The sequence below is a fragment of the Sminthopsis crassicaudata genome, chromosome 1 (genome assembly GCF_048593235.1).
Source record: "Sminthopsis crassicaudata isolate SCR6 chromosome 1, ASM4859323v1, whole genome shotgun sequence".
NCBI lineage: Eukaryota > Metazoa > Chordata > Mammalia > Dasyuromorphia > Dasyuridae > Sminthopsis > Sminthopsis crassicaudata.
In genome coordinates this window covers 398,126,920-398,199,008 of record NC_133617.1, presented here as the reverse complement: position 1 = coordinate 398,199,008, position 72,089 = coordinate 398,126,920, and the positions used below count along the sequence as shown (strand labels likewise).

The 72,089-nt window shown below is 37.4% G+C and overlaps 1 protein-coding gene across 2 annotated transcripts; it reads right to left on the bottom strand.

Moving 5' to 3' along the window:
* Positions 1 to 13,248: 13,248 nt before the first annotated feature.
* Positions 13,249 to 69,156, bottom strand: NAA60 (N-alpha-acetyltransferase 60, NatF catalytic subunit). Of its 2 annotated transcripts, none has more exons than XM_074279976.1 (7): positions 69,022 to 69,156; positions 37,453 to 37,568; positions 31,593 to 31,722; positions 29,527 to 29,623; positions 19,911 to 20,145; positions 17,279 to 17,644; positions 13,249 to 15,178 (listed from the first exon to the last, which is right to left on the bottom strand). In XM_074279976.1, exons 2-6 carry the CDS (start codon positions 37,560 to 37,562, stop codon positions 17,488 to 17,490), a joined length of 729 nt encoding a protein of 242 aa, XP_074136077.1. In that variant the 5' UTR covers positions 37,563 to 37,568; positions 69,022 to 69,156; the 3' UTR covers positions 13,249 to 15,178; positions 17,279 to 17,487. The 2 variants fall into 2 exon arrangements, with proteins under 2 accessions (XP_074136077.1, XP_074136078.1); XM_074279977.1 differs by having other exon boundaries at positions 17,368 to 17,644.
* Positions 69,157 to 72,089: the final 2,933 nt, after the last annotated feature.

Here is a 72,089-nt window from a genome sequence, read left to right as displayed (position 1 = left end):
GAGGTCAGGGTCACCCCTTTCTTTTCTAATGGTCTCCAATCCCACTTCTACCCACATATTAATCCATTAAAGAGACAGCATCTCGTAGTGGATAGAGTAGAGATGTGGAGTTAGGAAGACCGAGGATTGAAATCCCATTTCTGACAGCTCCTGTGGGACCCCAGAGCAAGTTTTCCCTTTAGTGTTCTGCCTCAGTTTTCTTAACTGTAAAATGAGGGGTTTGTACCAACTAGCCTTCAAGGTCCCTTCTAGCTCTTAACTGGGCTTTCCCCAGTTCTCACTTTCTCTCAGACCTGGCTCCAGTTGGCCCGGGGCTCTGGCTTCCATTGATCCCTAATAGGAAGAAGCTACTGTGAATGAGAAAGGGAAAAGCTGCTGTAATCTCTTCATTAGCCGCACTGCTTAGCAAGCTGTGTAAGGGTGGGAGGTGGGGGTGGGCTGGGAGGACAGAAAAGACCAGGACTGAGGGAAGGGAAGGATTGCCCGCTGGGCCCTTTGTTGTGGGCTTCAGGCTGGGGTTTGTGGTATCCTTGCATCTCTCTTCCTGACAGGAGGTGATGCATACAGGCGTCATATGCCAGCACTTCATCTGCCCAGAAAAAGGGTCAAGTTAAAAGGACTTGGGGCTTACTCCTCTCTGGAATTCTACCCACCTTAATTGGGGCTACTCAACAGCTTCTGTGAACAAGGATATGGGGTGTCCTCATGTCTCTCCAACTCTACCCTACCAACATGGATGACCTGCTGGGCACCCGACTCTCTAAAGAGCTGTTTGAGTGAGGTGGGATAGTTGGAGTAGTACTCAATGGGCCATCTGGGAAGTTAGTCTTCCTGCCAGGGAGAGCTGAATGGGGTGGAATTTGTAGCAACCCATGCAGTATCAGGCTCCTCTGTCCTGTCCCCAAATATCTCCCCCAGATAAGTTCCATCATTAGAGCTACTATTTTAGCTCTTTCCTCTCATTTCCCTGGGTCTCTCCAAATTGGGGAGGCAGGGATGGTGGCCAGGATCACAAGCAGGAGGCCCTTCCCCCATCAGTGAAGCACCAGAGTCTTTCCAGCAAGGTGTTAGGGGAAAGGAAAGGAGCAGGAGTTTGTTGGCTCAGGTACCTGCCACTTTTAATTGATAGGTTCTGCTGTCCTCTGGGGAAGCCCAATGATGAGAGATCAGGGCAGAGGGGAAGCTGAAACCTCTCAAAGCCGCCATAGAACATCAAAGCTGGAAGGGAACTTGTAGATAAATGAGTCCAGACTCCTCATTGTACCAAATAGAAAGCTGTAGGAGGTCTAGAAAAAATGACTCATTTTTGGGACCAGAATCAGAATTCGAATTCGAAGCCAGAGCTTGCTTTCTTTTCATACCATGGTGCCTCTCCATGGTACTGAAATGTATTCTTTAGAAAAATGTGATCAGTGCCTCTAATATGCTAATATTAGCACAGTGCTAGGTGATATGGATGGAAAGATGAAAAGAGGAAAAATTCCTGCTCTCAAGGAGTTAAAACTCTTGCCTCAGACCACTCTCCCAAAGAAATCTTGGCAGGCATCCAAAAACGTACTTTCCAGAAAGGAAAGGAAACTAGGAGCTGACCTTGGCAAGTGAATGTGGTTGAGTCGAGGTACAGAATTAATGATCCATTGTGAACCAGGGTCAATGTGTGTGTTTGTTTTGCTTAATTGTAATTAGCTGATAAAAGGGAGGGTTCTATTGAGGGTAGAGGGGGGAAGTTATTGGGAGTATATCAATAAAGCATCAATAAAGCATTTTTTTAAAATGGGGCCTGAGAAACACAACATTTTGGGAGTATGTACCAGGAATGATGTAGCAGGGAATGATGTACCAGGGTGGGCAGCTGAGTATTTCCAACTCTTTAGTAAAATAGTAAAAATTTAAATAGAATTTAAAACAGAACATATATTGATCAGAATGGCACTCTGCAAAATTGACAGCCTCCAAAGATCCAGTCCTGCACAACCAAGAACAAACTTTTCTTAGATTGTAAGTGCACAACTAAAGAAGTTTGTGGTATACCTAGAGATCTTAAAATCATAGAATTTTTTAATTATTAGGGAATTTCAAGGTTATCTAGTATGAGATTAATCTCTAAGTGGCAACCTGCAAGTGCATGATTAATGAAGTTTGTGGTATACCTGGAGATCTTAAAACCATAGAATCTTTTAATAGAGAATTTCAAGATTATCTTGAGATAACACATGAGATTAAACCACCTCCACTAAATCCTAAGAAATTGAGGCAGCTAAATAGTGGCAATGGATAAAGTGGAGTTAAGAGAGTCTGTTTGCCTCAGGATCCTCATTTGTAAAATAGGATAATAGCACCTCACATGTTGTGAAGATAAATATAGGTGCTTTGCAAACTTTAAAGTCATATAAATGCTGTCATCTCTTTTAGTTTCACTATTTTGTAGGAAGCTTTAAAGTTTGTAAAGGCTTTACACAAATGAGCTCACGTGAAGTTCATGATAATTCATGATAATTAAGTTAGAGTTATAAGTATCCCTGGTGCTGATGAATCTGACACCTCACAAGGCAGCCTGTTTCATTGCTGGAAAGTTCTAGACAGGTCTTATTAGAAAATTCTTAATCACAGAGCCTCAGATTGGATAAGAATCTACTTGGAAACGTATTTAACAAATGGTCATCCAGCCTTTGCTCGATAATATATGAAAGGAAATCCACCACTACCTAACTTTTAGATAACTTTAACAAGTTTTTCCCTGTATTTAACCAAAATTTTAATCTTTACAACTTCTCCTGCAAATTTTGCCCTGTAGGTGGGCAAACTTCAAACAATAAGTCCAAAACTTTTTACATCTGACAGTCAAATGCTTGAAAACAGCTATCTTGTCTCCCCTATGTCCTCAGGATAGTGTTTTAAATTCTTTTTTTTTTTAAAGTTTTCAAATTGCTTTCTTTTTTATTATTATAGCTTTTTATTTACAAGATATATGCATGGGTAATTTTTCAGCATTGACAATTGCAAAACTTTTTGTTCCAATCTTTCCCCCTTTTCCCCCCCTCCCTCAGATGGCATGTAGACCAAAACATCTTGCATATGTTAAATACAATATATGTATACATGTCCAGTTATTTTGCTGTACAAAAAGAATCAGACTTTGAAATAGTGTACAATTAGCCTGTGAAGGAAATAAAAAATGCAGGCAGACAAAAATATAGGGATTGGAAATTCTATGTAGTGGTTCCTAGTCATCTCCCAGAGTTTTTTTGCTGGGTGTAGCTGGTTCAATTCATTACTGCTCTATTGGAACTGATTTGGTTCATCTCATTGTTGAAGATGGCCACGTCCATCAGAATTGATCCTCATATAGTATTGTTGAAGTATATAATCTCCTGGTTCTGTTCATTTCACTCAGCAACAGTTCATGTGAGTCTCTCCAGGCCTTTCTAGCATCATGCCGATCATTTCTTACAGAACAATAATGTTCCATAACATTCATATATCACAACTTATTTAGCCATCCTCCAATTGATGGGCATCCACTCAGTTTCCAGTTTCTGGCCACTACAAAGAGGGCTGCCACAAACATTCTTGCACATACAGGTCCTTTTCCCTTTAAGATCTCTTTGAGATATAAACCCAGTAGTAATGCTGCTGGATCAAATGGTATACACAGTTTGATAAAGTGTTTTAAATTCTTGTAAATGATTTCATCAGGCATGATCTCTAGACTTTTTAGGTTTTATGCTAACAAATTTTAAATGGATTCTTCTATGGATCTTTCCTTCTGATGTTTTTTTCAAAGGTGATATTATGCATTCTCCTTAGGAATCCATGGAAACATGATACACAATAATTTGAAGAGAGGGCACTAATCAGGAAGATCAAGAAAAATTTCGGGGAGGATTTGGACCTGAGCTGAGCCTTAAAGGGAGCCCAAGATTCTAAGAGATAGAAATACTATATATAAATCATTTCAGGAATGGAGGAATAGCCTGCCTGAAGTTAAGGAAACAAGAGATAGAATATCAAGTTTCGTGAACACCAAGTAGGTCAGTTTATAATCCAGAACACATGAAGGGAACTCTCACATACAATTGATTTAACCCAAATGTAATAATGCATTTCTGTCAAATTTCATCTTGTTTGATTTCTAGACTATTGAGATCTTTATGGATCATTTTATCCTCCACTATGCTATTCTGTCAAATTTCATCTTGTTTGATTTCTAGACTATTGAGATCTTTATGGATCATTTTATCCTCCACTATGCTATCTATCCCAGTTTTATATCATCTATAGATTTTACATATTTGTTTTCTATTCCTTTATTCAAGTAATTTTTTAAAATGTTAGAAAGGTCATAGTGCTAAATGGCAGATCCCTGGGACACTCCATTCAAAACCCCTTTTTTAATCAAATTTTGATGGCTATTTAGATCTGGCAAACCAACCAGTTTCAAATGCCCAGCCTATATACCTCTGACTTGTCCAGAATTGCATGAGAGACCATCCAATACTTCAATAAAATCTGGCTAAAATTTATCTACAGTAACCCATTGACTTACCAGTCAAGATACTGTGTCAAAAAGAAAAATCACCTGACATAACCACCTGTTATTTGTAAGGGGGAAAAGTTTGTTTTCAAATTTGAGAATAAAAATACTCCTTGAAACAATATTTCTGCTCAACCTAAATATTTACCTCTGAAGTATTTAGTACTCTCTCCTACTCCATTAAAAAAAAAAAAAGTAGGCATCCTGGAAATGTTGCAACAATTTTGTCAATAACTAGTATGACCTGTATTTGATGAAACTGTGCTCACAGCTTTCTTTTCTAGATGTTCATTAATCATTCTATAATTTTGCCAGGAATCAAAAATTAATGTTCTTCAACCAAAGCTCTAGGTCAATAGCCATTAATTTAGAGGTGGGGAGAGGAGGAGGAGAGAGAGGAGAGAAAGAAATGGGAAAGAGAGGAAGGGGAGGGGGAAAAGAGGGACAGAAGAAGGAAGAGGGAGAGAGGAAAAAGGGGAAAAAAGGAGGGAAAGGGAAGAAGAGGGAAAGAGAAAACTTTTTCCTTTTCCTATTTAGCAGATTACACTGAATCAAAAATATATATCCCTGTAACTTCCATTCACTGGTTCTAGTTTTGCCTTCTGAGTCAAGAGGTAAGAGGATCAAGTCAAATTCCTCATCCACATAATAGATATTTGAAAACAGCCAAAATATACCCCCTGAGTCTTTTCCAAATCAGTCATATCTGGGTACTTCCACTGTATTAGGAAGAATTTGATCCTCCCCCACTTCAGTTTATTGAGGTGTAGTCCCTCAGTATAATCATGCATAATGAATTGTTGATCTCTTGAGGTATTTATACCATGTTATCCTTTTACAAGAGGATCAACACCTCTAGACGTAAATATGCATATGCAAACCAGACAAGACTTTTCATAAGTGGACCTGTGGATGACCTGTGTTTGAGAGAATTCAGTTAAAGCAGGTGCCAGCAGTTTTACAGAATTCAGTTTACTTCTTGAAGGGAGCAGGGGCTTTTTTTTTAACCTTTTCCCTCACTCACTGGCCATACATAGCATCTAGCAGCAGAGCTTCTTGCCTAAAAGATACCCTATTCAACAGCTTGAGAGTATTCAAGGCACAGTTGAAGGAGCAAACACATTTTAAACTTTTAACTTGAGTCCTCATTGTGTGGACTAGACATGCTGCAGATTGGATACAATATTGTAAATATGGTCTGATTAGGACAAAAGAACTATGGCCTTCAATCAGGCCATTACATTTCTATTAATATAATTTATATTTAATAACATATTTTATAAATTATTAATATAGCATGATCACATATCAAATATTTCACCAAAATTTTTGAGCAAAATCCTGTGCTGGGTGAATGTCAATTTTCAAAAATAAGTATAACTTCTAGAAATAAAAATATCAAATTCAGTGAATTTATGTAAACCAAAATTAAACATCTTCAGTGGTTAAAACAATGCAGAGGATACTTGGATAATATTTGAAGTGATTGATCCATAATTCTTATTCCAGAAGATTCATAAGGAAATATATACTACACACCTGCTAAGGAGTGAAAGATTCAATGCAGTTTGAAACACATATGTATATGTACACATGTATAATACACAAGTGTATTTGTAAGTACATAATATATGATAAATACATAGGTGTTTATTCACATATATAGCTAATGTGAGAATGTGTTGACTATACAGGGCTTAATTTTTCTTTTTCAATGAGGGGAAAGGCAGAGAGAGAGAGAGAGAGAGAGCGAGCTGATTTTGGCTAATTGAAAAAAAAGTTTAAAAAATAAAGTGATTGGTTCGGAATTGTGTTTTCATTGATGTGGGGAATTTGCCACTTGCAGAAAAGAGTAATGTCCCAATAATTCAGTAACATGGGGTGTTGCCTGGCTCACTGTGTCACTTGTCAGAAGGAAGAGTTAAATTTGAGGTCTTACTGTCTTTGAGGTCACCTTTCCATTCTTTCGTTTAAAGGGAAGAAAAAAAAGGACAAAGTTTGTTTCTCTGGCTTGCTTTCTATTTCCCTTTCCATTTTCCCCATACAAACCAAAGTCTTAGACGTAATGAGTCCAAATGCTCAATAAACATTATCAGTAAGAATAGGAAGTTTCTTCCTCTTGCAAGTTTCCAAGGTTTAGTTGAAGTAGTTACCAAATATAGATCATGTTTAGTATAAACTACCAAATCTACTAGTACCAAATGACGCTAAAATTTCTTTACTGAGCAAGGATCCCCAGGCAGTTGATCATATAGTGATTGTTGTTTATCCTTTCTTCCTAACATTTAGCAGGATGAGCATAAACCCAGGGGAAATTTTTCAAGGCAAATGGGGAAAAAGCCATGTGGAGGGCAAAGGTTAATTATAAACTGTACAATTAGAGATATAAAAAAATTCCTGCCATGGAGCAATATCCTCACTATCACGTAGAACTGGTATTTCTAAGAGTATGCTACAACAAAAAAAGAGGACTAAGGGGTGAGATTAAGACAATAATGAAGGAACTCAAAATAGGTATACTAGAGGCTTTAATTTTATAAAGAATATAGATGAAAGAAAATCAAAGAATCATAAATCAAAGAATGAAAATAGAAAGGGAAGCTAAATAATGAAAAGAATGAGAGTAACAAATTTTTTTTTTAGAAAAATTTAGAAAATGAAATTAAAAACTAATGAACTTCAGAAGCTGAAGTAGAGAAGAGGAAAGAGAATTTCATTTTGCTATTTAATTGAGAGAAAAAGAAGAAAGAAAAGAACTAAATAACCAGATAGGGGTAACAAATGGGAGTTATGTATGTATGTATGTATGTATGTATATATGTGTATGTGGGGAGGGGAAGGGTGAGGCTGAGGGGAAGAAAGCCTAGGGAAATAGGGTTGCCTTAAAATAGATTAAGCTAAAATAAAGTATTGTGACAGAAATTAAATTTAGACCAATACCTTATACTATATTCTACAAAACATTCTAAATGGGTATATGACCTTAATATTAAAGATAATGCTAAATAATTAGTAGAGAAGCAAATTATATATCTTTCACAGTTGTGGACAGGAAATGTATTCTTAATGAAACAATGGGAATTACAGAAGACAAAATAGATAACTTTTATGAAATGAAACAAAAAAGCTTTCGCACAAACAAAATTAATATGCCTAGTAGAAAAAGGAAAGATGTTTAAAAAAAAAAAAAACTTTGTATCAAATTTAGCTGATAAAGATTTAGTATCCAAGATATATAAACAATTAACAAATATACAGATAGAACAAAAAACATTTCTTAAAAGATAAATGATCAAAGGATATTAAAAACAAAGAATAATATGCTAACAACTACATGAAAGAATGCTCTAAATCATTAATAACAAAATAAATGCAAATCAAAACCTCTCACTATGCAAATTGGCAATGTTAGAAGTATTATAGAAAGAGGGGTGTTAATTCCTAGCTATTCCATGTTAACTATATAGTAATATCAATGCCTAGTTGGTGAAACTGTGATTTAGTGCAACCATTTTGGAAAACAATTTAGAATTATGCAAATAAAATGATTAAAACGTCCATACCATCTGATTCAGAGATTCCATCACTAGGCCTATACCCAAGGAGGCCATTGACAAGAAACAATTGCCATATATACCAAAATATTTATAGCAGCACTTTTTTTATGCTAGCAAAGAATTGGAATCAAAATCGGCATCCATAATTGGGGAGTGGTTAAACAAACTGAATATTACTGTACTATAAGAAAGGACAAATGTGATGAAAACAGAGAATTATGGACAGAGCTAAAAGAACTGTTTCAGAGTGAAGTAATCTCAGCCAAGAAAACAATATACATAATTGCCATAATGTAAATGGGAAGAATGAATATGAGAAAAATCAAGAGTCAGTGTTGCAAAGCTCTAATGAGAGAGGTATGCCTAGAAAGCCATTCAGTCCCTGCTTGAAGACTTCTAATAAGGGAGAGCCCAATAAATGCCCTTGGAGACAGCCTTCTAACTTTGGCTAGCTCTAATCTATAGGAAGCCTTCATTTTTGTAACTCAGTGGAATTTCCCATTAGATTCTTCTAGTTTATATCCAGGACTGAGCAACACTACAACAACAACAACAACAACAACAACAACAACAACAAATTGAAAGGAAATGTCCTGAGCTAAAAAAGTAAAATGTTATTTCATGATTTTTCATGCTAAATATTCTTGTTCAATCCAGCAGTTAAGTGTAGATTGACCACTTTATTTTGGGCAGAGATTAAGGAAACATGATGTTCATCCAATAACTAAAGCATGTTCACAATGAAGAAATAGAAGGTTTAGGTAGATTGATACAAAGTGGAGTAGATGGAATCAGGAAAAATATATGTGACAAAATACATGGAAAAAATAAAACAAAATTGAGTGTTGCCCAATTAAAATGGCAGTTTGGCTCTAGAGAAGAGATGGAAAAAATATACTTCTCTCCCTTCATTGAAGAGGCAGAAAACTATAGATATAGAATGCTGTATATGTTATCAGATCTGTCTAATCTGTTTGCTGATTTTGATAAAGGGGTCTCCCCCACTTTTTCTTAAAAAAAAATGTTATACCTATGTCAGATTGCTTGCTCTCTAGGTAAGGGGAATGGAAGAAGAGAGGGAGAAAATTTTGGAACACAAGGTTTTACAAAGATGAAGGTTGAAAACTTATTTTTATGTATATTTGGAAAAATAAAATGATTTTTAAAATGTATAAAATTAAGCAGGTTGTAGTCCCTTTAAGACTAGTACTTTCAGATTGATTTATTCCTTTGATTCCCAGCCCCTCCTAGCTGATCAATTATCAATTCATGAAGCTAGGACTTTTGATTAAGCATCCCTTTGAATTCCAAGAGAAGATCTTGGCCTGTCCCAGCCCCCACTGGATCTGAGCCAACTTGGGACTTCACCCACGGGCCCCTTTAGCTAAATTTCTCATTATAAAAGAGCCAAGCTGGAGTCCTCTCTTTGCAGAGGTTCTAAACATGGCAGCCTTACACCTGGCATGCCAAGGATCTCTGTCCACTGGACCATTGTTTCCCGTGCCCTCTTACTTCTACCTTCACCTTTTACTAACTAGACTTTAACCTTACTTCCAAGTCCCATAATAAACCTCTTTTATCAATCTAGGTTTTCGGGTCTGTAAATACAGGGGACTCTTGCGCCGCCACTAGACCTCATTTAACTCAGTATCCTTGCGCTGAATCCTGAGAGGTGGCAGGGGAGCTCCATTTGACTCCCTGTACCCCGAACCTGCCACTAGACCTCATTTTCATTTGGGTACCCCAAATCTATACCTCATCATAACCCACTTAAAATACATTGTTACAAAAGGTGGCTTACTGAAAAAAAGGAGAGAAAAACTAATATATTGGGAAATGTTTAATATAAAAACAATTAGTAATTTAAATAATTGGTATTATGCTAAGGCTACCATGTATCTATTGGCTATCCTATATATCCACTCACCAGCCCCTGTGATTCCCCAGATCCAAGTCCCTTCATTGGCCTCCAGGGCTCTACATGCACTATTTCCCTCATTAGAATGTGAGCTCCTTGAGAGCAAAGTTTGTCTCATATTTGTATTTGTATTTCTGTGTTTTAGTATATAAGTGCTTTATCATTCACTTCCTGATCTTTTAATCTAACAATCTTGTAAAATAATGAAATGAAGTTATTCCAACATGACTTGCGAAAGCAGCATGCAAATTTTGACAAAATCAGGATGGCTTTCTAGATACTAAGTAACCAATTCTAACTACAAAAGAGTAGAGAAACTGCTTGTTTTATATATGCATCTCTAATACCAAGCAGAGTACCTTTCATATGTAACAGACACTTAATAAATATCTGTTGAATTGAAAAAAAAATTAAAAAATTAAAAAATCTTGCCAACATTCAAAGTCAAATTCACTGGCCTTAAGTTTTCTAGTATTTTTCTCTATGAAAATGTGAAAATAATTTTTCTTCCTGTGATCTTAGGTATTTTTTCCATCCACAATCTTTCAAAGATTACTATCAGTGGCTCATCAATCACATAACCTAATTCTTTCATTCACCACCTCCTTGCCAGCTACATTGCAACCCTGAAAAAATCTATGCCCAGGAGCCCCAGTTTCCTTCATTATTGACAACCTTCCCATTTTGGGAAGTACACCAGCCATGTCTCACTTCATTCTTGCATTCATTCTATCTGTACTCTACCTCCTTCTGTTCTCTACATTATCCCTCTCCCATCACTTTTCCTTCCCTTCTCCCATTTCCAACACTTTTATGTTGTTTTTTCCTATTAGTACAGAAGGTCCTTAGGTAGCAATTGTCCCTCATTAATCTATATTTCTAACCCCAGCATTTAGCACTATCTGATACATAACAGACATATTAGACACTTTGTCTCTCTAGTTACCTGTTATTACCCTGGGAAGGACATTGTTTAACCGGATGCAATGATTTGGTGCAGTAATAAATCCAAGACAATTTGTGAGTGTTCTCTTTCTTACTAGCTCCCTATTTTTCTCGGATGGATCATTCTGAAGGAAAGAATCCATGATAATTCACAATTCTTTGCACTTTCTTATTACAAACAATTCTCTTACTTCATCCTTACGGTAGTTCTGCGATCTAAGCAAGATTCTACCTTACAGCTGAAGCTAGATCCAGCTAGGTGATGCCGTACATAGTGCACTGGTCCCGGACTCAGGACTACTTGAGTTCAAATATTGCCTCAGATATTTGATGCTAGCTATGTGAGCTTGGACAAGTCACTTATTCCTGAAAATAAATACAAATAAAAGACAAAGCTAGCTTGTTCAAGGACACAAAACCCAGGCTCAAATTCTGGCCAATTCCACTGCATCACATGGGGGATTTGGGAATTCCCACTATGCTATTTTAACCTCCTGTAACCATCATCCTATGTTCCCCAAAGTATAGTCTCCTAAAAACATCCAATTTCTTAATTACCGAAGACACTGCCACTGACCATCCTCACAGGAGCAGGATTCTATGAGGGTCCAGCTAAAGGCACAAGCTATGATACCATGGCTATGAGGAATAAAATTGGGATCAGGAATCACAAAGAGGCTTGTCATCCACTCACTTCTGTCCCTAGGGAAAGCTCTGTCTGTGTCCTCATCTCTAAAATGGGGATGTGCTAATACTTTAGTCATACTTAACGTACTTGAACTTGGGAACATGAGTCTTCTTGACTCTACTCACTGTGCGATCACCTTAGGAGATGTATTTGGATAAACTTGATACTCAGGTTAATATAATATACATAAAAGGGCTCCGAAGAACATAGAATGCTATACAAACTTGTGTTTTTCATTGGAAGAGACTTTCTAACTTCCAGCCCTGGCTCAATGAAACATGAAGGATACTAGGGAAAACCTTCCTGGCGCAGGGCACTCCTGAGAAAGTAGAACCACGATCTTTGCTGCAGGTCAGCAACAACACTCAATTTTCTAAAAGAATCAATAACTAGAACAAAGGTTTTTTGGGTTTTTTTGTTTTTTTGCTAAGGCAATTAGGGTTAAGTGGGGTTAAGCCCAGGGTCACACAGCTAGTAAGTGTTACATATTTGAGCTCAAATTTGAACTCGGGGGGGTCCTGACTTCAGGACTGGTACTCTACCCACTATACCCCCTAGCTGCTCCATGGAACAAAGGTTCTTAACCGATTTTATGTCAGAATTCAGTAGTTCAGTGGAACTTAGAGACCCTTTCTCAGAATGTTTCTATAAACATAAAATAAAATGCATAGGATTATAAAGGGAATGGATATTGAAAGTTAACCCAGATTTTTTTTTTGACAGTTCAAGAAGCCCAGGTGAATAATTCCTGTATCATAGGGTCAATTATTTGGCCATACCACTACTGGTGGACTGAGGAAGGGGAGGGAATGGCAAAAGATTTCTAGAAATCGCAAAAGATCTTTTCTCCTTGAAGCTTTAACAAAGAGACTTTCAAAATCAAATGATGTCGCTATTGTCTATCTCGTTGTTGTGGCATATTGGAAAGGGTACTGGATTTGGGTTCAAATTCTAATCCTGCCCCTTACTCAGAAACTCCTTACCTCTATAGGGGCTAAACTTTATTGGCTAGTAAATGAATAGGATGAACTAGATATAATCTTGAAGATCTCATCTAATTCCTGCCTTTCCTTGCCTAGGTGAACAGGATATCATTTCCATGGGGAGTTTGGCGCATCTACAAGAAATGTCCCTGTTAATATAGCCTTGTGGGGAACAATCTGTACCATAGAGGGGATACTGGATTTAAGAATCAGAAAACTTGGGTTCAAGACCCAGAACTCTTACTAGTTTGCTTGCCAACTTCCATAATTAGAATTCTTTGGCTTTAGTGGCCCTATCTGTAGAACGAAGGGAGCTGGTCTTGATAAGGATTCTGGTGTAGAGAAGCAGCAATGTCTTTGGAAGAGCTAGGGTTAGACTGGGAGGGTCTGGATTCAAATACCAGCTTTGGTCCTCACAATTGATGATCTTGAATTGTGGTTTCCAAATCTGCAAAATTTCTGGATCAAGCTAGATGATTTTTAAGGCCTCTTCTGGTCCTATATCTTACAAAGTGACCTAAATGCCATTCCTACTGCCATTGGTGCAAATTCTCAAAGGGATGAGGCAGCAAGAAACAAAAACCACAGGATTTACATAAGTCACAAGATAAACATTAGACAGATTAGATTTGATTAAGGTTTTATTCTGTTGTTGTTTTTCTAATAAGACAAAACACTACAATCCATTCAACATCAAATTGGACACTACAGTGATTATGGGAGAAAGGGAGTGCAGTGCTGAGGGGCCGTGGCAAGTCATCTTTAGCTTGAATACTGGATGTCCAGATCTTTCAGATCTGGAAAGCTCCCCACTCCTCAGTACAGAAAACAAAATTAGATGAACATCTTTACTTTATCATTAAATATAAGACCATATTGGGGTCTCAGCACTGGCCAGCATACAAGCCATCAAAAGTTTATTTAGTAGGACACTAATCCCACTTGTGCCAGTGGTGTCACTGATTTCCCTTCATTTCTTTTAAAATCAAGTACTTTATGATGTCTGCCCACCCCCAGGGGACAAGAGGGTAGGGGGGAATACAAACTGACAAACCTCCCATCAACTGATAAAAGACACACAAAACAGTAAATGCTTGTCCAGCACGAAGGGCTCCCCCTTAATTGTGAGGTTTCTCTAACTATTGTGCCTCCCCAGGAGGCCACCACCAGGGTGGACAGATCCATCACTAGGACTAAGAGGAGATGGTGGCTGCTTGCTCTAGAGTCCTAGAAAGGTCCTACAGGTTTAAAAAGTTTAAAAGGGATTTAGGGAACATTTGATTTATGTGGAGCAGGGGAAGAGAGTTGTGTTTTTCTCCCCCTTCCCCAAATCAAGTTTAGAAGAATGGCTGCTTGTAACACTGGGTACTCCTGAACGCTGGATCTACACTGTACCTCAGAAAATACAGCGGTAACTGGGGGGGCAGAAGACAACTAAACACAATGGTTAAGGATAGATCTCATGCTGCAAGCACATTTCACGGAACTGAAACAGCTGAGCTACTGCCATGGTCTCCTCCCCTCAAAGAATCCGGAGGAAGAAAAAACCCTCTCCATTGGGGCTGAAAGCTACAAGGCACATGGCTCTGTCCCCTGAGAACCAGGGGTGCTTACAGGGACTACACTGAAGGAGCCAGAAGTTAGGACCCATGTTCAAAACTTCCTAAACAAAGAGAAATCATGGTGGCTCTGATTGAAGAGATGGCTGAGGAGGCTCAAGTATGGGGATAATCTAGATGGGGAAAAGTCCTGGGTTTGATCTCAGGAGCAGTGCAGAGTTCTCATCCTTCCCACCCTTAGGTCCAGTTCAGCTAGGGCAAACAATGTATTTCATTATGAAACAGGAATTGTAATCTCTCTTCAGTGTTGAACAAAGTCCAAGGCAGAAGGGAATCAGAGTGTATGTCTTCAAGGTAGGAATCAGGGACCGAGCCCCTGCTATCAAGCCGCCCTATACCAAAGTCACCAGGAGGCCGCTCTGCTGGAGAAACTGGGCCATCTGACGGGAGAGTTCGTTCTGGAGGACAAGGCCAAAGATTCTGGGCCCGAAAGGAGGAGGCAAGAGTAGCTTCTGATCTAGCCTCCTGGGCTGAGCCTCAGCCACGAGATGGCCTTGGTTACAACTTCGTGTTCCAGGAGAGTCTCTGGCATTGCCTTAATCACTCGCTCTACCCTTCTGAAGCCACATGCTCCTCAAGGCCAAGCTAGTTTACTCAGAATGAAAGACTGGAGGTCACACAGACAGCTCATGCCAGCCAGCAGGGAGGAATGGGGGTGGAGGTAGGGCAGGTGAGGGGCGCGGCAAGTGGGAGAGTCGCTCCTCTCTTCAGCTATGAGATCCTGCAGTTCCCAGCAATGGTTAAGAAAGGAGAAAGTCCACTCACATCCTGTTCCCAGAACAGGGGAAAAGGGGACACCACACATCAGGCCAAATCCCCACCTAGTCCACAGAAGGCAGACTTGCTAGAAGAGATCTGGAGCACTCATGAAAGCCAGGGTTAGCAGCATCAGTGCAGAAGTAAATGGCTTCAGAAGCAGAAGGGTTCAAAATACCTGTTCAAAAGCAAGGAGAAAAAAATGATCATGAAGAAGGCTTAAGCAGTACCATCCCCCACTTCCCAGCTCCGGGGCTGAGCAGGGAAAGTGCTGGCTACCAGCATCTGAATATTAACTTACTGTACGAGCCTGAGTAGCCACTTCAGGTTACCCAGGAATTAAGATGAAGCAGAAAGTTGGATTTGGGGGGGATGAGAGGGGGTGTCAAAGGACCTGCACTCTACCTCTTATGACTTAGGAGATTCCAAGTGAGCCATTTACAAAATAAGGCAGTTAAACTAGATAGATGGCCTTTTGCACCTTCCAGCTCTCTGAGCTATTTCCTCATGTATTTTAAAACAGAGTATTTACAAGGCATTATGTCTCTTACAGAAAACAAAGTATTTGGTAAGTTTAAGCCTTGGCTTTTCCACTTATGAACACTTTGTACCTCCCTCAAACTTCTTGGTACTAGGATACCATTGGAAGAAACAAGCAGTAGGCTACATCCCCAATAGAATATAAGCCTAATAAAAGTAGAAGCTGTCATTAAAACATTTTTGTTTTCTCCCATACAAAGGACCATGATATAGTAGGTGCATATTAGCTATTTTTCAAACAATTTCCCAATGATCTGACCCACTCCTGTCTTAATCCTGCTGCCAGCAAAAACCAATATGTATTCAAACTTAGCCTCCTTAATGCAGAAGTTCTCAACAGTTATGTATCTAGTAAACAGTAATCACATTAATTTAGATCACATGTCAATTTTTCCATTGAAAGGCCACTGAACCTTTCCCTGAGATCAAGTGAAAAGATTTTTCTCTCTCATGATTCTATTTTACTTTGTATTTCTTATATGAACTTCTATTACAGTTATTCTTATAATTATTTCTTTATGTCTTTCTCTGTTCACCAGACTGAGCATCTCCTTTAATGCCCCCAGCAGTCCCCTAAATAGATTGTTATTATATTATTAATGTCCTGCACTTAACATTACTATCAATAACAGTATACATTTCCATGATTTTTTACAAAATGCTTCCCTCACTACTCAGATATACACAGTCTATCATCATTCAGGAGAGTTGTGGGAAATGTTTATTAAGTGGTGATAGAAGCTAAACTTTATGGTTAGCTAGGTGATGCAGAGAATAGAGTGCCAATTGGGTCCAAATTTGGCCTCAGGACTTACTAGCTGTCTGACACTGAACAAGTCACTTAAACCCATTTGCCTTAGTCTCCTCATTTCCAAAGTGAGAAGGAAATGGCAAACCACTTCAATATTTTTGCCAAGAATACCCCAAATGGGGTTGCAAAGAGTAGGACACAAATAAAATGACTGAGCAACAAAAATAGAAGCTTAAATGATTCTGTTCTCTTCCACCATTATAATTCATTTTAATAAGGCCCTACTAACTATAACCTTAATTTAAGGATTTTTTTTGGTGGACCAGATTTTGATCTGGTCCTGAGTTTTCTATGAGAACTCCTGCCATGGAAACTCCCTATAAAAATACAAAGAATTTTAAAAATAAAAAAAATGAATACAAATACAAAGAAAGAATTTGTCCGTTACTTATTCTCTTTTCAAAGAAAGAGGTTAAGTGACTTGCTCATAGTCACATAGGCACTATGTGCCACAGGCAGGCCAAGTCTTCCGATTACACCTTTCCTATTATACTTGATTGCTTTTTGTCGATTATTTTTTTAAAATGTCTTACAAGTAAGGTGTTCACAGAAGTCCACCTTAGATGCTGTGTGGAAGTGAACCGGGGCTTTTGAAAGTTATGCCAAAAGAGCTCAAGCTTTGGCAGTTCCTATTTTGAGGGTGGACCTGGCAACAGACTCTATTGTTATCTGAGAACCATAAGTTTAGAGAAGTTGGTCCATGGGCTGGCCGTCAGCTAAGGAACTGTATTCTTTCACAAGGTTTTCAAGAAATATCTATCACTGACTAAATCATTTGTACCAGTGGGGAAAATATCCCAAAGATGAAGTAATTGATTCTTGAAGTCTTTCAGTGAATTGATCCTAAATTTCTACTTCTTCCTCCCCCCAAACCTATGATTTCCAACATATCCATAAAGACAAAGGTGAGAACACAAAGGCACTTACTCTCCAAGTGCCTTTTCATCCTCATTGGCGGTTGCTCCCCAGGGTTCCTGAACAGCAGCCTGGGGTGGCAGCCCAGTAAGGGGCCCTACCTCCGTCAGAGACTGTCCCACAGGGCTGGTTCCTTGAGGTGCAGAGGCAAGGCCCTTAGGTGAAGGTAACTGAACACTCAGGCAGCCCTTGGCAGCTTCTGGGAAGGCCTTCTGACCAAATCACATGGCTCGGCTGTACTCAATGCCACTCTTGGCAGAAATGCTTGACCACGGAAGAAGACTGCAAAGAAGGCTCTGGGCCTGGCGATAAATCCGCTGTGGAATTGAACATGGACTCAGGTTGGCTAATGCAGACCCAATGTGCTGAATATAGTCGGTAGGATTCAGTTAAGGAACAAAACAAAGCAAACCTCCACTTTCCTCCTCCCCTCAAATGAAGATACCCAACTTTAATAGCCATTTCGTACCATCACCTTTGCCAATGCAGAGGACTGTGACGGCACAAAATCCTCCATTTAATTGGAGTTATCCATCCAAGAGCTTCTGCAGACACAAAGGAACAAAAGAGCCAGTGCTAGGGCATAAAACCTTTCACCAATTTAAGAGAATATGTCAATAATGTAAACATGCCAACAGCCAGCCAGCTGGTGGGGCACAGACGGGGCGAGTGAGGGCAGGGTTTCAGGTGACATAATAGCCTGGAGAGATTCTAGGAATTACATACAGATCAGAAAACCCATGTGTAAAAGGCTAAAACTGAGCAAATGCACTTGGATAATGAAGCACAAGAGACTAATTGCCCATTGGACGGTTCCCTATTAACTTATTTGAAGGTTGACCCTTCCCAGCTATTCTGTGCTGACTTGATTGATAGGACAAAGAGGGAGAAGTGACGTGTGTGGGAGAAGTAGGAGGAGGAAGAGGAAATTGAGATGCTCTCGCTGTCTCTCTCATGGCGTTGGAGGAAGGTGTGTGTGGAGATTGCTAGATTTAATCCCCTGACCTTGACCGTAAAAGATCAAGAATAAAGACATTTAGTGATCCTGACTCTGGCTGATTTCTAGGAAGACAGAGTTCCAGCACCCATGGGCATAAAGTCATTAGGATTTAGAACCAGAAGGGCTTATCTTGTTAGGTGCCCTCATTTCACAGATGTGGAAAATGAGCTGGGGTATCTGTGAGTGGGGACCAAATTCAAACTTCTTTCTACTATATTCCAAGAAAATTCTTCAAATGGGCTTCGGATTTTCACTATAATGTAATCTTCTTGACTGAGACTAGGTCCTGTCTCATCTTCATCTCTATATCTCCAGTAGCTAGCAAAAGGCCCACATACAGGATGCACTTAATAAATGCTTGTTGAATGATACCTATAACCATACCTATAATCAACTTTTTGGTTAGTTTTCTTGAAGAAAAGACTTGGTAAACTCTCATTTTTTAAGTAGACTGTAAACTCTGAGGATAGGGGCTGTTTCATTTTTGTCTCTGTATCTTAGGTGCCCAGCATAGTAAAACTGGCACATAGCAGATACAATGTCTGTTGACCAATTCTAAGACACACACACACACATACATATATACATACCACAGTTTAGAGAGTATCATCAGTTCTAGCATAAACTGTAGAGAATTAATCTTTGGTTCCATTTTCTTGGGCAGCAGAAATACTCTAGTCTTTTAAGTGGAATCTAAGTTCCTTGAGGGAAGAGATTCCATTTTTTGTCTTTGCATCCCCAATGCCTAAGACAGTACCTGGCACCAGACGAGCATTTTAATAAAAATACTAATTGACCAATGAGTATGGGTAACTTCCCTTTCTGGAAAGAACTAAGAAAGGAAACAATATTTTCAATTAATCTTCAACAATATTTTCATTTAATTTAAATCTAAGTACAAGTTTTACTTAGATCACAGAAAAATTATTTTTCTTATTCAGGACAGAGAGGATGAAAATCTATTTCTAAATCTGATCTGATATTTTGGGATTACAGGTAGGAAAGACTTTGTGGAAATCCTGGTTTTATAGATCACATTTATATATTGCTTTAGAGAGTGAATTCATAGTCATTCTCATTAATTTTTTCCTAACAAACTTGTGAGGAAGACAAAGCAACTATTATTATTCCCATTTTCTGGGTGAGAAACTGAGGACCAGCATGTCAAATAGTTATAAATGACAAGCCAGGACCTGAATCTGGGTTTGTTTTTAAACTTCAAACCCAGTATGCTCTTATGCTTTGCTACTTCTTCAATATATGTAACAAGTCTAAAGATCATAGACTGAGAGGCCAATCAGGCTAATCCCTGCATATTACAAATAAAACAGTGGGGCCCAGCTATTTAACTTCCCTGGTTAGAATGGCCAGCTCTCATTTTTTTATCTTTAGGTCGCAAGGACAGTGTCAGAGGCAAGATGTGAACTCAGGTCCTCTGCACTTTTTAAATTCCAAATCATGATGATGCCCCAAGATTGCCTTGAAACATTATTAGGTTTGGTATAAACACTTATAATTTCAAGTCACTTTATTGCTGGCTTTCTAACTGAAGGAGACTGCTACTCTTCCACCTCAGCCTCTAGTTTTAAGTTTACAATACGAGAGATGACAAGCCAAATCTTGATGAACAAAAGCAAAGGATATAAAATTGTCCAAGGAGGATGTCCCCCGTTAATGTAGAGTACATAGGTGAAGCCATCTTTGAGGACTCCTCTTATGGAGTAATAATAGGGTAGATAGTGGTGTTGTTTAAAGTCTCTATTTTCATAGAAATTTATTGCTGTATTGTTAGTGGTGAGGACGTGAAGGTAGATGGCTTTGCAGTGGTCTTGAGCTGTAGTAGATATGTGATCCTTCAGGCTTTCAAGTAAAAGGGAACCTAGCAAAGAGAGAGAAGGGGGAGGGAGAGAGTGTTACATACAAATGAACCAAGAGAATAACCATAGAAAGTACTCTCAATCCTTCCTATTCAAGGTTTGCTCAGATATCTATCAACTAACTATTCCTTGAAATCTTTCCCAAGTAACCTCATTCATCTGAAGTCAAAGTACATTCTATTCCTTTCTTGTAATTATGTTGTAATATTCTACAAACCTCGAGTACAGAGGAAAAAATAATGAATTTGAAGGGAAGGACCTGGGTTTAAATGGAAGTTCCATGTGGCTTGGAATAATCATGTTATCTATCTCAATTTTAATTTCCTTATCATATATTTATATATGACAATATACATATAGTCATCACACACACATACACACACACACACACACACACACACACACACACACACACACACACAAACTATTTGTTATACCTTTATTTATATAACTATCACAGAACCTGATTGTAAGAAAAACATGTTGTTCATGGTTTCACTGTATCTCAGGTCAGCATAAGAAATTACATGGAAAGCCAAAGAAGACAAGTGAAGATTAGCAGTCAACAGAGAAAAAGTTTAGAAACTCAGAATTATGTGTATAATATCAACCTATTTTAAAATATTTTAAATTATTTATTATTAAATTATTATCTTTTATAATAATTCTTTTCTGGTATGATGGGAGGGCCAAAAAAATTTACTTCCAATTTTCCAGATTGCAGAGGCACTACCTACCACAAAGTGAAAAGGATAACTGTATAGTAAACAGTAAATAAGAGATAGTAGTAACATATAAACCACATCAAATCTCACTCCTGATAGGTTACAAGCTCCATGAAGGAAAGGATTATATCTTAATTACCATTGTAAATTCCATCTGGAAGCTATTACCATGCTCTTTATCTGGTGTATACTTCATCTTCTTCATTCTCCTCAAGTATTTATTAAACCTTTACCATGTGGCAGACACTGTGCTAAGTTCTAGGAACACACATACATACACACACAAAAAAGGCGGGACTTATAATCTAATGGGAGAGACAATAAACAAACAGCCATGTATAAAGAGGTATATAGTAAGAAGTGGTATCCAGTATAAATAGAAGGTAATCTTCTAATGAGACAAAAGCAATGTCAGTGAAAAAGATCAGGAAAAAGAAAAAGGAAAAAGAGGACAAGCCTCTCACAGAAGATGAAATTTGGGCTGAGAGTTGGAGGAAATTAGTAAGTCAACAGACCAATGGGGAAGAAGGGCATTTTAGGAATACTGCTGTCCACCACAGAATGGAAGCCCTTTAAGGCTAGGGGCTGATTCATTCTAGTCTCTGTACCCTTGATTCTCAGATCAAAGCCTGGCACACAGTACTTAAAAGAGTGAATAAAATAGACTCCTTCATTGGAATAGTAGATTTTGGTATAAAGTTTTTATATCACAATGTCTTGGGCATTAAAATTCCTGAAGTCTGAAGTTTGTTTCTATAACTAACAATCCAATTATTTCAGAAGCATGAACTTGGCTGAATTTAAAATTCTACTGAGTCTAACTTGTCTAAAATTAGTCTAGACTTTCTAAATTTATTATGTTCTCTTTAGCTACAAACTAACTTGAGTCAATGTCAAATGAGTCTAAATAAATAACTATTGGCTCAAACTATCTATGGCTAGAGTAAATATGCTACATTTAGAAAACATAATTATAGATAATCATTTGCTAGAGTTAGAGCTCTATTGGATCTGGTTATACGAAATACTGGGATTCAGTCCTACTTGAAGAAGACTATGAAATTTACATCTACTTGTGAAATTCAAGAACCTAATTTAAAATAAACCACAATTAATTCAGAAAACATGCAACTTCTATTATATTAATGACTAAATTTAAGAGTCCTCAGTTCAAATAACTGTTATTGCTGCCTATACCATGTGTCTGAATTTCTCTTACTCCTTTTTATAACTCTATTCTTTGGTCCTATCTTACTTACCTATCTTTATTACTTCAATGAGTACTTATTACTCCAGCCAAACTAGCCCTTTTGTTTGTTTAAAATTTTTTTATATACATTAATGTATATAATTATGTATATATATATAATATGTATGTATATATATAATGTATATAATTCACACAATTTTGTTTGTTTAAATTAATTTTTATATACATTAATGTATATAATTAACTATTCTCCCCACTTAAACAAACTAAAAAAAGAAATGAATAACAAAACTCCCATAAACACATAGTCCAGCAAAACAAATTCCTACAATCCAGATTAATCTTTTCTGTTCTTTTTGCATACCAAACTCATTTCCACTTCAGAATCCTTATTAATGATGCTGCTCTTCCCTAAAACACCTCTTTTTCTCCTGTCTTTCCAAATCCTATGTATCTTTCAAGATCAACTTAAGTCTCTCCTAACTCAGACTCAGAGAACATTAGTGCTTATGGACCCTATCTAATCTAACCTCATTTCACAAGGAAGACACACTAAGAGACAAGTACTGTCCCAATGTTCATTCATAAGAATCAAAGGCTTAAATCTTCTGACTTTGGGCTCACTCACTGCTGTCATAATCAATCAAGAAGCATCTATTATGTAACAAAGATGTTCCAGGCACTGTGTTATATGACAGAGTACTTTTGTGATCACCCTCAGGCACCCATATATCTCCTTTCTCTGGATTCCTACTGCAGAAAATTCTACACAATTCAGCATCTGTTTGCTGACTGGTTTATATGATTTATTAGTATTCTCTCTCTTGGTTGTTGTTATTGAATCATTTCAGTCTTTTTGAGACCCTATTTGGGGTTTTATTGGCTGAGATACTTGAGTAGTCTGCCATTTCTTTCTCCACCTCATTTTATATTTAAGAAAACTGAGGCAAATTGGGTGAAGTGACTTGCCCAGGATTACCCAGCTACTAAGTGTGTAGTAGCTGACATTTGAACTCAAGAAGGTGAGTTTTCCTGACTATCCCCTGTGCTACCTCCCGTGCCCATTATCTCCCAAGTTAAATAATAATTTCCAAGGCAAATTTTCTATCCATCTATTGCCATCTACCTCCTACTAAGAACAAAATACAGTAATACATTTTTTAAATAGGGTTGCTCATTCTCTATTTTGGTTCCTGCAGAAACAATTATCTCTATTGGCTTCACTTCAGTTGTGGAAATTCACAGATGTGAGAAGATAATTAAGTATTCTTTCAGTTGCCAACTCTTTCTTTGAACCTTAGACAAAAGTAGAAAGATGCTTTGTGTGTACAGGAGATGTGTGAAGAGAAAAGTGTGAAAATCTTAAGCTTTCAGATATATTTGCTCATTTACCATTTATATACTTAAAAATAATACTGAAGATCACACTCTTAGCTCTAACTTTCATGTCTAGGGCTGAGATGGTGGGCTGAATGTGTCAACTAACTTGCCATACTCAAGGCTAATATGACAAGATATATCTAGGGTGTAGATGGAGGACGGTGCTATAGTTCTGGTCTCTGTACCCTTGATTCCCAGAGATACCATGGATGGAAGATGGTTTAGGGAGCATATTAAACACAAGCTATAATTCCCATCCTAAAAGAGTTTACAATTTAATACAAAGATAAGAAACTAACATGTAACCAAAACAGAGATAACCACTGGTTATAAAAAGGAGAGATGACAATAGGCATAGGATAGTTCCTAATATAGTTACTGATTTAGTGAATGGGAACGTGAAAAGGTAGTTTTACCTATGGATGGAAAATGAGTGGGCTTAATCTGGAAAGACTTCCTGGGAAGATATAGCCTTGAGCATGAATAAAAGGGGATGAGCAAGATGAGGCTGAGAGAAGGAACAAAACTGTTAAAGTATAGCTTATATCACTTTCAAGGTAAATGGCCTTGGCCATGCCCACATCTCCCCCTCATGAGATCTACTCACTAATCTACAAAACTGGAAAAAAAAATCGCTTACAACTGCTTCTTTCTTGAAATGTTGTAAAGAAAGTCCTCCATAAACTTCAAAGTACTATGTAAATAATAAATATTATATTATTCTCACCAGATCACTGAGACCATATGGGGATGAAAATACCCTATTTATAGGAAGTCTCTAGAATCAGCAGAGATCATCTCCAAGTCCTCAATATCTCCCACTGCCTATGTCTAATTAGTTGCCAAATCTCAGTGTCTGTTTCCATAACATGCCATCTCTCCATTCACTAAAACCTGACCCTCATTCAGGCCTATAACCTCTCAGATAACTGCAGAAGCTTTCTAATTGGTCTTCCTGCCTCAAGTCTCTTCCTACTATACGCCATTCTCCATATAGCCATCAGGGTGACTTTTCTAAAGTGTATATCAGACATTAGTCAGAGATGCAGCACATAGAATGTCAGGCCTGGATTCAAGAAGACTCATCTTTCTGAGTTCAAATATGGTCTCAGACACTTACTAGTTGTATAATCCTATTTGTCTCAGTTTCCTCATCTGTAAAATGGGTCTAATAATAGTATCTATCTCCAAAGTTTTTTGTGAAGAACAGATGATATAATAATTATAAAGTGCTTGGCATATACTAAGTCCCTACATAAATGTTAACTATTAGTTAACTTCTAGGATCATACATAAAATCCTTTGTCTATGTTCAAAGTTCTTCCTTTGCAGTCTTTTTATACTTTATTCATTCCCATATACTTTCTAAGCACTGACATTGGCCTGCTTGTTCCTGACACATAATACCTAATCTTAAGACTCCAAGCATTGTCACTGGCTGTCCCCCATGCCTAGAACTTTCTTCCCTCATCTCTGCCAGCCACGATCCCATCTTCTACAAGAAGGCTTTCCCAATCCTCTTCAATGCCTTCCCTCCGTTGATTATCTCCAAATATCCTGGATATAGTTATTTGGACATAATTGTTTGAGGGCTGTCTCCCCCAGGACTGAGAGTTTCTTGACATCAGGGGTTATTGTCTGCCTTTCTTTATTATCTCCACTGCTTAGTATGTGACACCTGGCACACAAGAAATACTTAACAAATGTTTATCGACTGAAAAGACATGATAATCTCAATCACATTTCTCATTTGTATTTAGTTTGGCACTTGTTTATTGTCCTGAATTGTTAGCTTTCTTTCCAATGTATGAAGTGCCACTTTTAAGTAACAAAGCTAATTTTTCAAGCCACATGGGGGGGGGGGGGAAGTTTCACAGATAACTATCTCCTTAACTGAGGCCTAATAGCTTCAAGGATGAGATTATGATTATGCCACAGCTCTTGGTATCAAGCATAGTACCATTCTCAAAGAAAATAATTTATGGACTGACACCTCTGCTATACTCAGATAATCAAAAAACCTTAGAACTGAAAAGTACTTTTAAGGTCCTATTTTAAGCTACTTCTAGTCAAATTTGGATGCACAGAAAGATAGTAAATATTAATGCTTCAACATATGGTTATGAAAAATCTTAAGTAAAACACCAGGATTCAATGGCTGCCTTCATTTGGGAGGGTTCACATTAGAAAAATGCCAAGATGCCTAATATTTTTATACCTTGAAGTAACTTTTCCTTTAAAAAACTAGTAGGGTAAAATTCAATTACTTAGCAACAATAAAAATGTGAACATTTAATATATAATATTCAATATAATATTCTTTAGAGGTACCTAGGTGATGCAGTAAAGAAATGGCCCTGGAATCAGGAGGTTTGAGTTCAAATTCAGCCTCAGACACTTGACATTTATTATTAGCTATGTGACTCTGGGCAAGTGATTTAACTCCAAATGCCTCAATAAAAAAATCTGTGTGGTGTGTGTGTGAAATGTTCATTAGATATCTACTCCCCTCAAAAACAAAACATATTATTCCTTTGATTTTAGAAATTAATTGAAAATTGAGGTTTTTTTTTTAAAATAAAATACATTTGGAACTTCAAATGACTACTAACCAAAACTATGCATACCAAAAGGCATACATTCCTCAACTTTATCCAGTTTTGCAAATTTTCATTAGTTGATTACTGTTAAAGAGATTTGTTTTTCAAATTTAAAGGTACTATAATACTGTGAAAAAATAAACTTAATGCTTTTGAAACCTCTTGCCTCCCTCATATTAATACTAAACTACTGCTTTTACTTCAAATAAACAAGTTATATTAATTTTTAAAACATTTTTATAAACTCTGAAAATAGGGATTCTTTATGCTTTTCAAAGGAATGATAATCTCTACAGAAACTAATGAAATTATCTATTCAGTTATGTTAAAACCTAATAAAAGGTTTTTTTTTTTTTAAAAAAGCAGTTATCTTCCAGCAGTTATCAAATAGAATTGAGAAAAAAAAAATTTTTTTAAATTTCCAAAACAAATGTAGACTAGCAATATAAAAAGAGTAAAATAAGTTTTTTCTGTTTGACAATTGATTTTCAGAAAACTTTACAGGTAATTAAAACAAAATCCTGGGGCAGCTAGGTGGCACAGTGGATAGAGCACCAGCCCTAAATTCAGGAGGACCAGAGTTCAAATCTAATCTCAGACACTTAATACTTCCTAGCTGTGTGACCCTGGGCAAGTCACTTAACCCCAGCCTCAGGGGGGAAAAAAAAAATCCTTCATTTGTCTAACATACAGTTTTTAACATGTAAAAGAGAGTATAAAAGCAAATAGTTATTAGCATGCTTCAAAATAAACCAAAAAACTGATTTTAAATCAGTAGTTATTCACGCCACAAAATAAAATCTGGTGACCAGTTTGTGCAGAATGCTTCTACATGTACAAAAAAGTAGTTTGTCTACCACAAGAGGACCCAAGGCATTAAAAAACATACAGCAAATTATAATACACATTCAAGTCAATATGAACCTTGCCATGTATCTAAAGGGTTTCATTTTTTGAAATGTGAAGCATGGCTAAACTTCTCTAGGTAAATGACTAATTCTTTTTTTTTTTTTGAGCAAACCGATATGGCAGTTCTACTACTTGACAACTAATTGAGGTAACTTTTTAAACACATGAAGCTTCTTCCTAGCACTGCCAGCAGCATGTTGGGGGGAAGAGAAGGAGAATCGCATTAAAATTCCAATTTGGATTTTGAATTAAATCAGAATTGTACCTATAAAATCAGACTCACAGAGACCTAGAAAAGGATAGAGGAAAAATCTATCAGAAGATCTATTCTGACATTGGGTTCCATGTTCTAATTAGTCTCACTTTAAAGATTTCCATTCCTTTTCTTTACCTTTGAAATAAAATTATTCATAAACTCTTTAATGAGATAAAATCGAGATATTTTAAATAGCATTTTTAATTTCATACTCTAAATAACTGCATTATTATAAAGCATTCATTCAAATAGCAGAAGGAATACATACATGCCCTACATCAAGTACTACTGCTTTAAAACTCAAAAATCCCTTATTGTTGTCTACAAATATAATATGTACAAAATATTGGCTTCCCAGAAATGATAAATCAAAACAGCACATCTCTGGCTGTAAGTTGTAGCAATTTTATTACAGTATATTAATTTAGATATTTCATCAAGTTCCTCATTATATAATAGTTTAGCGAAATGGCAGCGAAGAAAACAAGCATGTTAATGCATTGTCAACAGAGCTGTCAACTGGCTCAACTATTTTGGAAAGCAATTTATAATTATATTTTTTTTAAAAAAGTGATTAAAATGTCCCTAGATTTTGAACTAGAGATTCTATTAATAGACATATACACCAAGATAGATGGTCAGAACTAGATAGAAAGTGTAAACCAAAATGCACATAGCAATAACTTTTTAAGGTAATAATAAACTGAAAATAAAAGTGTTCATTGGATGGGGAATGACTAAACGAGTTATGGACACATAAATGTAAAAGATTATATTGTTCTACCATATAAAATAATGAATTTAAAGAATCCAGAGAAACCTGGGAAGACATACAATGGTTCAGAGTGGAGTAAGGAAAACCAAGGGAAAAAATATACAATGACTGCACAGGGTAAATGGAAAGAAAAATAAAATCAAAGTGAATGCTATATAATTATAATGTCCAAAGCTAAGCTCCCAAAACTGCATTACTTCACTGGAGAGTTGGGAGGCTATTGGTGTGGAATGTCACGTGCTATCAGACCTAGTTAATATATGCAACTAATATATAAATATATTAATATATAATAATTATAAAACATAAATTTGTTGGGTTTTTTTTTTGTTTGTTTTTTTGAGGCTGGGGTTAAGTGACTTGCCCAGGGTCACACATCTAGGAAGTATTAAGTGTCTGAGACCAGATTTGAACTCTGGTCCTCCTGAATTCAGGGCTGGTGCTCTATCCACTGTGCCACCTAGCTGTCCCCCATAAATTTGTTAAAGTGTCGGGTTTCTTTCTTTATATTTGTAATAATCTCACTTGTCTAAGCTCACTTGGTGACAAGTAGTAGAGTAGAGGGGTTAGAATATATTCAGGAATGAATGGAATATTAAAACAAAAGGCATCAACAAGACTTTTTTTAAGTGTATATAGCACTGGAGGAAAAAACAAGTAGGAGAAGGCATTGATTCTAGGGGCTCCAAAGCTACTTCTCCCCATTAAGTCTCTGGACGATCTTGATTAAGTGGCAGGGTAAGATGAAAAGAGCAATGGCTCCGACATCAAATCCTATCTCTGACATGCTCTATAGAGCCTTTGGCTTTATTCAGCCTTCCTTGCTAAGTTTCCCCATGTAAGCATTAGAGGACTGGACTAAAAGACCCCTGAGGACCCTTCCAGTCTAGATCTAGAATCCTGCGATGTCTTCAGCAATCTCTAGATCCCTTCTTGCTCTTAACATTCAATGGAACAAACATAACAACACATAAATATATATTTATTTTCCTCTAGAACAGTGGTCCTCAAACTTTTTAAATAGGGGGCCAATTTACTGTTGGAGGGCCGGACTATAGTAAAAACAAACCTCACGCTCTGTCTCTGCCCCTCAGCCCATTTGCCAAACCTGGTGGGCGGCATAAACGTCCTCAGCTGGCTGCATCTGGCCCATGGGCCGTAGTTTGAGAACCCTTGCTCTAGAAGAACTAGAGCAGTGTAACAGAAAGCCAAGCAGATTTGGAGTCAGAAGATCTGGCTTTGAGCCATACAATGAGCAGATAAAGTCCCCAGTCTGAGGTTCACTACTCTCATTTGTAAAATGAGAACATTTACATTTCCCTACCTACAAGTGCTTTGTAAACCTTAAAGCACAGGAGAAATTAATATGAGTAACTGGTTCCAAATTTGTTTCCTAAGGCTGACACTCAATTTCTGAGTCTGTCCTTTCCACATTCATGTTCTGAGCTCAATGTGAGAGAAAAAGCCAAATTGGGGATCCCAGCACATGACCCACTCCCCAGAGAGGGCACACTTTGACCAGGCTTACCTATTCCATGTTTTCTGAATTCTTTTACCACTCCTAGACTTAAGATGTATGCAACTTGTGTATCAACAGAGAAGTGTGAGGCTAGAATATCTCCGTCCTACAGAGAATTTAAAAAGAAAAAGTTAGGTTAGTCCTAGAGGCAGACATTCAAATAATGGGAACTGAAATAAGAGGAAACTTGGATTCAAATCCTGGTCCTGATGCTATCTGTGAAACCTTGGACAAAACTTCAGTTTTCTTATCTATAAAATGCGTACATTACCATTTATAATACCCACTTTAAAGTATTATTTTGAAAAAAGTGCCTTGTAAAGTATAAAGAGCTTTATAGTCATGAAATATGGCTACAGCAACATTACTTCAAATTTTATTGGTGCCTCATCTACCTTTTACACAAGGAGGACACTTGGCCTCAGAGGGTTAAATGACTTCTAGAGTCATTAGAAAATACTGGTAAGTACCACTGGCAGAATCTGAACCCAGGTCTCTCCCCTGATTCCATGCCCAGTGCTCTCCCCACGCTGTCACTCTATCATTCTATTTATCTACCTGCCTTTTCCACTGTTGTAATGTCAGGGAGAACATGACTTTACCAAGGGGTCTTCAGGGGTCAGAAAGCAGATGCAACCCTGGGACAACCAAGAAGACAGCCCATTTGACACAATTCTTGTGTTTAATGGGAAAAGAGGAATGTTTCTCTGTCCTTTTTTAACAGAAAAACATGGACAGGAAAATGCTAGCTGTTTGGTTTGGGGTGTACCTAATTCAGACACATAGTGGATTCATTTATGAATCACATCTAGTCGCCCTCAAACTTAAGAGGAGGCCATCCAGAGAGATCAAAATGCTACAAGGACTTCTTCTAAGACTTCTTCAATGTCTTAGAATTTAAATCCCTGCACCTGCTCTGGAGTGATTTCATTTCAAAATCTGAGCCAACAACCCTTGGGTGCCAATAGGGGTTACAGAGGCTTCAAGGTAGGGTGGAGAAATCTCCAAGTCACTTAACCTCACTAAGTTTTGATTTCCACATGTACAATGGAAATGATACCTGCAAAGTAAGATTCCTTGCTGCCATAAGGAAACACTTTACAAACCATAAAACACTATGCAAATGTAAGATATTAATAATACATTTTTGAACCAACTACTACCTATAGGAAAGAACAAATAATGGCTCTCCTCCTCAGGACCTGAATTATTAAAAACAAACAAACAATATAAACAAATAACCAATACAGAAATACAATAATTACAAAAGTAAATACTGAAAGTCATAACATGAATAGAAATTTCTTATTTAGTGTCTATTCAGGACAGAATGAAAATGGAATTTTAAAATGAAAAAGAAAACTTTTTTTTTTTTTTAAATAAGTAAGGACAACAAAGGAAATCCTCCTGAAAGACCTAGGCTCTGGGAAGGCTAATATGATAGACAGGATAAAGAATTTAATGCAAGAAGTAAAATCACAAAAAATTTTATGTCTTGAAAATGTCATTGACTTGTTTCTAGTACATTTTGACTGTTAAAACCCTGTCATCAAGAAACAAAAACCCATACCTATACCCACCTAAGGGGTCAATAACATACTGAGTTTAAAACAGGGGAAAAAAATTTTATATCAAACTCTACAAGTTATAATCTGATTCCTCAGACCAGAAGGTCAATTGCAACAACCAAAAAGCAAACAATGATTCTATTGGAATCTTTCTTGCCCTTTCCATATAAAGGGAAGAAAGGGGAAAAGCATTATTTTTTATTCTGATGTGTGTTTATATGTGCTACACAAAAGCTCTAACTTTGGTAGGTTCTAGCAAACCAGAAAGGTTTCAAATATGGACTGACTAGCAGTAGATTGTTTATCTTTTATCTAAGGGTCAGTTTAGCTGAGTGACAAGACAACACCAGAATGTGATAAAATATTTCTAGTAGCTCATGACAACTTGTTTTCTAAGAGAATGGAAGACATGTTCTCAACTTCCAACTCCACACCCCTCCCTTCTCCCACTTTTGGACAAAATAGAAAATATAGATTTTTTTTGTAGTCAAATATTATTCTCCTTACCTCTTTATGTACCTTTGTTCTACTTTTTATTTCAGCAACTATCATACCGACAATGGCTCCTCTGTAAGTTGCAGCAAGGGAAAAAAATTTCTTATTTGAAGTGATATCACGATACCATGAATCAGGGTACCTAGAGAGAGATCCAACCAAAGATCAGTGTTCTGGCAGGACTGGACCTCCCATCTGGACTTCTACATTAGTTTGCTGGTGCGTCTGTCTGCCACAAGTGTCACCCCACTCTAGACCATCCTCTACTCAGTTGCCAAAGTGACCTTCCTAAGGCATAGGTCACCCCTGCAAGTCAAATTTCAGTGGCTCTTAATAATCTCCAGAATCAATTATGAAACTCTATATTATGCTTCCAGGGCCCTTCATGAACTGTCCCCCTCCCCGCCATCCCACAGTTCTTCCAGTTTCCTTGTGCTTTATGCTCCCCATCTCCTCTGCAATCCAGCAGCATCCTTGAAAAGTCTCACACAAGGCATGGCATCTCCCTACATTTTCACAGGCTCCCTCTAATGCATGGAATTTTCTCCTTCCTTAATCTTAGACTTTGGCTTACCGAGCTTCCTTCAAATACAAGCTAAAATTCCATCTTATACAAGAAGCTTTTCAGAATCCCTCTTAATGCCAGTTTCTTTCCTTTGAGATGATTTTCAATTTATACTGAATATCTCTTGTTTGTAGTGCATTTGTCCCGCCCCTCCATGAGATTGTCAGCTTCTTGACAATAAAGACTGTCTTTTTGTTTCTGTTATATGGAAAGTACTGTACTAGTACGTGGGGAGATATCTCTGCTGCTTAGCACAGTGCCTGGCACATAGTAGGTGTGTAATAAATGCTTACTACTATGTATTTAAGATAACATATGTTATATTCATTAGAGAAATATGCCGTTATTTCTGCCTACTGCTTTTAAATAAAGATTATATTGATATATCAAGTTTTGTTAAATTAGATGATTATAATTTTCTCTATGCCTTTCATTTACTCTGTACTTAGACATCCATTATTGACTTGATAGTCAATGTAATCTTAAATTTCTCTGAATACCAAAGTAGTACCTCCTTTCTAATCCTTGTTATTGGGCCCCATACTCAAAATATTTGAATCTATTTGTGATCTCATTGATATGCTATTCTCTCCAACAATGTAAGCTGCCACTCACCCACACATCTTTATGCTATATGTGACTTGTACAGTCCTCTCCCGAAAGAAATCCACCCAACCTAAGATAACAAGGGCACTGGTGGGAGCTCTGGGATTGTCCACTAGTAATACCTCACTATCAGCATATGCCCAGTTCATTTTTTTCACTACACATTAAAACAAAAGAGAACATTGTCATGTGTCCAGCAGAACATTAGGGAGGATTCAAAATATGTAACAATAAATTACCAGATCAAGAAAGTATATATTAGTAGAAGAAATTAAATGCATGAATGTGCATTTTTTTCTTTACTTCCTTGTAAATTGTTCTTTGCTTCTCTGCTGCATACCTTATTTATTCTTTTCCCCCCAGTTGTCTCCCCCCCACTCTCAAGCAAGCTACAGTTAAGAAAAATATATTTATGCATACATGTTGATAGACCCACAAACACCCTCTACACACACACACACACACACACACACACACACACACCACCCCTTTGTCTTTCCTGTCCCTGCTCCATAACTTGACTTTCTTTAAGTTAAACCCAGGGATCCCTCCTTTGTCGTCTTCCCTCATCCTTTGCTTCTCCATCCCTCCCAACTAACTTTTTTATAGATTTTGAAGGTAGCATGTTAAATCCTTGATGGCACGTGTGTGTGTGTGTGTGTGTGTGTGTGTGTGTGTGTCCGTGTAAAATGTTGCCTACTGAACCCATTCCTGATGTGAGTAGATTTTTCAGAACTCCTCCCCACTCTAATACCTCTGTGTCTATTCTTCTGCACCTCATTTGTATAATACCTTAACTCTGCCAATCTTTCTTTTGAGCTACTCTGCTGTTGATGGATATATGGAATACATTTGCCATGTTTAAAAAAAAAAAAAAAAAAAAAAGCAATTTGGCCATGTTTAGTTTGTCCATCCATATTAAGTTCCTTAAAACTGATCTTTGATATTGGCTTTTATATGCTAATTTTTCTGTTAAATCGGGTTTGGTTGATTAAAAAGTCCTGAAAATCTGCAAGTTGGTTGAATGTCCTTTTTTCTCCATTCAAAATGATAATTTTGCTGAACATGATATTTTTGGCTTAGTTATTTTGACTGGCAGGAGATATAATTCCAGGACCTGCAGTCTTTTATTGTAGCTTATGATAAGTTTTTTTATAATTCTAATTGTTAACTCCAACATATTTGAATTTTTTTTTTCTTGTTTCTTGCAAAATTTTCTCTTTGATCTATGGGTTTCGAAATTTGGCAAATAATACTCCTGTGTGTTTTCCACAAAGGATCTCTTTGAGATGGTAATTGGTGAATTTTGTCTAGTTCTACTTTCCCTTTGGGTTCAATTTTTTTGAAATATTTCCTGCATTATTGTGTCAAGGTTCTCTTTTTGGTCACTTTCTGCTAGTCCCATTATTCTTATATTTTCTCTTCTTGATCTGTTCTCCAGACTTGTCATTTTTCTTGTAAGATGTTTCACCTTCTATTCTATTTTTTCATTCTTTATCATGTTTTATAATTTCAGTGAAGACTGACTTCCCTTTGCCTAAATATAATTTTCAAAGAGTTATTTTCATATTTGTGAAGCTGTATCTCCTTTTCTAGTTGGTTAACTTTTTTTCCCCCATAATCTTGTTTTTTTTGGATGTTTTTAAATTTTTAAAACAATTTTTTTGGGCTTTTCCTCAATATTTTTCATTTGATTTTTAAATTCTTTTTTGAGTTATTCTGTAAATTCTCTCTGAGCAGGGAGCCATTTCATGTTAGCCTTTGGGGTATAAGTTCTTTTTATCAAAATGTCCTCCTCTGAAGATAAATCTGTCTTCCCTGGTTCCCAAAGTATGCTTTAAAACAAAACTGGGTGAAATAGCTTGCCCAGGGTTACACAGGGCGAGTCTGAGGCCAGATTTGAACTCAGGTCTTCCTGAATCCACAGGTACTCTATCCAATTTGTGACTTAGTTGCTTCCTTGCCTTACTTTTACAGCTGTCTTTTGTATGTTGTTTCCTCCCTTCAGATTGTAAGCTCCTCAAGGGCAAGACCTAGCTTTTTCCATATATTTATATTCCCAGTGTTTAGCAAAATGGCCCAACCCAAAGAAGTGTAATTTATTGATTCTATCACCCAGCTTTCCAAGAGACTTCTCCAAAAATTTTAGAAAGAGCTTTAGAGATTATTTCTTTTATTGATTCTATCTATCACCCAGCTTTCCAAGAGACTTCTCCAAAAATTTTAGAAAGAGCTTTAGAGATTATTATTTTTTTATATATTCAATTTTACTAAGAGAGAGGTTTTAAATGTTTCCATACAGCATATAGCAATTTTTTGCTTTCTCTCACTATAATTCTGGGTTCAGTGGTTGTATTCATTTCCATGTACAGGCCATCTGATCCTCTCCAAATCATCTTTCACAAATTGTGTACTTTGACACAGCTCTGATTAAGTCACTGTACTGTAGGAACTCTTCTGCCTCCATCTAGTCTACCTAATACCACCCAAACTCCTTAGATTTTCATGGTCAGTCCCAGATACCATGGCAGCACACCACCTTTCCAGTTTTATGCCACCCTACTTTGTTCTTCCAAATTGTCTTCTACCTGTATGGATGTAAGCTTTCCTGCATTACCACATTTCCAATAGCCAGGAGATGATTTCTTTTCTATCTCTGCCTGCTAAAAGCTACCTCATCAAATCTTATATATCACTTTACTCACATTTTTTATATATTTACTAATCTATGTCATATGTATATATGCCCTATCTATATCATTAGAAGAATATAAACCCTATGAGGCCAGGGATTATTTCTCCTCGATGCTTCCTATATTCTCCAGGTACTAATACGGTGCTTTTTACACAGCAGAGGCACTTAATATAAATGGGTATTCTTGAATTTAATGGGGAATATGCCATTATATCACCTCTTCCCTTTGAGTAAGGCCTATACTGCTAGATCAAATAGAGTATTAAAGAGTTTCTGTGCTTGTCCACACTAAGTTACACTATTGCCATTATTTCTAAAGAATTTTTCCCTATAACCAAAGGTATAAATATTTTTTATCCTTTCTTAAAGAATGTGCCCTTTTATAAAAATAGCTAACAGGTGCTTAACAAATACTGGCTTTTGTTGAATAAATCTGCTAGTGAATAACCTTCCCAAATTTGTTAAGCTATTCTCTTATTTCCTTAATGACCCAAGTGCCATATTTTTGACACTATCCATTGATCTCCGAATCTTCCCCAATAATAGGCTATGATTTAGTGGCAGACAGCACTGTAAAGGGGAAAGCCTTGTATCTGCACTTAGAGGAACTGGATTCAAGTCCCCCTGTTGTGTGACCTTGTTCTACTAGTTGTGTTCTAGAGCTGTAGCATGAGCACCACAAGGGGTGAGGGGAGTGGGAATGAGAAGCCAGAAGCAGTGTGGTCCTTCAACTAGATGAATAGTTAGGGAGTTACATAAGAGAGTTTGATGACATCTTTAGAAGATTTTATAAAAGGACCACATGAAGACAGTCCAACATGGAAGAAGTGGAGAACCAGTTTGGCAGCTATAGGTAAAGGTGAGCTGGCTCTCAGTACATGTCCTTTCTAGGCAGATGGGAGTGTAAGCTATCTGAGGAATGTGGGTGGAGGACCCACTCAAGAGTGAGTCAAAGAGTCAGAGTCAAAGAGAAAGGTTCCAGAAAGTTATTGGAAAGAGATTTTCAAAAGATGTTTAAATGTCTTCAACCTGGCATTGCACAACTATGTTACAAACAAACTAGCCTATGTGACAGGTTCCCCTGGGTGCAGGTCAAATTCTTTATAATTTTGTGTACATCATTTCCCACATGTGAAATGCCTTGGCTTCCCCCCATCTCAGCTTGTGGATCTTCCCAACCTCCAAAACTCAGCTCACAAGCCCCTGCTTTCCAAAGCCTTTTCTGATTCCCAAAGAACCTTCCCAAATTTGTTAAGTTATTCCCTATTTGCAGACAGGGATCCAAGTGCCAGATTTTTGACACTATCCATTGGTCTCTGAATCTTCCCCAATAATAGGTTATGATTTAGTTGGTTTTAGTCAGACAATATAATGGGGATGGGGGTGGGGTTGGGGAAATATGTCTCTCTTAAGAAACCTTTTAGGAGAGGAGGTACAATATAGTGAAGGGAAAAGGCAACAAAAGGGAAAATAAGAAACATGCATTAAGCCTCTAAGTGCCAAGCACTGTGTTAAGTGCTTTCAAATCTCAAAAAGAAGAATGGATTGGAAATTAGGAAAACTGGGTTTAAGTCTCAGTTTTGCTGCCAACTAGCCATGTGATTAGAAGCAAATTACTTCAAACTCAATTTTCCCTTCTGAAAAATGAGGGTTGGATTAGATCAAGAGTTCTTAAACTGGGATCTACAAACTTGTTTTTTGCTTTTAAAAAATATTTTGACAGCTACAATCCAATATAATTGGTTTCCTTTGTAATCACACATACATACACACACTTTTGGCATTTTCAAACACTGTTCTGAAAAGAGGTCCATAGTTCTCAGTCCATCCCTCTGCCCAGAAGCCAAAACAGGTCAAGAATTTCTAAACTAGGTAATGTATAAGGTCCTTTTGGGCCCTATATTCTATCTTCTTCAATCTAAGACCTATTCTAATGTTGTGTGTCTCCCCAATTCCTTCTAATTTATAAATCCCAAAGATGGGTTATAAATTCAGATTTTACTTACTCAATTGGGAACCAGTCACCACAGAGCTGCTTCACTGTGTCTATGTCATCGTGGCAAAGAAGCCGTAGGTTGACCTCACTAAGTGCACTGGAGGGCACTTCCTCTGTCATTCACGCCTAAAATTAAAGGGCAGTAGATTAGAAAGAGGAGAATAGCTAAAAATACTGCTACTTGATACTTCCCCATTTTCCCCAAGCTTTTTTAGACTTTTTAAAACAGATTCATACAGTTGGCTCAATACATAGAGCACCAGCCCTGAAGTCAGGACAAACTGAGTTCAAATCCGGCCTCAGACACTTAACATGTTCTGGCTGTGTGGCTCTGGGCAATTAACCCCAATTGCCTCAGCAAAAAACAAAAAACAAAAACAACCAAAAAACAGCTTTGTACAAATATGTAAATATGTTTAGAAGAACTGCATGCACATATTTAACTTATATTGAATTTCTAGATAGCATACTGGTGTGAATAAAGGTTATATCCCATCCTTCCTCCAAGAGTAGTCCATCTAAAACCTGAATATGCCCTAGAATCTGTTATGTGTATTATATTTAGACATTATACTCATACACATGTGCATACATATACACACATAGTGCCTGACACAGTTAAGCATTTAATATTTACTGACTATTGATCATATTTGTGTGTACATACATATAAATATGGCAAAGGCTGGTTTTAAAAATCAGATCTTTTAATTCTAAATATAACGAATGCTCTTTTACATATACATATTTTTCTTTCACAAGGTTTAAGGGTGTGGCTTTTATTCACCAGTATTAATATGGAACCTTTTGGAACTTCCTCAGTTGTAGAATAAGAAAAAATAAGTTTAGTCTTCTCTAGATTCACTTCTAATCTTAGTTCTATTTTACAAAAAGGTTTAAAAAACAAAATAAAACAAAAAGAAGCAACCATACAAGCCTGTCTAGTTCTGAAGAGCATGGCATCTTTCCAGGCCCCTAACAACAGTTATTGCTGGGAGAGAAGCAGACTCAGCTCTCCACAGCTCAGATAAACAGCAACTTCAAAGCCAATACAACAGCCTCAAGCAGGAAAAAGGGACTGTACTTGCAGGATCTCCAAGAGAATTAGAGCTGATTTTGTATTTTAAGAGATTGATTTCTATCTAGTAAGTCAGTCTTTCTTTTTTTTGGTACCAAGATCTCAACAAGGAGGTGAGGGCCCTCAATCAGAATTTTCCATGGAAAACAAATACCACTTTTCCCAAGTTAACATCATATGTTTTCAATCAGTCCCTGTAATCTAGGTCAGTCATGAAGGAGCCACCCGTATTTTGTTACATAAAGCAGGACACTGTGTTATTCTAACCAAAGTTAGAAAATGGATCTTACTTCCTTTATAAGGGCCAGGACAAGGCAAGAAAGCAGTGGTCAGGAAACTACAGATGGGAGACTTGCATTCTCTCTCAGAAATCTTTGTTGATTTGTTAAGAAACAAAGTAAATATTTTTGGCCTAGGCATTCAAGGCTCTCACTTAACCTGCAATCTACCAGTGCAATCTTATCTCGGACAATGTCTACTTCACAGAATGTACATTTCAACCTACCTAGGTAACTTTCTATTCCTCTTTCTCAATCTGTGCTCCATCCAAGGGAAGGACTGGTGGGCATAAAGTTAATAAATGAGGAAGCCAAGATTTTCAGCTCAGTTTAAAGTGTTTCCCATTATACCACATCCCTCAATGCAAAATATTTCAGTCCATTAAAAACAAAAACAAAAAACATCTGTTTATTACTACCTAAATCAAAGTTTATATTCTACTTTGCTATGTAAAGCATTTGGAAATTGAGTTTTTGATCCAACTTTCTTTTAATAAATTATTTCTTAGGTCAATAAGCCCTAGCAGTTTCCAAAACACAGGATAACAGAACCAGAGCTGAAAGGAACCTCAAACCTGTCCATCAAACCATAGGCATTGATTAAGCAAAGACTACATGCCAGACAAGATGCGAGGCACCAAGAATATAAAGACTAAAACTCCAACAGTCCTGCTTTGAAGGAACTTACATTCTATCAGAGAAAGCAATATGTATGCATGAAAGTGAATAAAAAATATATTCAAACTAAGTATAATGTAATTTGTCCCACTTCTATTTTACAGAAGAGGACACTGAGGCCGCCATGGAAATTAAGTGATTTGTTCCAGGTCATAAAAGTGGATATGCAGCAACAGGATATGAACCCAGGTGTCCTGACTTGGGATCCAGGGATCCTGCTCCTCCCCCCATATCAAGCTGCACTCAACCTATTCCTCATAATCATCTCATGGGATTGAAGACGAAGGAACTAGCCTCCCCTATTACACAGAAGAAATAGAGGCTCAGAGCTAAATGATTTGCCTAGAATTAAATAGCTAACAACCATGAGAACCCAGACTTGAAGTTAGACCTTTGTAATTCCAGGTCCAATGATCTTTCCACCATACCTCACCACATCAGAAATTACGGCATATTACACAAGAGCCAAGTCTTCTGACATGTCCTCAATCTCACAGGTAGGAATGGCATCCCAAATGGAAAGTCAGACCCAATGCTATCAACAAACAATTCGTTAAGCTTCTACTATGCCAGGTCCTGTGCACAGATCTAAAAAAGGCAAAATATTTAATGCTCTCAAGGAGCTCACAATTAAATTGGGGGGGAGGGGAAGAAAGATGGGAGAGGGAAGGAAAAAGGGAAATAGGGGAGAAGACAAGACAATTAGGTATAAATAAGATATTATATGCAAGATAAATTGGAGAAAATTAGAGGAAAGGCACTAGTTTTAAGGAGGACTAGGAAAGTTTTGCAGAAGATAAGATTTTAAGTTGAGATTTGAAGGAAGATAGGCAAGGCAAGAGATTTGAATGTCTTGTGTGGGGATCATCAAAGAGGCCAGTGTCACTAGGTCATTGTGTATGTGGAATAATACTGTGAGTAAGTACTAATGGAGAAATGACCAAATGCTTCATTAAAAAAAAAAAAAAAATCTCACCAACCCAGCCCTGTCAACTCTTACATTTCCTTACAAGAGTTTCAGATGCTACCAAAGGAGAGTCAGGAATTATATGAGCAAAATTACAAAACACTTGCCACAAAAATAAAGTCAGATTTAAATAATTGGAAAGACATTCAATGTTCTTGGATAGGCCGAGCGAATATAATAAAGATGACAATACTCCCCAAACTAATCTATTTATTTAGTGCTATACCAATCAGACTCCCAAGAAACTATTTTAATGACCTAGAAAAAATAACAACAAAATTCATATGGAAGAATAAAAGGTCGAGAATTGCAAGGGAACTAATGAAAAAAAAGTCAGAGGAAGGTGTTCTAAGTGTACCTGATTTAAAGCTATATTATAAAGCAACAGTCACCAAAACCATTTGGTATTGGCTAAGAAATAGACTAGTTGATCAGTGGCATAGGTTAGGTTCACAGGACAAGATAGTGAATAAAAATAGCAATCTAATCTTTGACAAACCCAAAGATCCCAAATTTTGGGATAAGAATTCATTATTTGACAAAAACTGCTGGGAAAACTGGAAATTAGTATGGCAGAAACTAGGCCTGGACCCACATTTAACACCACATACTAAGATTAGATCAAAATGGGTCCAAGATTTAGGCATAAAGAACGAAATCATAAATAAATTGGAGGAACATGGGATGGTTTACCTCTCAGACTTGTGGAGGAGGAAGGAGTTTGTGTCCAAGGGAGAACTAGAGACCATTATTGATCACAAAATAGAACATTTTGATTACACCAAATTAAAAAGTTTCTGCACAAACAAAACTAATGCAAACAAGATTAGAAGGGAAGTAACAAATTGGGAAAACATTTTTACAGTTAAAGGTTCTGATAAAGGCCTCATCTCCAAAATATACAGAGAATTGACTTTAATTTATAAGAAATCAAGCCATTCTCCAATTGATAAATGGTCAAAGGATATGAACAGACAATTTTCAGATGATGAAATTAAAACAATTTCCACTCATATGAAAGAGTGTTCCAAATCACTATTGATCAGAGAAATGCAAATTAAGACAACTCTGAGGTATCATTACACACCTGTCAGATTGGCTAAGATGACAGGAACAAATAACGATGAATGTTGGAGGGGCTGTGGGAAAACTGGGACACTGATGCATTGTTGGTGGAGTTGTGAAAGAATCCAACCATTCTGGAGAGCAATCTGGAATTATGCCCAAAAAGTTATCAAAATGTGTACACCCTTTGACCCAGCCATACTACTACTGGGCTTATACCCCAAGGAGCTACTAGAGAAGGGAAAGGGTCCTGTATGTGCCAAAATGTTTGTGGCAGCCCTTTTCATAGTGGCTAGAAGCTGGAAGATGAATGGATGTCCATCAATTGGAGAATGGTTGGGTAAACTATGGTATATGAATGTTATGGAATATTATTGTTCTATAAGAAATGATCAACAGGAGAAATACAGAGAGGCTTGGAGAGACTTACATCAACTGATGCTGAGTGAAATGAGCAGAACCAGAAGATCATTATACACTTCAACAATGATACTGTACGAGGATGTATGCTGATGGAAGTGGATTTCTTCAACATAGAGAAGAACTAATCCAATTCCAATTGATTAATGATGGAGAGAACCAGCTACATCCAGAAAAGGAACACTGGGAAATGAATGTAAACTGTTATTTTTACCTTCTGAATCCAATTCTTCCTGTGCAACAAAAAATTCGGTTCTACACACATATATTGTATCTAAATTATACTGTAATATATTTAACATATATAAGACTGCTTGCCATCTGGGGGAGGGGGTTGGGGGAGGAAGGGAAAAAATCTGAATAGAAGTAAGTGCAAGGGATAATGTTGTAAAAAATTACCCATGCATATGTACTGTCAAAAAATGTTATAATTATAAAATAAAATAAAAAATTAAAAAAAAAAAAAAAAGAAAAAAAAAAAAAAAAGAGTTTCAGATGCAAGAGCATAAAGGAAAGAGTTCTGTAGCCCTACTTACGTAAAATATGTAATTTCATTAGACAAACATATTCTTCAAGGTTTGCTAAACTATTATTTAGGGTAGCAAAGTGTTTAATAAACTTCAGAATGACAAACATTTAGGAACCAAAATAGACAGCTATGCTTGCCTCTTTCAGCTCTACTAACTTAATCACAGTGGATCATCAAGGCTTCTCCTTCATTTGCTTGTTAGAGGGGAAAAACCTGCAGATTGCAGGGCGAAAGATTGAGGTTGGTATTCAGGTTCTACCACTTTCTAGTTATGTGACTTGGGACAAATGAGAGACTGGCTCAATTTCCAAGCCTCCATTTGCTTATCTATAAAATGGGAATAATACCACCAAGCAATCAAAGATTTACCATGTGTGAAATGCTTTGCAAATCAAAATATTAAAAAAAAGTCAGAGATCACTATTTCCTATGAAAGACCATCCTTTAAAAAATACTTTTTTGCGCTTTTTCTTTTTTCTCACTTTACATCTCACCCCCAAAAAAGACAACCAATCAGTCCCTCCTCACTAAGAACTGGCCTACCCTCATATGCCAATATTATGAGGATTCCTTTTCTCATTACCTCTAACCAGGCTGATATTATTCTTTTCTGTCGGCTCAAACATATTGGCATAACCTTTGTCCTTCCCCTTCAGGTTCTCATAATTGATATGTTTAGAGCCCCCAAATCTCTCAAAAAACAATATGGTAATTTATAAGGTTTTCTGAAGATGGAAAAAAAAAATCTGCCACCATTCAAATAAATTCCCTCTAAAAATTATTCCTATCATTATGACTTGAAGTTATCACCATCTAAAAGACCACAAATGCATCTAAGACTTTAATTAAGGCTAAGTTTTCGGAAAACTGTTTCTGCAACCCGGATTAATAGAAGTCAATAGCTATACTTCATTACCATTCAGCTACTGGTGGTCCTCACCATAAATCCTTTGGCCTTGTTCTGATCCTGAAAGCCCATAAGTGGTCTTTCTTAAGTGATCTCTAATTAAAAACAAACTTGGCCCAGGCTGGCATGAAACCCTATTCCTGGACTTTATGCTGACCATCTTTAACCTGCTGAAGTCATTTTCAATTCTGATTCTTGTCATCTGCAATGTTAGCTATCCCTCCTAATTTGTCATATGCATATCCAGTTTAACATATCATCCACTGCTTTTATTCAAATCACTGGTAACAGTGTAACAGAAGAGTGCAGAAAAGATCCCTGGGGCATACCACTTCACAAAAGAGAAGCTGACAGTTCCACTGTCCACAGCACACAGTTGTGGGCAGCACATTTCAGAGGGAGATTGATAAACTAGATAGTCTCCAGAAGAAGACAATAAGGATGAAAAAGGTCACAACCAAATCACATGAAAAATGCAGAATGTAAAATACTTACTGCAAATAAAACAAATGTTGCCTCAATGAAAAGCTTTTTGACAAAAAAAAAAAAAAAAAAAAAAAAAAAAGCTTTGTCCAAAAAGCAAAAAAGCAAACTGGCTGCCTTTAGAAGTAATGGCAAGATTTCCTTGAAATTTAATTAATTGAAATTGAAAGTTTCAAACAATGCCTAAATGATCATCTGCTGGGTATATTAATAATAATAACTAACACTTACATGACACTTATTATGTGCCAGGTATTTTCTCTTTCACCACCTAGTCAATTAGTTGTCAAATCTTATTCAAAAAGGCAATGAATGTTATGTACCAGAAACAGTAAGGAAAGGCGGGAGAGACCTAGGATCTGCTAATCCTTCCCTACCCATATAGTTGTTCTCCCTGGACTTCTATCATGCCCACAGGTACCTCATCATCCTGCAAGATCCCACCAGCTGGGGTACTCACACTTCATCAGTATCCTTTGCCTTTCTGATGTGAGGACAGGGTGAAGAGCTCCTCCTAAAACCTCCATTTAAAGAGAGAGAGCACCAAAATCATTCATCTCTTCATTTCCCACTCAGCTGCAACAGGCTGCCATACCAGATACTTCTTCTCTTCCCCTTTTCAGCTTCCTTTTGTGTGTTTTTTTTTCCCCCAGTAGATTTTAATTTCCTTCAGGACAGGAAATGTGGTTTGGGGTTTTTCTTTTCTTTTTTTTTTTTTCATGTTTGTAAACTCAAAGTTTAACACAATGCATGGCATAGTGCCTAATAAATGTTTATTTACTAACTGACTGCTATGTTACTGTGTGACCCACAGGTCAAATCATCAAACACCTCTAGCCTTCCATAACTTCTCTTGCATCTATCCTTCTCCCATTACAGTCACCTTTCTTCATTCATGCCTCATCTATTTTTGCCCAGACTTTGGAAAGGGCCTAGTCTCTAGTCTCCTAGTCTCTCACTTCCCCTCCATCCAATTAATTTTTTTCTTAAGTTAAGTAAGAGTTTCCCCAGGCTATTCTGATCAGCAATATTATTTTAGTCAAACAAACAAACCAAAAAAAAACAACAACAAAAAAAAAAAAAACCCAAAAACTTCAAGTTCCAGTTAAAATCCTATCTTCTACAAGAAGCCTTTCCTGATCCTCCTTAATTCTAATGCCTTCCTTCTGCTGATTAACCTGCACATAGCTAGTTTGTACAGTCATTTATATGGCATCTTCCCCCCCGCCCCATTAGACTGTGAATCTTTGAGGGCTGCAACTTTTACCTTTTTTTTTTGGTACATCCAGCACTTAGCACAATTCCTGGCACAAGCATTCCTCATCGGACTTCATATATTTTATACTCCTCTTACGTATGTACAAGGCTCTCTCCATAGTAGGTGCTTAATGATCAAATCAAAGAAACAATGTTTTTTTTATTAATTATAACAGGAATGATTGATCATACTATATCTATCAATCAATCAGCCTGGGAGACTGATCCATAAGCAAGAATGACATTTGTAGAAAATAATAAATATTCAGAGGAACAGATATACTTAAAGTTTAAAATAAATATCACTAAACTGGAATCCTCTCTTCCTTCCCATTTAGGATTCTGCTGGAAAATCTTATTGAGAATAGCTTATTGTAAAGGATGTTTATTGACTCACTTCTCCATATACAACATTTTTATCTTATGGAGAATTTGAATAGCATATCCTCCATACTTGGAATGCACACCTTCCTCATCTCCACATCTTAGGATCCCTTGCTCAAGTGCCATTCTCAACCATTCTTGAGGCCTACCACCTAAGTACGAGCCTTCCTCCCCTCTCTCCAATGTACTTTGTATATATTTTATCTGTTTTTCTCTAGATGAACGTAGATTTCGTGAGAACAGAGACTGTCTTTTGTCTTTTATCTATATAGCCCTGATCAATACCTAGCTGGTAGTAAGTGCTTAATAAATTCTTGCTAACAATGAATTTGTACAGGTTATTACTTTCAAACTGTTTTTTTCACAGCAAACTCTCTTTTAGTGTGTTATCTTCCTCATTTTATTTATGAGGAAACCAAATGTTGGAGATGATCTGTGATTTGTCCAATGTACACATTGGAGTACAGGTATAGGATTTGAATTCAGGTATTTGTTTTTCTTTAAGGACTGTGCTCTATAATGTATTCCACTGCATTGGTATACTTAAAATAAAAACTGGAATTCTGATGGGGAGAGAAAAGGCAGCAATATAATCTTACTTTCTGAAAGAACAGCCCAAAAGCCCAAGGAAAAAAGCTTGGATAAAAAGGCCAAAACCTGAGCTTATTTTTGTCTTAGAAAAGCAACATAGCAAGGTCAAAGATCTGCTGAGCTGGACGTCTAGAATTTATAATGTTCCAGTAGTTTCCAATTCTAACCACAGGACCAGTGCACTATTCTGCATGCCCAGCTCTTTCAGCAGGTTGTTCACATTAATCCCAGGAACTTTATCCTTTACTGATGGTGTATTTCTTTAGTAATCAATTTAGAGGAAACTAAAACCCATAGGTTTGGAACCAGCAGAAGAGTGCTACACATTTCTCTGAGTCTTGATATATTTCATTTACAGATTGCAACAAAAGGTGGTGCTACAACAGGGTTCAGTCACTTTGTTCTGTGGGCTTAGTTGCATTCTCCCACAACAGAGTTTCAAGCTTTCCTACTCACACCAAGCCTTTGTTCACACTATTCCTTTTACCTAGAATTGCTCTTTTCCTCTAAGGACTATCCCCATCTTGCCAACAACCTACTCAACCTTTAATAAATTAGCATATGCCAATTTAATTGTCATCTCTTTTCAGAAAGCCCTCCTGACATCCTCCCCATCATACATCCAAAATGAAAATAAATAATTTCCCTCATCAGACTTCAGTGTTTGTTATACTTCTCTCATGTATATACAACGCTCTCCACATAACAGCTATCTAATAAATGTTCAGGTTTTTATTAATTACAATAGATCAAGTCTTGACAATCGGTCAGCCACTTCCTGGAAGACTGATCTGTAAAAAAGAATGCCATTTGTAAATAACAACAGGATATCTTTAGAAGGACAGAGATATCTAAAGTTTAATATAAATGGCATTGGATTGGGAGGAGGGGAAGAGTATTTTTTCATGTATTTTTCATGTATTTCACTTTCAATTATTTCATTAGTTATTATTATGGTTTTGAATTTGTTGAACTGAATAGTGATCACAAGCCATCACTTCTCCTGACAAAACATTCTTAATTCCTTCACTCAATTCACATATAACATGGTTAACAGTTTTCTCACTTTATCTCCCCATGACATACTCAATTAAGCTACCTACTAAAAAGTGACACCCAAAAGTTCTACACAGTTCTCCAAATGTAGTCTCACTGTGACAGAAGACAGCATGACTATAAACTCCTTCCTTCTGAACATTAAGTTTTCATTAATACATGTATATAACTTGCTTTCTATAGTATTTATTTGCAAATCTCCCCAATTAGGTTGTAAATTTCTTGAAGGCAGGGGCTGTCTTCTGCCTCTTTTGGCATCCCCAGAGCCTACTAGCATAGTACCAGTCACATAGCAGGCTCTTACTAAACTTACTGATACAATTTAAGAGGCAGCTAAAAGTGCTGGACTTAGAAATCAGAAGACCTGAGTTGCAATGTGATCTGACACTTACTAGCTCTATGAATGTAGGAAGGTCATCAAACTTCCTTAATGTGTTTCCTCACCTATAAAATTGATAAAGTAATAGCAATTACTTCATTGGATTGTTGTAAGGATCAAACGAGAGAATATAAAATGGTGCTTTGCACACCTTAAAGCAGTATATAAAGTCTAACTATTATTATAATTATTAAAAAGCACATTTCACTATCAGACAGGCTTATTATAGATATCTTTCTTTCAACCAGGGTCAACAGATTAATGATCTGGGTAGAAGGTTGGCCAGGTGACCCCTGATTTGTCTTTTAAAAGGCTTTGATTTTATCTAAATTACTCAATAACATTTTAAAAGTACCTTTCTATGTCCAAGTGTTTTATGCTAAGAGTTGGAGATACAAAGACAAAAATGAATAGTCTCTGCCCTCAAGAAACTTCCATTATACCAGAGGAGAGAACACACATATAGAAAAAAATATACAAAAGAAATAGATGGTAACTTGGAAGAGGTCACTTAGCAGAGGGGAATTAAGAAAGGCTTCAGTAGAAGGTGGTGTTTAAAGTGAATTCTGAAGAAAAAAGGAATTTTAAGAGAAGACTTGAGGAAAAACTTCAATCCAAGCACAGCAAGAGACCACTCACCGCAAAGGAATGGAGAAGGGCAGAAGGATGGCATTACATGTAAGGAACAATAAACAGAACAACAGTGTGACTGGATGAAAATATATAGGAAGGGGAGTAAAGTATATTAAAACTGGAGAGGTTAGCTGGAGTCACTTAAAAGTTTTCATTTGTTCCTAAAGGCAATAGGGAACATTAGATATGAGGTGGAGAAAATATGCACTTTAGGAAAATCCCTTTAGCAGCTGTGTGGATGAACTGAAGTGGGAAGAGACTAGATTTAAGCAGGGAGAACAATAGTTCAGGCAAGAGGTGATAAGACCCTAAGGACAACAACTGTGAGTACAGAAGAGGACAGATGTATGAGATGTGGAGATAAAATGACAGAATTCGTTCAGGCCAAGATGAAAGAGAGCGAAAGGCTGATGATGCTGAAGAGGGTTGGGGTCCCTTTAAGAAACTATTTCCTATTGATTTGTGATTCCTTTCAGATTAATCTGTGATTCCTTTCAGATTCCCAGACCCTCCAGGCTGAGGCACATCCTCCCCAGTCCAGGATGCCAGAGCCTTTGATTCACAAATCCTGGTCAAAAGCATCCTTTAAAATTCCAATATGAGATCCGGGGGTTGTCCTAGCCACCACTAGATGAGCCAATTTAGGCTCTCCCAGTCCCCAATGGTTCTAATCAGCTCGGGCTTCCCAACCCCCACTAAGATAGCCAATACTATAAGCGTCCATCAACTTTGCAGATGGACCTCAGGGGCTCACTCAGCTGCCAGGACTTTCCATCCACTGAGAACTGCATTCTCAGTGCAAAACTCTATTTTCAAAAAAAAAACCCAAAAACTCTATTTTCCATAAATCTGTCACTATAGAAGTCAGTCTCTGGGTAAACTGATTTCTATCTAACAAAAAGCTTTCATTTTGCAACTAATATTCCGCAATGAGTGGAATTCTTTCACTCCTAGAACCTGCAGCTGATTTAAAGAGGATTCTTAATAACTCTCATAGTCACTAACCTCTAGACCACCAGGGTCTAGACCACTCAAATAGCATCAATGCCTCAGAGTTTGGCAATCTGGGTAATTAGAAGGATACTGGTCACCTTCACAGAAAGAAGGAAATTCAGAATTAACAGTGCACTATGACTCTATTATCTATTTTCAGGTAAAAAGAAAAGCAAATAGTGATGAGGTTAAAGTCAGGTGGCAGTCAAAATAGAAACCAGAAGCTTAGATAATTCACAAACTCAGTAGCAGGTTCTGAGCAGAATGTTTCAATAAAGCACATCAATGCAAATAAAATCTTAGAGTTGCAGTGCTAATGTTACTTGGTGATAATGTCCTGTTTTTGGCCTTTATGAATAATTTTTTTTCATTCCTTGGGGGCAAGTTCTCTTGACCTAAGGAAACAGTAATTGTTCCATGTTCAATATGCAAAAATAAACAAACAAAAAGCCAGTAGGCCTAAAAAAAAAAGTTATTTGTGGATCATATTCCTCATCCTATAAAAAGACTACAATTTCAGAAACCAATTCTTTATTTAGACAACTGTCTTTTAACATTTTAAAAATAGGAAAATGCCACATTTTACCAAGGACCAATTTAAAGACTGGGCTTTAAATGCCCAGTCTGTTAACAATTCCAAACTTGGCAAAAAATGCTCATGAAAATCTGATGACTAGTTATTACATACTGAAAATTAACAGGACATGGGGAAGAGTGATGGGATGGGATGTGAGGAAAGGGAAGATCCAGTACAGAGAGTACTGAATTAAGAATTGAGAGACCAGTTAATAATTCCAACTCTGTTAATATAATTCAATGTAGGGTTCTGGGCAAGTTCAACTCTCTGGGTTCATGGGTTCATGTTCTTAGTCTTTATGATCTCTACAAAGCAGAGTCCATCTTTAGTCATTTATGATTCTCTGAGCTCATAAGAAGGGTTCAGCAAGTAGAGTTCAAAATCCCAGAGGGCAAAGGTGGTGCTTAGAAGAAGGGAGCAGGAATTTTAAAAATCAACTTTAAGATAAAAGTTTTAGATAAAAAATCAGTTTCAAAGATAAGTCTAAAAAAAGAGTCCATATTAAGGGAAGTGAAATAGACTTTCGGAAAGGCAGCATTTCAGTATATTCTAGGAGGAGAACCTAGGAATGGGATAGAGGGGTCATTCTTGGGGTTAGGCTCCAGACTTCTGTGACAAACTGACTGTTCAAAAGATATGAATAGTCCTAAAACAGTTCCTGAAAACAGAAGTTTTCAGATGAAGAAATCAAGATTATCTACAGAGACAGGGGGAAATGCTCTAAATCACCAATGATTATAGAGAGATGCAAATTAAAATTCTGAGGTAGCAACTCACACCTATCAGAGTGGCTAAGATGACAGAAAAAGAAAATGATGCATGTTGGAGATGTCAGAAAATTGGGACATTAATGCACAGACAGAGAAACATGAACTAATCCAACCATTCTGGACAGTAATTTGGAACTATGTTCATAGCATTGTAAAACTATATATACCCTGTGTTTTAACAGTACTGAAGCTGGTGGGGTCCCTTTAAGAAACTGTATTTCCTATTGATCTGTGATTCCTTTCAGATTCTCAGCCCCTCCTGGGTGAGGCATATCCTCCCCAGACAAATTGTCTTTCTAGGATGCCAGAGCCTTTGATTCAATTACAAATTCTAGTCAAAAAGCATCCTTTTGAATTCCAATAGAAGATCCAGGTTTGTCCCAGCCCCCATTCTGAGTTGCTTGGGCTCTCCCAGCCTCCACTAGTTCTGAACTGCTCTGGTTGTGCCAGCCCCCACCAAGACACCCAATATAATAAGCTTCCATCAACTAATGTCCTTTGCAGATGGACCTTGGCAGCCCTCTTTACTGCCAGAACCTTCTGTCCACTGAGAACTTCATTCTCCGTACAAAACTATTTTCCATAGTGCCACTGTAGAAGTCAGTCTCAGGGTAAACTGATTTCTATCTAATAATAAATTTTCATTTTGCAACTAATACTTGGGAATGAGTGAATTCTTTCACTCCTAAAACCTGTGGCTGATTTAAAGGGGATTCTTAATAACTTTCTTATAGCCACTAACCTCTAGACCACTAGGAATATAGACCACTCTAAAGCTCATCAGTACCAATACCTAAATCCCAAAGAGATTTCTAAAAGGGGGAGGAGGAGGAAGGAGAATACCTATCTGTACAAAAAATTTATAGCAGCTCTTTTAATGGTGGCAAAGAACTGTAAATTGAGAGGGTACCCATTAATTGAATAATAGCGAACAAGTTACAGTATATGTATATTATTGTTCCATAAGAAAGGATGAACAGGCTGATTTCAGAAAAGTTGGAAAGATTTACATGAACTGATGAAGTGAATAGAATCAAGAAAACACCTATACAGTAACAGTAATACTATATAATGACCAGCTGGGAATGACTTAGTCATAACAATACAGTGATCCACTCCAATTCCCAAAAACTCATGATAAAAAATGCTATCCACCTCCAAAGAAAGAACTAATAGAATTTAAATACAAATCAAAGCATATAGTTCTTTACATTATTCTTTTCATGGGTTTGAAGAAGGGACCCCGAAACTCTCTAAAATTCCTTGAATTGAACCCTGTGTCTGTGGGACCCCACAGAGTAAACAAGAAACAGCTTCATTCTGTTATATAGGTGGGGTTGGTTCAGTCCTGAGGTAAGCCTATTGAATTGAAGACACTCATTCAATTCAACTCAAATTCAGCCCAAGCTGAAAGTAGCCAAAGCTCCTATCAAAAAAGAGCCAATTCTAAACTCAATTCTTGGTCAGAGGTCCTGACATGCCAGGCAATGTCATGCTAGCTATGCCAAGGAAACCTCTGCCCACTGAAATAATATTCTTTTCCAGTGTTACCCTCTCTTTATCCTCACCTATTTCCCTAATGAGACTTGTCTCTCTGTTGGGAATTCTCTAAACTTCATTTCTCTGCCAGAACTCCTTCACTGAGGAATTCAGCCTTCCTATTCTTGCATAGTAAAGGCTGACTTCCAATGCCAATAATAAACCTCTTTTATCAGTCTAGCCTTTTCGGATCTGTAAATTCCTTTACAGAAAACCTCTGCACCACCAGAAGGGAGTCCCCAAAACTCCCTACCCTTGCGCCGAATCCCAAGGAGTTACAGGGGAGTCAAACCTCTCCATTTGGTTCCCTGAACCCCAATCCTGCCACTAGACCATATCATTTAATTGCCTGACCACCAGAAACCCAAATCTCATTCTGGTTGCCTAAATCTAGACCTCGTTATTTGGTTGCCTGACAAGGGAACCCCAAAACCTAAACCTTATCAGGTTTTTCCCCCATTTGAGTCTATTTCTTCTTTCACAACATGGCTAATATGTAAATATTTTGTTTGACTTTTATCAAATTGCTTACCACTCTTCAAGCAGAGAGGTGAGGAAGGGAAGGAGAAAATTTGGAACTCAAAAAGCTTTTTAAATGAATATTAAAATTTTTCTTATATATAACTGGGGAAAAATAAAATATTTTTTAAAATAAGAAATTGTGACTATTTGAAGGACTAGAGACATTCGGTCCTAAAATACATACAAAAAAAGGAGGAAAAATGACTTGCTCTGAATCTTGTACCTGCTTTTCAGAGGCCTGAGAAATGGGGAGAAGTGTTAGATTTGGAATCAGAGGACTTGTATTCAAATTCCACCTCTGCCACTCATTCTATAGGACTTTGAATAAATTAACTCATGTTCAGTCCCTTGTTCTCAGTTTCCTCACCTGTGAAATCAAGGGGTTGGATTACCTGTTCTTTAAAGTCCCTTCCAATTCTAAATCTATCACCCCTGTATGCCTGAGTGACTAGTTTTTAAGCATGCTCATTTCTTCATTCCTATTCCTATTCCACTCCTGACTTCCTGGCTGTCTCTGCAATACCCTAGCAGCATTCCTCTACTGAAAGATCTCTCTTCTCCTGAGACCCCCCTCTTCCAATTGTCAAGTTCCTCCCAGAACTTTTATTCTAACAAAGTGTTGGGTCATACATGCTTAACTCTTTTACTCCTCTCAGCCACACTCTTCATTCTCCTGGCTTCTCCATATCCCCCCACGAGTATATTCTTCCCTTCCCTTTTCAGTTCCATCTTTTTTACATGTTGTCTTCCCTCCTTAGACTATAAGCTCTTGAAGGGCAGGGACTATCTTTTTGCTTGTAGTTCTATTATATAGTTCTTTACATGTAGTTCTTTACATAGGGCTTAATAATGTTGCCTTGACTCGTGACTAATAAAACTCCTAAATCAGTGGTAGATGTATTAGACATGGCTGAAGGCAGGTCTCAAACTTTTTAATCCTCTTTCACTCTTTGTACATCCCTACATGTATCTTATGATTTAGTCAAATTTTCTTAACATACTCTATCACACTTTCCAGCTTTTGCTACCACTTAAAATTCCTTTTCCCTTTAACAGCTTCTAAAATCCTAGCCAAACAGTTCAAATATTTAAACAACATCCACTTTACAAAGAATACTAGGTATTGGAATTTAAATAAGATGTGAGTCTCATAAATAAGCCTCATGAAGTTTATGTACACATATAACACAAAATAAATGATAAAGCATTCGATCAGGGAAAGCTTCATGGAAAAGATGGCATGAACAGAACTTTAAAAGCATAAGTAGAAATTCAACCAAGAGTAATGAGGAAAGGATGATGAGGCATAAGAAATAGCCTAAGAGAATTTCCAGAAGTGGGAAAGCACAGAACATGTTCAAAGGGCAGCAAGCCCTTACAGTCTGAAGTATAGAATATGTGGCAAGGATGGCAGAAATTAGATATGGATCCATACTTAACACCATATACCAAGATAAGATCAAAATGGGTCCATGATTTAGGCATAAAGAATGAGATCATAAATAAATTAGAGGAACAGAGAATAGTCTACCTCTCAGACCTGTGGAGGAGGAAGGAATTTATGACCACAAGAGAACTAGAGATCATTATCGATCACAAAATAGAAGATTTTGATTACATCAAACTAAAAAGTTTCTGTACAAATAATACTAATGCAAACAAGATTAGAAGGGAAGTAACAAATTGGGAAAATATTTTTACAGTTAAAGGTTCTGATAAAGGTCTCATTTCCAAAATATGTAGAGAACTGACCCTAATTTATAAGAAATCAAGCCATTCTCCAATTGATAAATGGTCAAAGGATATGAACAGACAATTCTCAGATGATGAAATTGAAATTATATTCACTCATATGAAAGTGTTCCAAATCACTACTGATCAGAGAAATGCAAATTAAGACAACTCTGAGATACCACTACACACCTGTCAGATTGGCTAAGAAGACAGGAACAAATAATGATGAAAGTTGGAGGGGATGTGGGAAAACTGGGACACTGATACATTGTTGGTTGAGCTGTGAAAGAATTCTGGAGAGCAATTTGGAACTATGCCCCAAAAGTTATCAAACTGTGCATACCCTTTGATCCAGCATTGCTGCTATTGGGCTTATATCCCAAAGAAATACTGAGGAGGGGAAAGGGACCTGTATGTGCCAAAATGTTTGTGGCAGCTCTTTTCGTAGTGGCTAGAATAACTGGAAGATGAATGGATGTCCATCAATTGGAGAATGGTTGGGTAAATTATGGTATATGAAGGCTATGGAATATTATTGCTCTGTAAGAAATGACTAGCAGGAGGAATACAGAGAGGCCTGGAGAGACTTACATCAACTGATGCTGAGTGAAATGAATAGAACCAGAAGACTGCTGTCCACTTCAACAACAATGCTGTATGCAGATGTATTCTGATGGAAGTGGAAATCTTCAACATAAAGAAGATCCAACTCACTTCCAGTTGATCAATGATGGACAGAAACGACTACACCCAGAGAAGGAACACTGGGAAGTGAATGTAAATTATTAGCACTACTGTCTATCTACCCAGGTTACTTATACCTTCAGAATCTAATACTTAACGTGCAACAAGAAAATTGGATTTACACACATATATTGTATCTAGGTTATATTGTAATACATTTAATATGTATGGGATTGCCTGTCATCTAGGGGAGGGAGTAGAGGGAGGGAGGGGAAAATTTGGAAAAATGAATACAAGGGATAATGTTATAAAAAAAAATTACTCATGCATATATACTATAAAAAATTTATAATTATAAAATTAAAAAATAATAATAAAAATAAAAAAATAGAATATGTGGCAAGGGTTAAATATAAATTAGGGTACAAAGGTTAAGTAGCAGAAAGGACCTTAAATACCAGACAAAAGAATCTAAACCTTACTTGGGAGGCAACAGAAAAGCACTAAACAAAGACTTTTGGGAATGCCCGCTGAACTTATCCTCCAATCTTTAGTTCAATAGCTTCCTTCCCATTCTGGAGAAACCTTCCTGAAACATGCTCTCCTGATCAATGAGTGCTCCTACTGGTCATCCCATTTTATGGGATCCTCAATCCATGCTCATTTAATGCCCAGATTTCTCTCTGGATTCCATCACTTCTTCACTTCCCTTTCCTCTCCCTTCCCACTTCCCTTGTTCCCCTGCTAAAATACAAATTCCTTGAGGACAGGGAATGTTTTGCCTGCTTGAATTTGTGCCTCCCAACCTTAACACAGTTCTAGGCACATAATATGTACTTAATAAATGCTTCATTAAAAAAAAGTATTACCACCCACCTCCTGATAAAAAAGGAGATAGTCTCAGGATACAGAATAAGACATCTTTTAGAATGATCAATGTGGGAATTTGTTTTGCTTGACTATACATATTTGTTATAAATTTGTTTTGTTTTGGTTTGATTTTCCCCCATAATAAGAAAAAAAAGGGGGTTGGGGGAGAGTAGAGGGAAAGAGGGAAGGAGAGAGATTTTTGTTAATTAAAAAGAAAATTAAATTTTAAATAAGATTTTTAAAAAGTTTCTTACCTAGTGACATGACCAGATCAATGAATATGGTACATTTCACAGTATGAAAGATAGATTGGAAGGGAATGTGAAAGCTATCACAATAATCTAGACAAGTGTTAATAAGAGGGGCTCTGCTAGGCTAGAGGTTAGAGAGAAAAAGAAAGATACCAATATTATGCCAGAAACAGGTCTAACAGGACTTGACAAATGACTAGTTATTGATGGGTGTTGAGGTCCCTTTAAGAACCCCCCCCCTCCCATGGCTGATCTTTGATTTACAAATCCTGGTCAGTGGGCTTTCCCCATCCCCCACCGGATCTGAGCTAACTTGGGTTTTCCCAACCCCCACAGTTTAAACCCATTGAATTCTATTCAATGCTGACCCTGGCTGAAAGCCCACCAGGAAGCCTGGGACTCCACCTACCTTCAAGGTCACCAAGAGCCCCCACTATAAAAGGGGCTACTTTGGAGTCCACGTTTGCAGAAGTCCTAAGCATGGCATCCTTATGTCGGTCATGCCAAGGGTTTCTGCCCACCAGACCTAATCCAGTGCCTCTTTTATCTCTACCCTCAACTTTACTAACCTAAACTTTACTTCCAAATTCCTACAATAAACTTTTTATCAATTTTATCAATTAAATTCATTTACAGGGGACTTGTGCACCGTCACGGGACTATACTTTTGCCGACCCAAGAGGGGTTCCCCCTTCCCTAAGTCTCATCATTATGACAGGTGAAAGAGAAAAAAGAACCAAAGATCACAGTATGATGTTGGACATAGTTGGATAGGGAATGGGAATGCCACCAGCAGATAAGAAAAAAAGAACGGGTTTCAAGGAAAGATGAGCTCAGTTTTGGAACTATTAAATTTAAGGGGCCTATAAGACAGCCAAGTAAGAGATAATTAGACTTATGGAAGATTATGAGGCAGTTCAGGACAGGGAGAGCCATCTGAAAGTGATCTCTGAATAGGTGACAGCTGAAGATACGGAAGTAAATTAAGATTATGAAGGGAGAGAAAAGAGAGGAAGGAAGGTGGGGAAGGGGCGAAAGGGGCAAAAGATACAAAATGGGAAATGCTAAAGTTAAAGCACAGAGCATAGAGGATGGGTAGAAACCAGGAATAGAAAGATGGAAAGATTTATAGAGGTAGCAATAGAATCAGAAGAGGGTTTCTGAAGAAATCTCTAGAGGGTAATATAATAAGACAAATAATTCAGACAAACCAAGACCATTATATCTGGTTATCAGGACCCTGATGACCTTTGTGAGAGCTGTTTCAGAAGGGAGGTAGGGAAAGTGAGATGGTTTTCATGCTTCAAAGTTTAGAATACACCTTCTGAACTTTTATCTCCTCTTCAATCTCAAAAGGCTGACAGAAACAAATCTGCTATTAGGCAGCAATCTTGGTAAAGTCCAAATACAAAATTGAAGACAACTGAACTGGAATTTAATAAAAAAAAGGGAAAAGAAAAAGGGAAGCTTAGGAAAAAAGTCAAAAGGAAATAAATAAGAAAAAAATCCATACCTCCTCTTCCAAGTACTACTCTCCACACAATCAGCATGAAATCTCACTATAAACGATCTACTCCTTGCCTCCAACTAGACATAACTTGTTTAAAGTCTCATGGCTGCTCAGCATTTAAGACAAGAACTGAACCCAGATCTTGTGATATCAAGCTACCTACCTGTCTTTCAGGGCATAAGTTTTCTTCCATGTAAAGTGGGTAATGTCCCCAGATATTGCCCCTGATCATTCTCTTATCTCTATCTAGGCTCTCATTTATATACTAATTTATAGTTTATTTACATGATCTCATAGTCATCCTGTGATGTAGGCCAGGGAAGATATTAGGCTTGTTTTACAAATAAGAAAACTGAGGCTGAGAAACTGACTACCTACTTGGATCTGTTTCTTCCTTTAAAAACTGGGAGGATTGGAGCAGCTAGAGCAGGATTGGATTGGAGCAGTGGATAGAATACCAGCCCTGAAGTCAGGAGGACCCCGGTTCAAATTTGATCTCAGACACTTAACACTTCCTAGCTGTGTGACCCTGGGCAAGTCACTTAACCCCAATTGCCTCAGGGGGAAAAAAGTAAGAAAGAAAAAGAAAAAAGAAAAAGAATTGGGGGGATTGATCAGAATAATCTCTAAGTTCTTTTTGTTTCTAATAGTCTGTGATTCTCTTAAGGCCATTCCAGCTTTTGAGAGTTGGCCAAGATCATACAGCTAGCTGCAAAATAGCAGAGCTGGGCACTGGGCTCCTCTCCCTCCAGATCCTCAGCTTGATTTTCACAGTGCAGTTTTTCTCCTTTCTTTCCCTACCTCAGGCCAAGCCCTGACATCCCACCTCCTCTAGATTTAGCCAACCTATTCTCTTCTCTCTGTACACTTATTATTTGTACTACAACAAGCATTGTGTTGTTTTGTTACAGCACTATGTAGATTTTTGTCTCCATACAATCTTGCCAATCTCTCAACAAGCATTCATTTGGTACTTATATTTGAGACACTGGGTTAAACTGAAAATACAAAGAAAGGCACTCCCTGGTCTCAAAGAGTTGACATAATAATGGTTGAGACAACATGTAAATAACTAGGCACATGCAAGATATATACAAAGTACACAAGAAGTAACCTTTCAGAGGAAGGCACAAAACAGACTTGTATAGTTTTGTATAAGGTTGGAGACAAAAGCAGAGATTCTGAGCTGGGGAGGTCTGCATGTAATCTTGGCGACTAGCAAAATTACTGACACAATTATGCTCCGCAATTTTGGTCTTTAACGATACTGTGCCCCCTCACCATATCCTATCCCAGACTTTACCCTACTAGTGGGCTGATTCCACACTGCTTCCTCCACTTCCAGATTAGAATGCACTTCCAATAAATAGTCTTTCTACTATACTATGCTGCCTTACATGAGTGGGTTACACAGAAGCTTAGACATCAGTTAAAACAATAAAGAATATGTTGTCACAGAAATATCAGACATTTGTGCTGCAGGGCACTGGGGGAAAAAAAAGGCTCCCTCATTTTTGGGGAAGGGAATAAATTTTTTTTTTTTTTTTTTGCTGAGGCAATTGGAGTTAAGTGACTTGCCTAGGGTCACACAGCTAAGAAGCATTAAGTGTCTGAGATCAAATTTGAACTCAGGTCCTCCTGACTTCAGGGGTGGCCTAATAGCAGTATTACATTTCAAAGTATACCAGTTTTTGGAAAATAATGTCAGAAACAGCACACACCCCATACCAAAATAAGGACAAAATGGTACATGATTTAAGTATAAAGGATGATACTATAAATGCATTAGGAAAGCAAGAGACAGTTTAACTATCAAATCTTTGGAGAAGGGAAGAATTTTTCCAAAAGAACAGTATGAAATGCAAAATGGACAACTCTGATTATATTTAATTAAAAAGATTTTACACAAACAAAACCAACACAGCCAAGATTAAAAGGAAAGCATAATAGCCAGTGTTTCTGATAAAAGCCACATTTCTAAAATACATAAAGAACTATGTCAAATGTAAAAGAATGTCATTCCCCAATTGACAAATGATCATAGGACATCAACAATTTTGAAATGAAGAAATTAAAACTATCTATAGTCATATGAAAAAATGTTGTAAATCACTACTGTTCAGAGAAATGAAAATTAAGACAATTCTGAGGTACAAGTACACATCTCTCAGTCTAAGATGAAAGGAAAAAATAATGATAAATGTTGGAGGGCATGTGGGAAAACTAGGATCCTAATACATTGTTGGTAGAATTGTAAAATGATTCAACCATTCTGGAGACAATTTGGAACTATGCCCAAAGGACTATTAAACTGTGTTTTTTGAACCACCAGTATCACTATTGGCTGTTTCTCAAAGAAATCATAAAGAAGGGGAAAGGACCCGTATGTGTAAAAATGCTTGCAGCAACTCTTTTTGTGATGGCAAAGAATTGGAAAATGAGTAAATGTCCATCAACTGGGGAATGGCTGAATAAATTATAGTATTTGAAAGTAATGCAGTATTACTGTTCTATTAAAAAAAATTATGAATGAGATGATTTTAGAAAAACCTAGATTTACATAAACTGATGCTGAGCAAAACAAGCATAATCAAGAATTTATTGTACACAGTAGCAGCAAGATTATGTGATGATCAACAATGAAAAACTTGGTTCTTTTCAGCAGTTCAATGATCCATGTGCATGTGAAATAATGTATTTATGTTGAAATTGATTAATGTTTACTAATCTTGGTATACTTTTAAAAAATAACTTTTTGTTTTTATTCTTTGTTTGAAAATAAAAATAAAATAAAATGGATCTCTGCAAAGACCAGATCTTAAAAAGAAAACAAAGTACCAGGGCTGGCCTAAGTAAAGAAAGGTAGGTAGGGGCAGCTAGGTGACACGGTGAATAGAGCACCAACTCTTAAGTCAGGAGGACTTCGGTTCAAATCTGGCCTCAGACACAATGCTTTCTAGCTGTATGACCCTGGGCAAATCACTTAACACCAATTGTCTCAGAAAAAAGTAGGGACTAAGGAGTTGGTCTGAGAATCAACATGGGTTCAGTTATATGCATTACAGGAGGTAGCTAGTGGATAGAATCTGGGCCTGGAGTCAGTTAAGACCTGCCTCTTCAAATGTGGCCTCAGACACTAGTAGCTACATAATTACTGGCATTATTTTTACATAGTACTTTTTTTCATGAGGCAATTGGGATGAAGTGACTTGCCCAGGGTTACACAGTAAGTGTAAAGGGTCTGAGGCTGGATTTGAACTCAGAATTTCTTGATTTCAGGGCCAGTGCTCTATCTACTGTGTTCCAAACGAAAGAAAGAGAAGCTATCTCCAGTCATCCTGATCTATATCTTGCCATTGGACCCAGATGGCTGTAGAGGGGAAAGTGAGGCTGGTGACCTTGCATAGCCCTCCCTCCCTCAAATCCAACTCACATGCATTTCATGGTCCTCTTAGAAAATGATGGACAAACAACAAAAACCTCTGTGAGTATATGACCCTGGGCAAGTGTTTTAACCTCTCCTTGCCTTAATCCACTGAAGAAGGAAATGGCAAACCACTAATCCTTGACAAAAAAAAGTCCATAGACAGTACTGGTAACATGATACAGTCCACAAAATTATATAGAGTCAGACACAATGGAAGAACAATTACAAATACAGAAGAACAGTGATCAAGGCAATTTTGAGTAGAATATACCTAAAGATTTTCTATTTGAACATGATATTATATAAACACTAGACATGAGTTCCACATTCAAAAGCTAAATTCCTAAAAAGGCAAAGTGAATATGTACTATAAACAGCCTTGTGACACACTTAGTAGTTACTTGCTTAACTATTTAAAAGTGGCTGAATATAATGCCATTGAAGAAAATTACTAAATTTTAGACTCAAAAAAATTTTAGATTTTAAATTTAAAGAAACCTTAGTTATCATCTAGTTCAAACCTGTCATTTTAGGGATGAAAAAACTAAGACCCTATGGCCATTACTTACCCAAGGCCATAAAGAAAAATTTCATATATATACACATATATGTATATGTAGGCATCCTTCAAAGAAACCTAAATTTGGTTAGAATAAAGATATTTTGATCACAGCAGAAAAGAAATAAAAATTTATGTGCACAAGACAATAGACTGCCATTTTCCATTCCTATTTTCCTAGCAACTAACACAGTATCTTACTGGTAGGTGATTTATTAAGTCTCTCAAAACAAAATTATCATTCCAATCAGCACAGATCACCATTAAAGTCCCTAAAACAAATTCTTAATAAAAAGAGGGGAAAAACACATAGAAAAGGATACCCTGAAAAACAAATGATTAAATTATGTGCCACAAGATGTATGTAGGAAGGAAAAGTGTGGCTTATATTTCTTTCTCTTCCCCCCCCCCCCCGCCCCCAGGCTGGGGTTAAGTGACTTGCCCAGGATCACATAGCTAGGAAGTGTTAAGTGTCTGAGACCAGATTTGAACTCAGGTCCTCCTGAATTCAGGGCTGGTGCTCTATCCACTGCGCCACCTAGCTACCCCCCTGTGGCTTATATTTAGTAATCTGAAGAAAGTAGTCACCGAACAATTAAAACTAAACAAAAATGACACTGGCATGAAGTAGTGACCAAGTGTTGTTTAAACTTCCAGTGAAAAGAATTTTTTTCAGAGGACAACAGGAGGGAAAAAAACCCAAACATGTCAAATATTTTACAAGGTGAAAATTGTATTTCTAATAAGTATGTTAAGGACAGTAAGTGCTTGCCTAAACACAGCTCTGGAACCCAAAGGACTAATTGTTCCTAACTACATAAAAAGGTTTAATATTGATTTTTAATGATGAGAGTCATGGATATAGAATAGGATAAGTGAAAGATTAACTTGTTTGTTTACTTAATATGTAGCTTAGAATACCAGAAAGAATGTGAATTGAAAGTCACAGGATCTACATGTAAACCTCATCCTGCAAAAGGCTAACTAACAACTTTGGGCAGGTCACCTTCCTCAATCAGGACTACAGTTCCCTCATCTGCAAAGTGAGCAGGCAGACCAGATGATCTCTAAAATAGTCTTTTGCAGTCATTGCCTTTTCATATTAATGAAACTATTCTTTCCAAAGTTTCAATAACTTTGAAAAGGATAGTTTCTCTGCAACATTCAACACTTAAACAGTCCAATCCTTTTTTTTTTCAGCCCCTTCTTAATATCCTCTCTCTTCTCATCCATTCTGTAAATAGGACAATGTTATTTTTCTTCTCTTCCTAATCGCTTTTAGTATCCTAGACCTCAACTTCTTAAAATGTGGCTCTCTACCACATATGGGATGTTGTAACTAAATGTGGGCATAAAGAAATTATGATTACCAGTGAATGTTTGACTTCAATACCTATTTTACATACCTATATATCCAAGGTCACATAAACATTTCTTGGATAAAAAAGGGTCATAAGTGCAAAAAGTTTAAGAAGCCCTGTCCCAGACAATTCTCCTACCCCTTAAATATGGGCATGTCTCAAGGTCATAGTAGACCTTTTTCTTTGAACTCTTTACTGGAGATATGATTTATTTCCAATGCTTCAATCCTCCCCCCCCCCCATCCCCAACCATTTTAATTGAAAATTCAATTGTGGCTTTTAACAAATCCATAGCCAAATCCAGTGATATCTCTATAGGTACAAACCTATATTTGTACCCCAAAGAGATCAAAAGAATGAGGAAAAGAACTCATGTACAAAAATTTTTTAGAGGATCCCTTTTTGTAGTTACAAGGAACTCAACTAAAGAAGTGCTCTTTATTTGGGAAGTGATAATAAATTATGATAAATGAATGTAATGGGATATTATTGCAAGATGAAAAATGAAAGATGGTATCAAAGAAAGCTAAGAAAACTTGTATGAACTGATGCAGACTGAAATCAGTAGAAACAGAAGAACAAGTTATATGATAACAGCATAATCAAATGACAAACAACTTAGAAATATTTAAGTTTCTAATTAGTCCAATGACTGCTCATCACTCCAGAGAATCATTGATGAAATGTGCTGTTCACCTCTTGACTGAGTGGTGATAGACTCAGACTATAGAATAAGTCTGACTTTTGGATATGGCCTATATGGGAATTTGTTTGGCTTTACTATATATACATGTGTATGTATGTGTATGTATGTGTGTGTGTGTGTGTATATATATATATATATATATATATATATATATATATATGAATATTTGCATGTATATATGTGTGTGTTTGTATGTGAGAGAGAATATTGTTAGTTGAACCCCCCAAAAAAGTAAAATTAAAGTGATTTTAAAAATTTCTTGTGAACTAATTTCCAAATTGTGTAAAATGTGTAAAATAGGACATATTGCCTATTAAGTTTTTAACATGAAATGTTTATTACTGTTATGTCAATATATTTTTTAAAAATTTTAAAGAAAAGCTTATAGCCAAATATTTGCAGTTTCCTGCTAGATAATTTTAAAACTAAAATTATCTCCTCCTCAAAACCAGGTCTTTCTCTCAGGTACTCAGGGTTGTAACCTCTCTGATCATTCACTTCCAATTATTTGTATTCTACCTCTGAAATATCTCTTATTTTTCTCTTACTAAATTATACTTCTACAACCAAGCCAGTTCAGCCAGTCAGTCAACTTGCATGTGTTAAATGTTTGTTTTTGTATGTGTCAGGCACTATGAGAAGCACTGAGCTCAGGCCTTCATCTCTTCTTAGCTAAACAAATAATAGCCTCCTACATGGTTTTCTTGCCCAATTTATTCCATCTCCAAATTAAGCAACAAAATGCTTCACTTGTAATCCTTATAAATACATCACTATCATTATGACTGTGTCATTGGGAGGGAAGAGTGGCTTAGTGAAAAGACTAAACTTATGTTACAAGAACTGAGAAAACAACTTCTCTGGGTGTCAGCTGTCTCACTTGGAATATGAGAGGATTGGACTACATGATAGTTAAGATCCCTTTCAGCTCTAATATGCTCAAAAACCTTCGTAGCTCCCTACTAATCCAGCCCTTACCTTGTCCATTAGTGACATACCACACTCCTGCTCACATACTCTTGGGAAACTTATTTCTCATGAGTTATACACCTTTTGGATTTTAGTACTCCAGTTTTTAGTCACTACTTGGAGCATCCTTTTATTACCTTCCCCAAACATATGGTTTTCCTCCTTCTAAACTCTGCTCAAGCTTCTGTCTCCTAAAAGCCCAATAATTCGTTCTGCTATTTACTACTCAAGAATCCAAGACAAAATTATCCTACTACGAACATAACAACTGATGATGACATATGACTTTTTACATGTAGATAGCAGGGAAAGAACAATAGATCAGACAACAAACCCCAGTGAGTCAATGTCACATAAATTATTTTACCTATTACATGCACAGATTTATCCTGAGATATATAAAGATGCAGTAATGTTGATATCATTGCTGCAGGTAAAACTAGGCACTCAACAACAGCTTAAATGCTTTGAAGTCTAGTCAAATTCTCATTTAAGCATAACTATATTTTGCCATAATAAATTCTCATTACACATGAGAATTTTTTACATCTAGTCAGTCATAAATATACTGTTGCTAAGCAGCTTTTATACATTATAGCCAAAGACGTCACAATGAACAACTATTTACTATCTTTTGTGTGGGAGTGTATCTAAAATAAATACTGTGCTAAATTCATGTCAAGTTAGAACTGACACAGACATACAAAAATCTGTAACGTAGGGTTTTTTAAATGGACAAATTCTTAGCTATGAAATACTAAGCAAGTTACTTAACCTCAACTGCCTCACACACACACACACACAAAATAAACAACTACTAAATTCAAGAGATATACTCAAAAACCCTTTATTAATCACCATGTTTTTATCCAACATCTAAGATCCAAGTCCCTGACTTCAGAATTATGATAATGTAGGAAGAATTCTAAAACAACATCTTATTCTGACCTTGCTACCTAACTTTAAGGGTTTAAAAGCAAAATGCTTTTAATTGGCTTCATAAAAATATGCTAGTTGATCAAAACAATATTTGGGGGTAGCTAGTATGAAGACGAAAGTAAATGATAGAGGAACCCTTAACAGACTAAGGCTCAAGCACTTGTTCGAACTGTTCCTAAACCCCTGATTTACGCGTTGAAAATTGGCTATATGAAAACTTGCAAAATTTCAAGACAGTTGGGTTTGACCAGCATATATTAATGATATTTTGGGGAAATTATGCTACCCAGGATAAGACCTGGTAGGGACAATGGTTTTATGTTTGAGATCCTGGTTGAGGTACTCCAAGGTCAATAAAGGAAGGGACAATTTGGACTTTTTTCTTAGAAAATGTACTTCACTCCAGCTAATATAAAATCTCAAAATAGGGTACAATCAACATATGCTGGAAAATAGAATAGAAAGGAGTTTTGGGGAGAATAATGCAATGAGGAAAGTATTAGATTTGAAGTCAAAGGACCTGAATTCAAATCCTAACTTTGTTGCTTACTATGTATAATAACCTTGGATCCTTAACCCCTCTCTACTTCAATTTTTACATTTATAAAATGAAGGGTACCAGAATAGGTGTATTAAATTTCCTTCCCACTCTGAATCCTATTTTACCGGGGATATAGCTGTTCATTGGAAAGATTATCCCCTCTTTTGACAGAACAGACATAGATAAGTTGATATAATGGGAAATATCCTGTATTCTAAATGGTTTGAATGCCAGTTCTGAATGACCTTGAACAACTCACTTAATTTCTGACATTTAATTTCTTCATTTATAAAAATATTATGATACTCACAAATTACCTCACAGAGTTGTTATAAAGAATTCTATAAAGAGCTATAGAGAGGGGAAATGACATATCAGTTTCATGGTTTCCAATAATTAGAATTGCAATTAGCTCCCATAATTCCATAATGTACTTTATTGGATTACTCTATGGCTTCAAAGAGGTTCACTCCAGTTTCTGTACTTGAAGTTAGATAGCTTAAGTGTTAGTCCAGGCTCTACCATTAACTAGCTATGTGGGTAAACATTTAATACAGGTAAAATGCAATGCAATTGTCAGTTATTATTGTTGGCCATGTATTCTCAAAGTGAGTTCAATATGATTAAAATATATTTTTTTCCTTTATGTAGTTTCTGTTCAAATTCCTTTTGGATCAATGCTATTCAAAAGCTTCAACACTTCCAGCACTCACATGCTTTTATCAGAAACAATGTTCTATTTCTATATGCTGAATCTTAGAAGTCACATTTTTTTTCAGCCCAGTCTGTTAAGAATCAAATCAGAACAGTTTTATGCCCATTCCACTTGCAATAAATGAACTGTTCTTAATGGATACCTTTTAAATTGGCTCTATCATTAAGCATTTCAGTTTCTCTTTGCAAATATTAGGTTAAATAAAATACTGAAAGAACCTACTCTACTAAAATCTGATATAAACCAAGAACACAAGAAATTAATAAAGTAATACTGCCTAAGAACTTGGCAGAGGAAACTAATCTACATGACAGTTCATTTTCATATTTATAGTGGAACAAAGTTCTTCTCAAAGAAAAAGAAATTCTATGCCTGAAAACATGGATCCCTCAAAATAGTCTAGTTCGCTCCCCTCCTTTTTCGGGTGAGGAAACTCAGATTCACAAAGGTAACATATCTGATGGTATGACTCCTAATATTTTTTCATCACATTCCTTGATTTGAGACATAAGTTTCAACCCTCTCTTGCCTCCTACCACATGCCTCCTTTGAGATTTTTTACAAGTGCTGACAAAGAAAACTTCTGTTGAAATTTCAAGCCTCTCTCAGTTCCCTTAGAAATAGCTAACTTTCATCAGTAAGTACCTAGAATTCAAGGAATCATGCAAATCTAAAAATTACACATATACAACAATTATTATTTTAAAGGTTACTAAAATTACTATTTTAAAGGTTACTAAAATGAAGGTAAACTGATTTACCAAAAAATAAAAATAAAATAGAAACACTAAGAGAAGAGAAAGAAGTAAAACAAGTTAATAGGAGAGAATGTTGATGAATTTGAATAATTGCTTAATTAATCTGAATACATGCATAATTGCTTTTTCTCCTTACAAGGAAAAGTTCAATAAGAAAGGGATGGGAAATGAAGAGGTGAATATTTAAAGAAATTACTATTATGTAAAAATGAGCATCAATATTTTTTTAATTAGATGTGAAGACTAAAGAATCCTATTTCCAAAGGCAGAAATATATACTGAGTTAGGCCAAGAGTGTTTTCTTGTTCTTTTCACGTCCTCTCTCCATCCCCAGAAAACATTCTATTCTATAATGCTTACAGATTACCTGAGAAACCCGTCAGGCAGAAAACTAACGCAGAACTGCAATCTACAAGGTGCGATTTCCATCTGGTTTTAAGTTTCACAAACTCTGCGGCTGCTTCACTAACAAGCGCTTGCACTGGAGCTTTCATAGGGTTCTTTCCATTCAGAAAAATGCTATCTCACCTGCACTCACAAAAAAGGTCAGATCTGTTCTAGTAATTAGTAATTATTCGTAAACTAGTAATAATTAATTTCGCCAGAAAGTTTTAATTTACTTGTACAGTATTCTATTCCTCCTATATCATCCCCCAATTACATAAATGCATTCTCTGTTCAATAGAATGACAGTAAAACAAGATTCTGCACTGGCACTAAACTTGCGGTAGCTTCTAAGGTGAACTTTTTAACCGGCCCCTAAATTCGCTCAAAGAAAATTTACTTTCTCCAAGGAGCCCCCAGCTTTCAGGATTCCGCAGAGAGCTCGAACTTCAGGCTCGAAGGTACAACCCGAGTCCGGATCCCAACGCTCCGATGCTCTTCTCCCCCCATATTCCCCCTCCCCCAAGGCCCACTAATCTACCATTTATTTAGTCAGGTCAATTCTGCAAGCACTGATTAAGTTCCCACTGCATGCAGAACAATGCAAAGTTCAGACGAAGGCATATTTCAGTCTCTAAATGAGTATGTCTAATGTGTACGAATCCCACGGGCTGAGCGCAGGAGAGATGCGAGCAAAGAGCTTGGCGAGGGAGGGGTGAAGGGTTATCAGAGACCCGCGGGGAAGGTGATTTCCCAACCTCTCCAGTGACAGCTGGACTCCCGCTTGCGCCAGGCTCCCATTTTACAGCCCGGACTTCCAGGTCACCCCCACCCCCGAATGCTGCCCCCATCCTCCAGCCCACTCAGAAGTCCGCTCCTCGCTAATTCCCCAAGCGCCCCCTCTTTTTTTCCTCCCTCCCGCCGCCTCCGACTTCCTTCCTCCCAGCTGCCTCCCCCAGGCAGCCCTCCGTCCCCAATCCCCACCCCCACCCCGGGGCTTCCGTCCCTCCCCATTCCACGCTGGGCCCTCTCCCCCACCGTCGCCACCACCTCGGCGGATCTAACCTTGTTGGGGAGCCGGCGGCCGGGAAGGGGGAGCTTCTAGAGCATCCTGGGGGCGACGTAGCGTCGCAAGGAAAGCAGTCTCAGCCGGTGCGGGCGTTGTTATGTAACCGGCAGGAGCTCCGGCCGACGAAGCCGGCGAGCAATTAACACTTCCGCCTCCCGCGCCCGACGGCGCAGCAGATAAAGCTTATAGGCTACTAGGCAGTCGCGTGATGTGGCTGCGGTCCCGCCCAGATCCCGCCCCCCGAGTCGCCGCCGCCGCCGCCATCTTGGAAGTGGGAAAGGGAACCCGACAGATTGACGGCTTAGAGAACCACGTGTGCTAGAGACTGGAAACAATCCGGCCCTGTGGGCGACAGTCTAGTAATAGATCCACCCGGCCCCTCCTGCTCTAGTGGGCATGTGATCCCCGCCCCTCGAGCTTTCGTACTTTGGCTGTTCAGCCTATCGTCAAACTCTCTGCTCTAACTCTGACGCTCAGGAATTAATGCTTTGAATTCTTTAGCACCTTCAGACTTCGGGTAGTGAGAGGGCTTTGTTCTGTCACAGTGGCTGCTCCTTAATCGACAGGTCGCTTTTAATTAATTCGTTAGCATCTCATTTTACTCCCAGGGAAGCAGTCACTCGGCCTAAATATTTGGGGCTAATAATTATAATAATGGGAAACATCTGTGTAGCGATTTCATAGTTTTAACAAAAAAATTTATATACATTACCTTCAAAGATGTAAAAGATTTGAAAGATAGCTTTGTTCTCTTTGACCCTAAAAGTCAAGAGAGGAGTTAATTACAGGAAGGCAGATTTTTAGGTCCCTATAAAGATGCGCACTCAATGTATGCACTCTCATGGATTATAAAATTCCTCCAAGATGCGCACTGCAACCTGTCCTGTGCAGCTCTTGTCTTCCCATAAATTCTCCCCATCAGTTATATTTTTTCATTCCATAAAACACTATAAGGAAATACTTCCTAAGAATTCAAGCCCTCCAAGGGTTGCCCTGAATTGTTCCTTTTGTAATTCTTTTTTCACTATTCTATTGGTTCCTTTCCTCTAGCTACAACCAGGCCCGTCATCCCCATCCTTAAAATTAAATTTCACTAAGACATTTTCTTTGTGAAAATGGAATAACTAACGATTTTACTAATCACTGTGGCTTACTGGAGCTTCCTCATTATCCAGAAGAGGCCTGTCTGACCTAGGAACCAGAACCAGCCAAGCAAGAGATCAAACTAAGCATTCCTCAAGCTGGGAATATTGGGAGTTCCTTGTGGTGTTGGTATACTGAACCAGAACTCACTCGACTGAGCCAGAAAACCAACTCAGACTAATTCTGAAAAACAACCCAGCCCAGGGCTGTTCCGCTAAGACCACTATGGAACTACCCCACCCCCACCGCTGACCTGTGCTTTTTGCCTTGATAACAAGATCAGACCACTATGCCATTAACCCCTGACTCCACCTCATTCGATGATTTGTATTTTTATAACCCCTAATTCATATGCCCAGCTCCCATGTATACATGTCTGCCTTCTTAAAAGAGAAATAAACCCATGCATACAACTTGTCTGTCTTAGACCAAACTTTGGGGGGGAAAAAAGTTGATAACTTATTCTCTATATCTCCTTTTCAGAGTCAAATACGGGGAAAACTTCCTTGTCACCTCTACCGGCTGCCTTCAATGTTGTCAATCAAAACTGTTCTTTTCAAAGTTTTCTCTTCCATATGGATTTCTTGGTATAGAGTTTGTTCTTTAAGGAAACTTTCCTACATTTTACATATTTATAGGATTTCTATCCAGTTTGAATTTTCCAAATACTAACAAGAACAGAGATCAAAATGATGTGGGTTAAGATTCCTTTCTAATTCCCAGCCCCCATGAATCCCAATGGGAGATATCCGGGCTCTCACAGCCCCACCGGATCTGAGCTAACTTGGGCTGTCTCAGCCCCCTGTCTAATGATCTGCTCAAGTTTCCCAACCCCCCATCCCCAGCACAAACAGTCCCTTATCTAAAAACCCATTGAATTCTATTCAAATTCTAACCCTGGCTGAAACCAGCCAGGAGCCAACCTGGGACTCTACCCACAGGCCCCTTCACCAAAAGCCCCCATTATAAAAGAGGGAAACTGGAGTCCACTCTTTGCAGGAGCCCCAAACATGGCATATGCCAGCTATGCCAAGGGTTCCTGTCTACCCGGTGCTAGCCCTGGCCCTGGCATCTTTCTACCTTTACCCTTACTTCCAAACCCCAAAATAAACCTCTTTTATTAATCTAGGTTTTTGGGTCTGTAAATTCCTTTACAGGGGACTCTGCACCACCACTAGACCTCATTTAACTCTGTATCCTTGCACCGAATCCAAAGGGGTTGAAGGAGACCTCTATTTGACTCCCTGTACCCTGAACCTGCCACTAGACCTCAATTAACCCTAATTTCATTTTGTTACCCTTTACCTAATTCTCATCAATAATATTATATTTATATTCACTGTGTTTATGGCATCTCTCTCTCTCTTAGATGGGTTCTCTGATTCTGAAGAGTGTTTGAGTTATAATTCAAGGCTATCCTATTTACCATATTTACAAAATATCTTTTCTACAAAATTCTATGCTTCAAAAATCTGAACTCCTGCTAAAATTTTTCCCACATTTGTTATATTTATGGTGTTTCTCCTTAATGTGGATTTAGGGGCATTCATTGAAATTTATACTAATCAAAGGAGCAGTAGGCTGGATGGAAAAAACATCCAGAGTAAGAAAGGCTGCTGGGTACCAGGGATCTTCCAGGACGAGAAGGCTGGTGGGATGTGAAGAAAATCTCTTTCAACCTTGTCTCAGTGAGAGACCATCCCAGGGAATCAGCCTACATGAGGCTGGTTGAATCTTCAGTGAAAAAATTCCAACCCTATCCAAATGTAGATCTTCTATTCAATTCAACTTAAGCAAACCTATCAAACTTGGGACTCTACCCATGAGTTCCCTTCAGCTCCCATTATAAAAGAGCCATACTAAACCCTCTCATGGCAGAGGTTCCAAACATGCCATGCTATGCCAAGGAGCCTCTGTCCAC

What these genes read in the sequence shown, in the direction of transcription:
- NAA60 (XM_074279976.1), bottom strand. Translation starts at nt 37,562, where the DNA reads ATGACAGAGGAAGTGCCCTCCAGTGCACTTAGTGAGGTCAACCTACGG. An exon ending in ATTCAGAAAACATGGAATAG is followed by an intron (nt 20,146 to 29,526) that starts GTAAGCCTGGTC and finishes TCTCTTTGCTAG; the next exon opens with GTTCCCTTTTACTTGAAAGC. An exon ending in CATCCTCCTTGGACAATTTT is followed by an intron (nt 17,645 to 19,910) that starts ATATCCTTTGCT and finishes ACTGAATCCTAC; the next exon opens with CGACTATATTCAGCACATTG.